The sequence below is a fragment of the Barbatula barbatula genome (assembly GCF_947034865.1).
Source record: "Barbatula barbatula genome assembly, chromosome: 16".
In the NCBI taxonomy this organism is placed as follows: domain Eukaryota; kingdom Metazoa; phylum Chordata; class Actinopteri; order Cypriniformes; family Nemacheilidae; genus Barbatula; species Barbatula barbatula.
This window is the reverse complement of record NC_136779.1, coordinates 2656823-2728911: the sequence shown is the minus strand read 5'-3', so window position 1 is coordinate 2728911 and position 72089 is coordinate 2656823. Positions and strand designations below refer to the sequence as shown.

At 39.1% G+C, this 72089-nt stretch overlaps 2 protein-coding genes across 3 annotated transcripts; both read left to right on the top strand.

Annotated features, from left to right (window-relative positions):
• The first annotated feature begins 36460 nt into the window (after positions 1-36460).
• On the top strand, positions 36461-45092 carry LOC306905804 (serine/threonine-protein kinase H2). Its single transcript, XM_079476718.1, has 4 exons — positions 36461-36559; positions 36631-36957; positions 37987-38890; positions 43651-45092. Exons 2-4 carry the CDS (start codon positions 36701-36703, stop codon positions 43969-43971), a joined length of 1482 nt encoding a protein of 493 aa, XP_079332844.1. The 5' UTR covers positions 36461-36559; positions 36631-36700; the 3' UTR covers positions 43972-45092.
• A 2756-nt stretch (positions 45093-47848) lies between these two features.
• epc1a (enhancer of polycomb homolog 1 a) lies at positions 47849-71865 on the top strand. 2 transcript variants are annotated; one of them, XM_079476520.1, is made up of 14 exons: positions 47849-48263; positions 59951-60110; positions 63244-63389; positions 63701-63907; positions 64825-64973; positions 65547-65694; positions 65772-65930; positions 66049-66138; positions 66450-66592; positions 66674-67026; positions 68598-68698; positions 69481-69622; positions 69704-70031; positions 70369-71865. In XM_079476520.1, the coding sequence occupies exons 2-14, from the start codon at positions 60011-60013 to the stop codon at positions 70433-70435; spliced, it is 2133 nt and encodes a 710-aa protein (XP_079332646.1). In that variant the 5' UTR covers positions 47849-48263; positions 59951-60010; the 3' UTR covers positions 70436-71865. The 2 variants fall into 2 exon arrangements, with proteins under 2 accessions (XP_079332646.1, XP_079332645.1); XM_079476519.1 differs by lacking the exon at positions 47849-48263 and adding an exon at positions 50940-51497.
• Positions 71866-72089: the final 224 nt, after the last annotated feature.

Here is a 72089-nt window from a genome sequence, read left to right as displayed (position 1 = left end):
AAGAATCTCAGACCAAATGGTGACCAAAAAATACATAAAAGAACATTTTGCTCACCGTGAACTTTCGTATGCAAAAAAGCAACAATTTGTAATTTCCTATGTGGTTTATAATATATTTATGTTTATCAGGCAAGGGTTCATTCACCTAGCGCGCCTTAACACATTTATCACATCGATGTTACGAACAGGTTTACAAAAACATAAACCGCATGCTGTGGAATCTCCTCTATTACTCGACTTATGCTTAAGAGCTGCTGGAGACAAATGGGCTATAACCATTTCCCATAATGCATCACAGCTTCCCATACAAATTTTTCATCACTGCTCAGCTTGACTTTCATTGTGGTTTGATCGATGAGATTCACAGCGGTCTGACTGGCTTGTATCACTGTCTTCAAAATAGTAGCGGAATCACCTCACGCTCCGGCCGTACACGTGAGCGAGTCTGTGTTATTGTGCACGTATGTTGCCTGTTTGTGTGTGCGTGCGCATGCGTAAACTTACTTTAATGTTGTATTAATGTTGAACTATTTTTAATTGATGTGTGTCTGGATGAAAGATACCTTGTTTAAATATAAGCAGATTGTATTAAATTAAATTGTATTTCAATTTAACATTCACATCTTTTGCATAAAAATCTTGAATATACAATCTATGCTTACCATTATAAAGAAAACGTATTAATACATAGAATAGAATACATGATGTGATCAGCTAGAAGATAAAAGCCATTTATCTTGATGTAATTTTTGCTGTTGTAAGCGCATATGACTTATAGTGCCCACGTCACACACTACGAAACAAGGATGCTCCAAGGAAGGCAACAGCTGCAAAGAAAATCCGTTTTCATTCATTTAAATATTAATTTATTATATTTTACATTACTTGTTTTCTTTTGTTTTAATTCTGAAAACTATTTTGGACTTTGAGCTGTAAAATACATACACGCCCACTGTACTGATTGTTACAATAGGCAAATGCAAAACAATCTGAAAGTTCAATCATATTTCCGTGTCTGCCTAATACCACTCATCGGTTGTTTTTCTTAGTTTGATCTTGTTTGATGTTGTGAAATATTTACACATAATGATCACCCCAACAGTCCTGATAAAAATAAGCGATTATTAGAATTAGATGTTTTTTAAATGTTTGTTGGCTCAATCCTTCACTTCACCTTATCTGCAGCAGAGAATGACAAAGTAGTAGTAAAACAATGGTTTTATAAATGTTCAAATAAAAAAAACACGATTACTACACTTTTACTATAATAAAACCATGGGTCATTTTCATCAAGGGTGTTATGTATTTGCATTTGTTGATAGAAAACATAAAATCATGCTTCTCATGCTTATTTCCTACATTTAATAATGAATTTAGTATCAAATTAATAAAAACAGAGTAAATTGTGCAAAATCAGAGCTGTTTACTAAGCTTTAAGACACCACTACAAAATGGCCAACACCTAATGTACTGCACTATATAGGAGGTGGCACAGCATGAGTGTAATGGTTCTCTACAGAAAATGGAAAAATGAAAGGAAAGAATATATGAAAAACACAGTGGACTTCAAATGAACACCAAAAAGGGAAATGGAGGGAATGAAATTACGCAACAAAATGACCAACACTAAATGTACTGCACTATATAGGAGATAGGGAGCGGTTTCAGATTTGTGTTTATTGGTTCTCTACGGAAAATAGAAAAAAATGAATGGAAAGTATAAGTGAAAAGCACAGTGTACACTTCCTTCCTACATTCTGATTTTAAGATGCTACAAAACGGGCAACACCTAATGTAGCGCACTACCTAGTGTTTGGCGTTTTCTTACAGAAATTGGGAAAAAAAAGAAATGTGTGTAATCTCATTAGTATTTATATCCACCAGTAGCTACGTGTTAGGTCAAGTCAATGTGTAGCAAACCAATATAACTATCCGTTTAATTTCTCCCGTTGGGTGAATCAATTATAAAGCAAATACTAGCTCGTAAAAAATATGTTGAGGCTGTAAATCTCTATCTACCCAAGATAACAAAAAACTATGACCACATATCTTATAAAGCAACAATTTAACCAGTGACTATTTGCTTTCTCAGGCAAAAAACATTTAAACAGCTCACTCCTGTTGTTCATCGCTTCATCCACTCTTGCCATACAAAACATGATGTCCATTATCTTCACTAAAAAGAAAACACTCTTGACTAGCCAGACTTGCTTTCCACTCGAACCTCTCAGCCGTCTCGTGCAGAGGAAGATGCCTCTGATACTTCCTGACTCCCGGCTGCTCAACAAAAGACACAATTTCATATAATATTGTCCATTAAGGGTTGCTGGGAAAGTGGTTCTGAGCTGAGTACTGGTGCCCCGCCGAGGCGTACGCCCGTGCGCCTAACTGCTTATCAAAAACTAAATCTGCCTCTCTCTCTTCAGTGATGGAGACCCGATGGTGGAACATAAAAGAGAGAGAGAGGTCACGATGAAGAATGGAGATCTGGGTCGAGGGGGGCGTAGAACGATGGAGGGGGAGTCGACATTTATTTTCGCACAGGGCAGCAGATCTCAAAATCTTCAAAGTGGTTTTATTAAAGTATTTCTGATTCCTCTGAGCCTTTCTTGGCATCTGCTTAGCCTTAAATATGCCGAGCTGGAATCAAGGTCAGAGATTAAAGAGGCGTTTGGGATCAGAGCTTCAAAGCAGGGATTTGACAATAAAACTATGTATTTTTAGAATGCTTGCCTAATTTTCATCACAAGAAAATAAATCTGTGTTTAACATTTGTTCCTCTGGTGCATCGCTATCGTTAAAGTTCGAATCATTCTTTTATCATCCAATGTTTTCATCTTCTCCTTGTGCTGTGGCATCAAAGTTGACCTAGCATCGGGCTGAGATGAAACATTTCACGAGTTCATTACAGCGCGTTCAGTTTGGCCTGAATGATGTTCTCATGAATTGCTGTTAATGAAGTTAGCACATCTAAGACTTCGTGTGTGATCTTAAACACGGTAATACAAAGATCTCCTTTGAAAAACATCATAAAGCGCTATACACTGCAAAGCTCAAATCGCTATAATCTGCTGGTCGTGGGTGTTTTGTTCTCTAAAACAGTTCCAGACAATTATGGTGAGCCAGTGAGTTGTCCAACCCATGGAGACGGATGAGTCAGGATGTTGATTCAGATGGATTTGTGAATGAAAAATGAAGAGTATTGTTGTGTTATGCTATTCTGAATATATACACTTAACTGGTTCAACTGATTCATTACAAAGAACGGCTCACGTGATTGAATTTACCAATCTGTTTTTTTTCATTTACAGTCGCTAGTCTCAAATATTGTAGGTAAATGAATCACAGTATTCGTTTGTATTTTAATAGAACGTATCGTTACAAAAAAGTAGAGATATAAAAAAACTAGCTGTGTCATTTCTGTCATAGAAATAAATAATAAAATTGCCCTACCTGATTTAACACGAAAGATTATGTTATATGTGTGCTTGCCTGGTAGAACAGTCATGATGGGTAGAATGAAATTTCAGGACACCGGTCCATGAACACTCAAGAGCAAGTTGACTGTGCATCTACAACCGTATAATTATCAAATGTCATGTGCTGTTTTGTAGACCCGAACATTATAATGGTTAAATTAACACAAGATGACTGTGTTAGTTAACACAACATTCAAATAAACCTGTAATATTGAATTAATACATAAACACTAATATTGAACACATATTCCACTTCTGGGATTTAAATCTGTGTGTTTATACAACTAAAAGCTTTGCAATGTTGTGACATCCTGGAAAACTCATTGAGTTTTATTATTAGAGACAACAGCAACAGAAACGTTGACCATTCCAAGATGGCGGACACATCGGCGTGTCTAGAGCAGTTGAATGTGGCATCTATGTATACATATCTATGTCATCAGCACCCACCAGAATTTCAAAAATAACAAGGTAAAATAACATATTTTTTAATCTTTTTTTGTGATTGACAGATTCGTTTTTTAACCAATTATTTTCATGTTTATGTGCCCGATACTCGATATGCAAAACCAATGCTTATTTACTGTTATACTTCTGTGTTTGATACGCTGATTACAACACAACCGAAAACATTTATTTTATTTTGGAAATAATAAATACTTAATTCAACAGTATTTATTTGGATGTTTATTAGCGAAATAATGGTTATATATATTCTATGATAATATCACTTTCTAGGGTGTTTTAAACAAGTTAATCTTATTGAAAGTTAGCTACATGCTATATGGCTATGCTAAGACTTCCTGAGCATCAACTTGGTAAAGTAAACAGCAATTTGAATGAAGAGCATAGACAACAAATACAGTAAATTCAGCTCTTTTATTTCCAACATTTTCATTGAATTCATGGCTGTTTCGTTTAATTCATGTAAAGTTTTGTTTTTATTGGGAGAGGATTTGATGGCTTAGGCTATGTGGCTGTGAGTTTGTCTTTATTAGAGCGAAGCTGCATAAATTACATATCAGGAATTAATTGTAACACATCAATTGTAACACATCTCATTTGTGCATCAATTTCTCTCATGTTAAATAAAATAAAGTTTATAGAGTATATGTAACCCGTTTCTGTCTCATCTCCCCTTAGATGCTCTCCTGCACGCAATTCTCTAAACGGCCACAAGTAGGCGCGCTTATCTGTGAATCCAATTAAACAGATACTGGTGTGATTATCGGCAAACAATGTATCGGTCGATCTCTACTTTTTTTGGATAGTTCTGCACCCTAATTCACGCCAAATGCTGACTTACAGTTCTTTATGAGTCATGAACTGGGATAGAGGAAACTTCACACAAAATATAATATTTTCTACTTTTTCAAACAATACAATAAACGTTACTTAAGCATTTATACTTGAAACATCAAGAATTGTCAGAACTCAGGAGTTGTTGGTTCAGCACAAGTACTGACAAAAACAGCACTGAATGCCAGGAGAGAAGAGATTACAGTAAAGAGAACCTCATTTTAAATGTAGGGAAGATAAATTCAATCTACGAAACATTAGAGGATTACTGGAACACATCTATGAGATAAAGACTAGATATACGTGAGGGGTGGGGGTGTGTTAAGCGACTAGATCAAATCATTTTCCGTTCGCATCATTTCTTGGCAGGCAAATTTCATACATAATGCAACACGCACGGATTTTCCTGTCATTTTACCATCAGATCTCGAACAAGGCAAATTAAAGACAAAACAATCCCATAAGGGGAATGAGAAGTGGGGGAAAAGATTAAAATCTCGAAAATCTTTTGAGGCCAAGAGAGTAAAATGATGGTAAATGACCCATCACAAGCACCTGCTCATTTACCACAAGCTTTCAGTGAGAGGATCTGGCAACCACACACACACATCATCAACCACCTGCGCTCGTACTTTCTCTCTCTCTCAGACACACACACACACTTTAATCATCATGCAGAAACTTCTGTAAACACAAAATAGGGCCACAACAATTCTGTCCCCATGGCCAAGTGTGTCCAGGCATATATTTGACACCAGGAGCCATTTGACTGGCACCAAAAACAAAACACGCGGGGGAACGCCAGCTGCGCTTTACCGTCTGGGCTGCTGTATATGTATGTGCACACACGTGCAAAAAACACACTCGTGCACTGAAATGCCTCCTGACAAATATAGCAGTACACAAAAACAGTGCTAAAATAAACAGTCAGCAGAGATAAAGGACATCTGTGTATTCTGGGCATTTGAGTGTGTCTATCTTCGATTCGCTTTACAAGACCGTAAAGTGAAGTTTATGTGCCCTGGTTTTATCACACCTTCAAGCTTACACGCTGTTGTAACGTGTCACTTCTTTAAAGGGACAGTTCACCCAAACATAACAATAATTTTATAATATACTTTTACACCTGTATGACTTACTTTCTTCTGCAGAAAACAAAAGAAGATATTTTGAAGAATCTTGGTATCCAAACAACATGGGCCCGCATTGACCTCCATTGTATGAACACAAAACCACTAAGACATTTCTATAAATATCTTCCTGTTGTGTTGCACAGAAGAAAGGGTCACACAAGGGTCTAAGCAACATTAGGGTAGATAAATAATGACAACATTTTAATTCTCTGCTGAACTATCCCTTTATTTACTTTTGTCTTCATATTCAAACAAACATGCATTGCCGCACACATGCCCTGTCGTCTTTCTTTGTGCGCGCGAAAGTCTTTTCCATCCAGTTGTATTTAATTCAACAAAGAGCCAACTGTATTCCAACCACTTCAAAGAGTCGGAAGGAATATTATGAAAGGCTTTGGGTTTCGACAGCTCACACTGAGAAGAACAAGGAGGCACGGGAGAGCTCTACCATGTATGAGAAGACTGCGATTACAGACAGAGAATATTACAATATTGTTAACGTTCCTCGAGGAGCCCTCTTTTGCACATGAAACACTTTTGTCAATAAGATGTGAGCTTAAATTACGTTAACATCTTCTGATGCGTGTCAGACAGAAGTCACGGGCTACTCCTGTCTCCAGCTGATCTCAGATGGTGTGAAACAGTCGATTCACTTCACGTGACCGCGTCTGTAAGTGTTGTGTAGAGAACACAGGAAGAGTCTCATGGTAGGTGAATTTAGATGATGTATTGTTAAGAGACTTTGGGCTTTATTTGATTCTGAAACGTATCTATTTAAGCAATTTTGCCTGATTTCAAAATATGCCAGCAACTGACCACTGGCCATAATAATACAAATATAAATAATAATGTAATATAAAAATAAAATGAAATTTTAAAAATGTCATTAAAACGTGATAAGTTAAGACAGCAAAAAGCATACAGTGTATAGGAAGAATACAAAATGTTTTTAATAAATATTCAAAGTGATATAGACCTCTTTGTATGTAAACACTGGTCAAGGAGCACTTTCGGTTTCATTTTTATATATTTTTTTTATTGTAATCATGCATATATAGACATATTCGTTTAGGATTTTGTTGAAAATGTTTTGTTGGTTGTATTTTGTTCAAGCGTTTATGTTAAAAACGGAAATTCAAGCTTTCCGTACCAGCGTTTTCCGAAGTGGTCAATAAAACAAGAACAGAAAAACGTATAGTTATAGGACATCAAATGTATCTGAAATACTCCTCATTAGCTTGAATAGAATATGGATTTGTTGGTAAAGCAAATGAAAAATGAAACGTTTTTATGTACTGCAGACTGCAGTGAGCTCAAGTCTTAATGACTCAGGAGGATTGTTATAAACATTTGTTTAGATGACCTCTGACCCCTGGCATAAAAATCACTAGCGAGATCTCTTCAGTATATCAACCATAGATATAAATAACTACATGCCGCATTAACATCTGTTATGGGCCGCTATACGTAGGTATTGGAACGGTGAAAGGTTATCCAATTTGTTTCACAGCCATGGCGCAGTTTTGGGGTATTCTAGTCAAGATGTCGGACACGGTTGAATACGGCATCTAATTATTTATATCTATGATCTCAACTGCTTCTCGCAGACAGCAATAAGCATAGCATCTTCTGCTGCTCAGATTTCCATTTTCACTGAAACTATATTGTCATATAATATCGAAAGAGCAAAAGCCGGGGTCACAGGCGTAACACAATCTGAACCCTTTTGTGATTTCTAGATCTAAAATCTAGAACTGCAGTTTTCAGTCAGGTCATGTGACCACCGGCTCACTTCTTTCATCAGATTCCTTCGGATTCTGAATACAGGAGTGTTGAACACATGCTAAACTGAACGCTGTTCCTTATAAGTCGATACAACGTCTTTAATTCCTGGTGGGATAAATACCTAATACCAGCTTATGCTCTGTTGAAAAAAATATAGATATCATTTTTCAGCTGATTGAATACTTGCACATTTTACCCCAAAAAAATACAATTCAGTCCTTGACAAACATGTGTGCTTTCTGTTGAAGATATTTTTCAAGAATCTTGAATATTGAAAATATAATTGTGAAAATGGCTGTCCAGCTTCAAACATAAAACCAAGGCTAAACGACATAAAAGTAATCCATTTATAATGTGTCCCATATTACTTCTGGACTTTTAAGCAACGTGAAAGTATATAAATAAACGACTAACTTTTTAGCATACAAGGCGAGTTCTGTGATATGTTTTTGGCGAAATACGATACACCCATATCTTTGCAAAGACATAAATTTTAATAATTTTTTGGAGGATCAAAATGCAGTATAATATACATAACTAGTCTTCAGAGGTGTATACACCTTACATAATAAAGCGTTATTATCATCTTAGAATGAGCTATTTCCATCTACATGCAGCACGCGCGGGTTCCCTTACATGGAATTCACCATGTTGTTTCTACAATAGAACTCAAATGGACAAACTGCTCTACAGAGCGCATTTCGTAATGTAGGAGATCTAGGACATCTTAGTTCTTGGTTTGCCACCGTTGTGCTTCGAAAGGAAGGGGAAGCGGTGGAGTTAGCTGTTGGTTGCAATGCGCAACCTCACCACTAGATGAGATTTCACGCAATGGACCTTTAACAGGTTAATATAGAAGCTAGAATTCTTTTATTTTGATCGAAGACCATAAAACCATTTGTTGGCATTTCATTTGACTCTGTTTGGATTGAATAAAAACAACTGTCAGTTGATCCTGCATTCCTGCGGTCTTAAATCTATTCTGTGTGGCATGAATAAGGAGAAAGGGATAAATACACCTGAAATCTTGATTCATAAAGGATTCAATCGCCCCCGAGGTTTAGCTTTCAGATTGAACGCCTGTGTTCTCAGTCACCTCTGTTTTACATTTCTGTCAAGAAGTTACTGACATATGCAAACGCAGAAGGGTTGAAATGTCTTATAGTTCATTTAAAATCAATACCTTTTAAAGTCCAAGTCCGCTTATTTAAAAATTAAACAATCTAAATCTCATTAAAACTTGGGAAATGATTTTATTTCCAAAAGAAAATAAGCATAAAATGTTAAAGTTCACGCGAAATCATCTCATTATTTAGCTCGTACAAAAGTTCAGAGGTGTTTACTTACATTAAAACAAAGATGCTCTTGAAACATTTGCAAATCATCCAATTTTACCAAATACCAACTTGTAGCCCATGTCTTATAAGTGCATGCAGTCAAAAGGTCACATTCATTGTTCATCATTAACATTTTTATACAATTTCGGCCTATGCTTATGTTGGAAACTGCCAATACGTTTGAACGCATTTACACACATTTTCCCAAGTGTATATACTGTATACACCTCGGTTGAGTTACTGTACCAATTTCCAGATGGTAAAGACTAGATCAATATCACCCACATTAAAGTGAGGAATTAGGTTTAAATATATCTGCCTCTCACCATTTTTCCTCAGGCTAAATTAACACCCGCCACTTTCATTACCCTCAATATAAACTCGATAATGACTCCCCGAGGTTGAGCGCAAGACTGTGATCCCTCGAGCAACACGGCAGCTCGTGGATCCACGTCATTTCGGAGAGCAAACATCATCCAGTGTATTATTCATTTGGCTTCCTGCGTTCGAACCCCTGATTGCGCATTAGCGATAGTCCGCTGGGATACAAATGGACTTGCAATGGCCCAGCGGATCGAGACGTTCGTGTTTCCCATTGGCTTTTCATTCCGATGGCCATTAACATCCTCTTGTGTTTATCTATGTGGTTCAACGGCTTCTCTTTTCCTATTTCACTTCTCATTATGGCCTTTCTGAAGCCATTAGCATAAGTCATAATTCGCGGAAGTATTGCGGTAGCGTCACGCGTGTGCCGGAAAGAGCTCTGGAAGTGGAGTTTAAATGGCTGGCGTTCAATGGCTAACCTATATGTGTTTGTAGTGAGAAATTGACAGGGCTGATAAATGGCCACTTTCCTTTCTCAAGCTGTGCGCTCTGAATATCAAAAAATTCACTTAAAAATGTGTTGTAAAGGGCAAGAAAGGAAATTAAATGCACTGTGTTGTCACTAAATGCAAACGTAGAGGCGTATCAGTATTGGGCAGAGTCTACTGTGTGCGTCCGTGAGGAGAATACGGGGTAAGTTCACTGATAACGGGACAGAAAAGGGATCGGTGACTATAGCGCCGCCCTTCTGGAAAAACAATAGTTTAAATCTAAAATGGTTTAAATCCAATCTAAATCATATCAAAGGTGTCAAATCTTAAACAAATAAACATCTATATTAGACTGCTTTATAAAGGTAACATCATAACCAAAACAAAACCTTATTAAAGACAGATTCAAAAGCTAGAAAAGGAATATTAGAAGCATTAAAACACCGCTTCATGCCCACAAGAAAGAAAACAAGATACAAATAGAAACTAATGCAGCAAACCACAGATAACAAAAAACTAATTGAACCCCCATTTTGAACCTGTCGTATACGGTTTAACATGCACCGTTTGCATGTTCTGGACGGTAAGATCTCTCTATAATAATATCGCGGCACTAGAGTAAAAAGATATGGTACTGATCTGTATTCTAGCATGGCCGGTGTTGGATTAGTTGGATCATGTTAAAAACCAACAGTGAGAAAGAACCGGTCTCTGTTCACACACTTCTAGATGTCACGACGTGATACTGCATGAGCCTGTGTTTGTGTGTGTTTGTACGTACATGTGGTAGCGGTGTATTACATACTAATGAGGCCGGCGCCGGGTGCAGGAGGTTAACTTGATGTTGTCTCTACTCACGTGTGACCGCATGGGCCTCTGGGAAAATGTAGTGCAGATTAATTGACCTGTATATCTACACTAAACACCAAAAGAAAATCCACTCCATGACTATAAAATCAAGCCTACTCGCCTTCTGCCTACAAGACAGCTGCATATAAATGGAACCTAATAAGGTTCCAATCGTTCCAATGGGACGGTGACAGAATAGATTTTATTACGTTGGTGTTCTACACTTAATTATACATAAAATACACAATATTGTTTATAATACTCATTTCTTAAATATCAAAATGAATTGTATACATTTTCACTTTGCAGTATGGGATTCCTCTTGAAAAAAACGTACATGCAACGCTGCCTTGGACGTTACCTATGATCCCTCAAAATGCTAAGTACATAAGCAGCACTACACACAAGTGTTTAAAAGATTGTTCACAGCGATGCCATAGAAGAAGCATTTTTTAGGTTCCACGAAGAACCATTCAGCCAAAGCTTCTTTAAAGAACCATCTCTTTCTTACCTTTTGTAATCTGAAGAACGGACATTAAATGTTCTTTATGACATAAAACCCTTTAGACATAAAATATGGTTCTTCTATGGCATCGTGAAGCACCCTTATTTTTTAAAGTGTATGTTTTGGAACAGAGGCCATGTTTTTTTTTACAATCCAAAGATACGTAAGTAAGAATAATGAATCAAAAACTTAAAGCTGCGATAAATAATTTTTATTTCGGAATATCATGCATTTAATGTCCCAGCAACCTGACAATATCACCACAGCCTCTCACGTCTGCTCATTTCAAAATTGTATTTTCACATTCTCTGATGTATATAGACAAACTCAAACATCAAGCAACACAAAAACAACTTTGGTCGGTTGCTTGTCAGATTGTCACTTACTGTCTGATCAGGCGGTCAGAACAAGACGGATGTCGACCAGACTTCATGCCATCGGTCAAACACCTGGCTGTGTCTGACTATCATTATGCAAATGTCCTTTTTTATACATAAACTGTGCTCATGCGTACACTTTGCCTCCAGTGAATTAAACCACTGAATGTCTAACAGAACTATATAGACCATAAGAAGAAGTTCACGTGACAAGTCCCGATTCCTATAAAAATGCAACATCTTTTTATCTTCTCACCTTGCACCAAATGGCTGACTGTGTTGTTTCTCGTTGCCAAGAGAAAGTTGATGGTTCCCATGCCCCCAGACAAGAATCCATGGAAACGTTGCGTCTCGTGTGCTCCATCTTGAGGCGGAGAACAGGGCACAGCAGTGAAACATCAAACGCAGGATTTCATTCAGAGGTATTTGTTAAGCGTTTTATGGGCATCAGTCAAATTACATTTTAGCCTTTGGTCGATGCATGAATCAACTCTGTTATGTAACATTCAATTGTCAGACGACTCTGCGTCTTTTTTTTTGGCACACCATTTATTGCAAGTACAAAAAGGATCATAAATCAAAATAATTGCATATATTAATATTTGCTAAGAATACAATGAAGGACATTTGAATGGAGGACAGTTGAAGAAACAGGTTGGGCCTGCACGGACTGCTAAATTTGCTTAACTTTTGTAAAATAATAGAGTAATTAAATACAGTTTAGGGTGAATAATTCATTACATCATTTTATTACGTATCTTAATCACACAGAATGGATGTGTTCAATTGAAAGCCCTAGTAATGATGCCTTATTTCATCAGAGTGGAAGAAACCATTCAAGATGGCAAAAACGCAGACGGTGCAGATTGCTGTGTCAGGAACAGATGTCTTTCCCTCTCTGTGTTCTGTCCCAGATGACTTCCAAAAATACTATCTGTAGTTTTTTTTGTACTCTCCTAGCAGTTGACCTTTAACATTACCTCCGAACACCGTTTCCCCATTGCTGTTTCTCTTTTATCTTCAGCAAAAATGTTAATACATCCGCACAAAGAAAACATCCATCACGTTGTTATTTTACTCACACACGCTTGTGCATTTAGTATAGCTTCTAAGAACTTTACCACTCTTTACTATAGTAAATAATATAGTGTAATAAAGTCGTTTTTCATGTGAGTTCAATTATAGAGGTTGATGGCCATCTCTCTCATTAACTTACGCAATAAACAATGTAAAGCAGAACATTCTTCTGCTTTTCTCTATTTTCGGATCCTGAAATGTACAGTTTTGATGCTATAGTTTGCAAGTCTAATTCTTTCTTTATCTCTAAAGACGGGCTGCTCTTGGTGTAACGTGAACACTACGTTGTAATGAGATACTACATTACCCATAATCCTTTTTGGCAATGATACGTATTTGACAACGCACCTCTGTAATCGTATCATAAACATTATGCAGATTAGCTCACTCTGCTCTTGTTTTTTTCTGTCTTTATTTATTTTGATGTTTTGTATTTATTGTCATTTTACTCTCCACTGTCGTGTGGAGAGTTTATCCTGTTATTAAATCCTTGTGGATTTTTTTATGTACCGTTTCTGTGATTCCTATGTTAATCAATAATGTCCCTACTTGTGCCACTTGTGCCTGATCACGTCTGCGCGGTTGGTGAAAAAGCTCAATTATTTTGAGTTTAGGAGGCCCTTTGTTTGTCATTGGGCCTAAGGCAATCGCCTGAATGGCCTGTTGGACGGGCCGGCACTGTGTGCATATCCATGTTTGATAAATATCTTCATAAGGTGCCATGAAAATGCTAGCGTGGGCAAAAACGAGCGCTAACGCCCTCTCGGCATGTAAATCTCGGTGTAATTAGTCTCTCTTGCCTGTTCGGAGTATCTGAAAGAGTAGATTTAGTTGGTGTAAACACCTCGGCACAGATTTGTTTACTTCACGTTGACACAAATACATGGTAGCCGGGTGATTGTTTTGTGTTTGTGTGTAATATGTCACGAGAAAAGCGCTGAGTGTGTGTTCCAGGAAAAGATACGCACCGGGATGCAGACGCTGGCAGGTGAGGTGTGACCGCTCGTACTGTATGAAGAAGACAGAACCAGGCTGGTTTAATGACAACCACACAAGCCTGTCTGAAATAAAGAACTCGTTTTCATCTCTCTACAAGACGACCTATAAAATCAATACTTTCATGGACGCCCAACCGTGTCTTTTCTGCGTTTTTCTATCCATCTGTGGGGCTTTTCAATACTTGGTTGGTTGTTCTGGTTGATTTTCACAGTGCCAATAGTTTATCTTCTGCTCCAAATACCTGAAAATAACATCGAAATTACGTTACACGTGCATTAAATTTATCATTCTGAGATCATTGTTGTGGAACAATCAAATTTTCATTTGTTTGGATGTAAGTGCTATGTAACTGGAAAGTGTAGTAAATACTTCAGAAGAACATACTGTATAGTCTTCCTTCACTTTCCCTTTGGAATTGAAAAAAACAATAAGTTCTGCCAAAAGTAAAGCCTATATTTGCTCTCTTTACCTGCCACAGTTTGTGTGATTTTGGTAAACTGTGAATCTGTTAGAAATTCTGTAAGTACAGTGATTATTTTCAGAAAGTCTGCAAAACAGCTGATAGAAATGTTCAGTCACGGAAAAAAAGCGACAAATTAAAAAATCAGTTTCAGTTTTTCTGAATTTACTGTTTGTAGGTATGTGTTTGGTTAAAATTATCATTTTTTGTTTCATTCTGTAAACTACTAACAATATTTCTCCAAATTCTCAAAGAAAAATTTTGTCAACTGGAGAAACAGGTCAATACAACAGAAAAGAGAATCTGTATTTTTTCAGACCTGAAATACTGCAAAGAAAACAAGTTCATGTTTTAACTTGGATTTTTATGTCTTCTCATGCTGTCAGTCTTTCACATTGATGTTGGATGACTTTATTTCTCCTGATTTTGAACTGGAATGACCAGAATACATCCACAATACATTTTAAAAACGTGGAATGCTCTCTATTGTTTCCACAGGTGTACAGTATATGTATATAGTTTTATAGCAGCAAGATGTGTACAGCTAGTCAAATGTTTGAGATCACTTAAATCGGCTGTTTTAATACATCCAATTGAATTGCAGTGAAAATCCAAGCAATGCCAAGTAGTTTTTCTCATTCCGTGTCACTGGTAAATGCGTCAGCATACCAAAATAAAAACGTTTGCATCTTCCGGTTGCTGTAAAATTAGCTACGTTGACAAAAATCGAATTGTACCTACATATACAGTACATATTACCATATATATTTAAAACACGTTTTTGATGACTTGGACTTACTCATAAAAAAACTAAATCCGCCAATAAGAGTCCAGGATAGATGTGAACTTCAAGAAGCTGCTTCAACCTCAAGAAGCTGCTTGAGAAAATCATCAAACTACACAATTTTGCAATTTCAAGCCAATGATAAAGATTTCCGAACTAGAACAGCATTTGGTTGGGTGATTAGATGCATTAAGTTAGCGTTTTCATTTTGTATCCAACAGATGCCATCTAAATAAGCCATCGTCTCGGATGGACCCCCAGCTGCTGTCTGACAGCGCGGGAAGGGAAGGTCTGGAGGATGACAGACAGGTGAGTGACAGATGCATGGGAGAATCGAGTTTACTTTGCTATCTCGCACTTCATGAGTGACAGAATGCGGATCTACCTTAGACCAAAGAAAAAAAAGTGAAATCACGTGAAAGATTTGTCTTTTATGGTCGACCCTAGAAACGTTCATTTGTAAATATCAATGACCTTACGTCTTTGCTTCAATAACCTTTAATCAATGTCAGGCTTAAACTGCAAAGAGTAAACATGTAAAAAAGTAAACATGCACCTGTTTTTGGAGGAAAGGGTTCTGGCAGTTACCGGGGGGGTTTCTTTAAAGTGAAACATCTAAGAATAAATGGCATCTGAAATCCACGACTGATTTCATAAGACATGACAAATAGACCGTAATCGCATTTATCTGTCAAAAACCGAATGTATCTTAATTCGCAGCTGGCACCCGACACGTCTACGTTGCTCTGACTAATGAAAATCAAACGCCGCAATTGTAAATATGAGATCTGCGCATTTGCGTCGTACGCTTACCATATGGTACAAAAATCTCAGACATCACTAAAGAAAATGTGAACGCATCTATATGCATGTTGGGTTTTAATCTTCATTTAAGTGTCTTCAACACCAGGTTTTAGTTGACACATAAAATACACAGAGACCCTTCAAGGAAAAGTTCACACAAAAATAAAAAGATCCTTTCATCATTTATTCGGCCTCATGTTATTCCAAACCTGACTTTTAGATATTTCTAAGAACATTGGTTATAAAACAACATTTGGCCCCCATTGACTTCCATTGTATGGAAAAATGTTTTTATTTAGCTTTATCTAGTATAATTGTTTACTATCTAAACGTATGACCCAACAACCCCGTGAAACTCGTTCATGACTACATCGACAGACACATTTTTCATTGTCCTCAAGCGGCCCTGCTCATGCGCGTTGACGAAATTGACCTAAACGTATTCCCACGGTGTCTCTAAACGTAGCATCTGGCTAACAGAGACATTTGGCAGTCATTTCAGCGGTAACTGGCGTGCGGTAATGAAGATCCATGGGTCTGGTTAAAGGTTTATCTTTGCTCGTATGGCCCAGCAGGTGCTAATGCAGAGATGAACGTCACTGAGCAGAGACCTTTGATTTCCACACATGGACGACTCGTCATCAGCACTAAGACCCTAAACTAGCTGTGCTGTTACACATCGCAATTAACATGCAAACTGTCTACAAAGGGGCCGCGAAATCGGCGATGCATTTTTCTTCATTAGGTTCGACACCAAAGCTATGCTTAAAAGTGACTGATCGTTTCTCCTCCTTCTCTGTTTACTTTCTATTCTGAGTGTGTGCACGTTCACTCTTATAGGAATAAAGCTGATTGAAATCCAAAATGAGCTCTAACTTTCTATAATAACTCGCAGGTGAACAGTTGAAGCTCTTCTCACCTTATTTCTGACTTCTTTTCTTCGGGCCTATTTTCATGTGGCGCTCTGCGGAACTGTGATGTTATCGTTGCATAAAGAACTTGGACTAAATAGACCTGAATTATGAATATGAAAGAAATCCTCAATCTTTTCAACATTTCCAATAATGGCATAGTGCTTGTTGTATTGTCAGATGAACTCCTTAAGCCTTCTTCATAAGCTCTGTTGCAAAGCCAGGTGTCTTCTAAGGGGGCATCCTAACTGAAATTAGAAGATGAAAAGGTCATAAATTGACAACGTGCAAACAACATATCTCTTTTTTAGAAAGTAAACATAAATGATAGCAGCCATAGGAACAGCTTAGGGTATCACATAGCTTTCCTAACAATTATGAAAAACAACAGAATAAAAATAATCACATACAAACTGCAAACTTTCTGGAGTGACAACCCCATTAATGCGGGAGTGAATGCCCTGAAAGTTGTGTCTGCGTTTGTGATGATTGACACACTAGTAACCATTGCAATGTTCCAGCATCTCGCAGCTGTAAGAATATAAACCGTTTGGTATCTGTTATTTTTCTCGTTTGATTCCATCCATTAAACTAAAGTATCTCTGACAGACGCACTGTGTATTGTTGAAGAGCGCTCTTTTCCAGTGTCGTGATGTTTATTTATTGTTTGTTGTTTGGTCTTTATAAAGCTTAACACGTTAGGTTTATTTGTATTTTTAAGTTTTATTTTGGGCGTGTCTTTGTTTGCTGTATTTTTTCTATGAATATCTGGCAACACGGTCACTTTAGCGAATGGCTTGTGAGAGCGGCTAAATGTTTCGTGTCAAATCTGCGAAAGCAAAGACTTCTTTCACTACAAAAACACATCTCTTCATGAACACAGTTATCGAGTTTGATTCCGTACAGACTGCATATCTAGTTTTATTAAATACTGTTGTTGTCAGTATCTGCATTTTTCGGGGGTTAATTCGATAGTAGAATGACTCAAGAATCACTCTGGTAAACCAAATTTATCTGCAGTGTGTACGTGTATCCATTTACTTCAGACTGCAACAAAAAGGAGTGACAGGCAACCGAAAGAAGAGTTAGTGACTGAGCTGAACGGGCAGATCTCATATGCCGCTCGTCTGCACAGCACGGCAGTTGAACCTGAACGTTACGTCTACGCGTTTTGTTTCATTTTGATCGGCCGTCATAACCCTAAGTTAACCGTATTTACCCATAATTCGTATGAATAAGCACAATCTTATTTGTACATTTTAGGTCGATTTGCTTTTGTGCTACTGATGTTAAAATAGTAACGAATTGTTGTGAGATCCGGTTGGTTAGTTAAAATAATTCAATAAACTAACCTCAATGGATTTTTTTCAGTTTTGCGTGAATTACAATCAGCACTTAATTCCTTGTGCACCAGATTGGACGCATTTCTGTACTGAGATTGTCGCAGTGCATTATGGCATTGTACAGTACGCATGTTACAAAACGAACTACAGAAATTATCTGTGTACCCTTCTGTTACAGCTTTCATACTAAAACGCCTTAAAATGCAGCTGACAAAGGCACCTCACTGGCACTAAAACAAACCCACAAATACTGTGCTGTATTATACATAGTTTGTTTACATAAGCAAAAAGCCTCATAAGATTTTAATGCACAGTTGTTTTTACTGTAGACAGCAGTGTGTCAAAGCTTATTAATGCGATATATGATCACGCCATTAGGTCTGTGTTAAATACATCACAATTACATATTCATTCCTGTAAATCTGCAGCCCTGTTTTCTCTATCAAACATTATGCAGTATTTCTCTGTGTGCAGGAATATGCTAAATCTGGATGTTGAATGATTTAAGTTATTTGACGAGGATGGCGATATGAGGTTTTTAATCTCTCATAATATACTATAGAGCCTTTAGCATGTCTGAGAAAAATTCACTATATCATATCATATTAACAGTGAAATAAGCATATCTGGCCAGCTTTAATACATTATAATGTAAAGTAATAATGGTTTCTTTCTGGCGTTTCTGTTTCTCTATTGGCAGTCTTCCTTCACTACGCTACAAGAAATGCTGTGCTATTTGAACCAATCTAGGTTATATTCAACCAGAAAATGGTTATATTTGACCAGACAATGGGTTAATACAACATAGTATTTTAGGTTGAAACAACCCAGCAATGGATTATTTACAACCCAACGGTTGGGTTTGTCCATTTTTAACCTAATGATGGGTTGAAATAACCCCAATTCTTTTTAGACTGCAGACAGACATTTTTGGATGACTTAAAAGTCATGAAATGAACTTCATTATCTGTTGTTACTGACATTACAATGGAACGCACCGGCAAACGAGGATGGTAACCTTTTTTAAACAGATAGTTTCCAAAAAGAGCTGCGACCTGATACGTTCACGGAAGCACGATTATTACACATGACCCCAAAAGTGGCTGGATCGCAGAAAACCCTGCATCAAAATGTCAAAGATTGTCGTCTTTATATAACATTAACCATTTCCTGCTGGGCTCCGAGATCCGAGTCGTGCTGTGCGCTGCTTTGAAGGGCTACCGATCAGCAGGGAGATAAAAGCAAACAGAAAAGATCTTCCTAATGTTTTTCTCTGAATGACCCCGAAGACGGATTTCTGTACTAATTCTGCGCTACGCCTGGGGAAATGAATGCTATGTTTGAGCTGGAAATTGCCATCATTGATGTTATAGAAAGCAAGTGTGTGACTGTGTGTTGATGATCGAAGGAAATATAAGATTAGACCCAAAGTGCAGGTAAGACGGAAAAGAAAACGACATGCATTATTTTATACGTGTACTCAAGAAATGTGAAATCCGCGCTTAGTCTTCAGGGAAAGATACACTTTAGTGCACTCAATGTATAAATTTGGCCCATGTAACACAGAGACCAATTTTACATATAAATAGAGAGGTGAGGGGCAAAGTGGAAATAAATGTAATAATGTTCAATAAATGTAACTACAGTAATAATTCGATATACAAAACACTCACTATAGTGGTTTTAGAGCTGTGCACATGCAATTCAGCCCTCCACCGCCTCCTAAAATATAAGAAAAGTGTATTTTGATAACTGATAAGTCACTTTTGTAATATCATTTTGAATGTCAGACCGCATTTTATGTTCTTCTAGTTTAGGTTAAGATTTAATCGTTTCATTCTCATTGGACAAAATGTAACTAATTTAGACTGAACAGTATATAAGCAAACAAGTCTTATGATTATGCTTTCTTCGGTAAACCCGTCACATATAGCCTGGCTTTAATCATGTTTATATGTATTTCAAAAATTCAATCGTGAGCCTCCTGTGTAATTTTCCAAGGCATTCTGGTATTGATTTAATATTTAATTTATAATAATATTTAATATTTAATAAGTGATTGATTTACGAGTACTTTTTATTGATTATTATATCAGAAATCAACACATTACATTATATATTTTTACATTTACATGCAGAATTGCTGAACTAGAGAGAGCTTTAATAAAACAGACCTAAAAAGTCTGAAAGAATGTTTAGTTTTTTACTTACATTTTTTACTTTGATGGGTGTAAATATATTTAGGTGCATGCAAGACTACATTTAGGTAGTTGACAAATATACAATACTTGTGTCCTATTTATTTGTATTTTTGTACTAATGTTTTGTTCCATTAAAAACTGTCTGTGAAATATATCTCAGAAATTCAGCCCAGATTACCAGATTCTTTTTTGGTCAATTATTTGGGAAAGGTGTCTCTAAAGTGCAAAGAACCAAAGTGTTAACACTCCGATTGTTGGCTCTGAATGCTCAAAATGTGTATGATCACTGAATGAATCTACTGGTAAACTCACAGAAGTCATCAAACTGCAAACCCCAAATCATTTAAACAGGCTGAGTGACACAAACTCTAATTCAGATCAGATGAAGGCTGACTTTATCGATGTTCACTCCTTCCTAGCCATCTGCTATTAGAAACAGAACACAAAAGCTGAACTTCGGCAAATATTGATATGTTTTGCCTGTGAAGTAGGGACATGGTATGTAACAATTCTAAAACTGGAACAAAGAACCAATCAAATCCATTGCGTTTTCTTTTCTTAACTAAGCCTTGGTCAAATCTGGCAAGCAAGATTCCTGCCCGAGATGTTCTGGAGCGAATGAGTGCTTTGTCAAAACGATGCTTGTGACCATTATAATGACACATTTCAGAGCAAAGCAGGAGGACAACACGCCATTCTTCTGCTCCTTATTTATCACGCTCTGTGTTCTCCCCACCCTCGCTCCGTCTCTATGGCGGGGTAAGTTATGTCGGACACGTCCTCCACCTTCCTCCTGAAATCAGAGAGTTCAGAGATGCTGCTCTGCATAGATTATTTCAGACTGGAGTCAAAAGTGTGGGGGTGGAAGGGAGCACAAAAACCTGTGCATCTTTCTATTTCATATTCTGTTTATCTTAATACTAATGACATTTTTTCTCAAGACACTCTTATTTTCATTAAACAGCAATCGTTGCAAAGTAGATTAGTAGATCCATACAGTATTTTCATTTTGTACTTCAGTCAACCGTTAAGATCTATAAACAAAACCTGCGAAACTGAACTACATCCTTATTTCCGTGTATGTAAATGTGCAGAAATCAATCCAATCGATCATGGTGACCGAGCGTAAATACCCCCATAGTGCAAGTCTGAACAAATGCATACCTGTACATGACTCGTACACTACCTGACAAATGCGCAAGAGCAAACTTTTAACATGATATGCCCACCGCAGGCGCTAATATGCTGCGCTCTTGAGGGTTTGTCTCATGATCAATGAGGCGGAGGTGAAGGAACAGCTCACTATTAAATGCTTGTGATGCAGACGATGCAAACAGCGTGGGCGCTGAGTGATGCGCCAGCTTGGCAGCTGAGCCGCTAGATGTCAGATGGATTAGAAATCACGTTTTCTGGTGCGCAGCCAAGTGTGAGCCGTCAACGCATACCAATAAAGAAACGACTGTGTGTTAATCATGGTCATCATCCATATCCTACAAAACACAGCCTGAAAAGATACATGGAGACATCGAACAGAAAGATGGATGAGGTCAAATATGGAACACAATTAGGTGTCAAATGACTTGATTATTTTTTCTTTAATACCTTTTTAACAAGAAAATCTTTGTAAACATGGAGATGTCTACAAATCTGAGCCAAAATAGACACTTACGCCATAGAATTGACATGGCACTATAATTAAGGGATTTACAACTTAAGTGTGAGTAAATAATGACATCAGTTTGGGTGGAGCATCCCTTTAAATCAAATCATAAAAAAAAACTTTAGCTGGGCTTTCAGCGGCTGGGTCACCAATGACCAAAGAACCCTGATTAGATGCAAAAGGGTGCCTTTTTGAAGCTCAAAACCATAAACAACACAACACGTATCTTAACCAACACAACTTCTTAAAGGTTAATCTTTTTTCATTCCTGAAGGGATAAATGACCTGCAGTTGTGTTATCTCTTGTGTGTACAGTAAATTAATTGATGATAATCAATGTGGAAAATGGGGGCGTCTCTTTGACTTCATTAATTAACCCTGTTCAGGCACCAAATGACTACCTGTGATTAATCCTAATTGAGTAAACTGTGTGTGCAGAGCCGGCCCTCCATACAAGCGAGTGAATAAGCGGCTGCTTAGGGGCTCACCGGCACTAGGGGGCCCCCACGAACACATGAGATTACAGCTTTTTTTGTGATATTTTCAAGACACATCCATTTTCTCACGTAGGGCTGTTGATTTCGAGAGGGGACTCGATTTGTCATGAAACCTGTCCCCACCATGCTTTCTTTGTTGTGTGTCAACATTTGTGCAATTACTGACTAAACGCAACATTGCAATATTAAAATAAGTTAGGTGGCCAATCAAATGAAAGGAGGCGGGAATTACTTGTTACAAAGCTGTTCAGCAGAAGACGCTTCAGTTTAAAAGTCGAAAGAGTGCTGTACAACACAAGACACACTGTAAATGACTAATAACATTTAATAATTGACAACTTTTTAGTGTTTTAACCGACAATATTCACTGATGCAAACAACAAAATGCTAATTTAGATAAAAAGGGTGTCATTTAAAATGATCTGTCAATTCAGTGTCATGTTAAGAATAATTGGAGGCATATCGTAAATTCATGTAATGGTTATCAAGTAAATACACTCAAGGCCTCAAGTGCTGTGTGGCTTGAAAGGGGGGGTTATAGGTTGTGGTTAAAATTTGATATAAAGGATTTTTAAAATGAAATCTTTGCAAATAGTAAAATGCTTCGAACTATACATTTCACTACCTTTGTAAGGTCTGAGCTCAAACTTTAAAGGGACAGTTCACCTTAAATTGAAAGTAATGAAATGATCGAATGTTGTATCAAAACAAACTTGTAATGCAAGGTTTGTGTGATTTTGTCAGCTTGTATGTAAGTCTGTGAATTGTTCTAGTTGGCTGAACATTATTTTGTCTATGTAAGCAGGTGTCAGAAGCGTTCGCTCACTATCCACACACACACTCACATACTTATATCTGAGTCACCAGATCATGATAGTCTGTCGTCATGACAACTCTGACCCGTCTGCCAGCCATCATTGCCATGTCTGCCAAGAAAAGACAAGATGACACGAAACGATGTGATATGATGATGGTGTGTATGTGTGATATGATCTAAGGTTATGACAGTTCTTTTTAAAGGTCTTGTTAGTTTCTGCTGCTCACATAGACACCCTACATCCAAACGCAGCATATCTCTGTGCCTTTTGGGCCAAATGCGCGTTTCTGTGTATGTGTGTGTCATTGCTACATTGAAGGGTTTTCCATGTCATTACATTTCTCATGCTCTGCTGGCTGCACTTGTCTGCACTGATACCAAACTAATAAAGACTAATGAATCTTTCTAACTGATGATAATAATCTCATTAAAATGCAAATCCTTAATTTCTCTTAATTGTATTACATCATATGCAATCAATCACAACAACTTATTCTGCCTTCCAAACTTACTTAGCCTTCTTCCTAATTACACCAACACAATAACAACTTGTCGGCTATTATGTATGCATTAAAAATATTTACATTTTCTTGGTTAGTTGTCATTGAATCCTCCTAGAAACTGTGTGGTGACTGTTTAAAAAATGAACAATGTAGGAATGCTCATTTCAGTTAATTTACCTAACCGAGAACCGACGCTTGTTATCCGAACATTAACCGTTAACTGATAAGATTTTAATATTAAACGGTATTAAATAAAAATACATGCTGTGTCTCATTTTGTGTACATGCTGTGTACGGACGCAGCCTTCAAAATCCACAGATTTATTTTAACATGCAAACAGCAGCATAACGAATAGATCAACAACAGCACCTGCATTCACATATTATCAAATTTTCACAAACCTGCAGCATTTTGGACAATGGAGAAAAACTTAAATAATATAAATCCAAAGCATAAAATAAACTGCACTAAAATAACTTCAATAATTAACAAAACGAAAGAACCGGCAAAGTTTATTTTCGCCAAAAAGTCTTTCATTAATTATAAAATATCAGGCCTACCTCAATCCAAAGCTTGTAATTTATATTTAATAAAGTAACATGTTTACGTGTTGTGGGGACAGTCTGGAGCCTGTGGACAGTTAGGCAGTTCAGCAGAAAACACCCTTTCAGATGGCACAGGTGTGCCGGGAATGCAGAGATAACGCCCCGGGAAGCGGGGTTCATTGCTTTCCAAAAAGGGCACTTGGACACATAAATGTGTCTTACCTGAGAAGATAAAAATCAGATCTGCTATACCTGTGGAAAATACAAACATTATTTTTATTTGTTCATATTTCACATTCGTATTTTTATGTCACATCTAAAAGAAAGCAGGGAAACCACGGGTCGCGCTGTTTTCTCCTCCTTTCCGAAGCGCACGGGAGGCTGCCAATGCTTCGCATCCATGAGATAAGATAAGGTAAAGGATAAATTGACTACTAGAACCGAAATTCCCTTGCAATAACTCTCCTATTAGCTTTGCTTTTCGGAACTTCATTTCACTGTTGTGTAGACACGCCGGGAAGACCCTGAGCCCGATTGTCATGCGTCTGCATTTTAAACAAAGACTTGAGCTTGAGCAAGGCTGCCAGTGACAAGTGACACTTGTCCAGTTTCATCAAGTGGTTTGCGTGATCTGATTTTAGTCTGTCTCGATGACGTTGCGGAGGGCATTTACACCTTTTCGTACTTGTCTGCATGCTCCGTGAGTTAGCACATGCATAGTATAATTTTCTTTCACCGTTCAGCCGCCATATCACCCTGTAGCCCAAGACTGGTTGCCCACTGGAGCTAAGCAGGGCTAAGCCTGGTCAGTACCTGGATGTGAGACCTGCAGGGAAAACTAGGTTGCTGCTGGAAGAGGTGTTAGTGAGGCTAGCAGGGGGTGCTCACCCTGTGGTCTGTGTGGGTCCTAATGCCCTGAATAGGGACGTGGACACTATATTTTCAAAAAGCACCGGCCTTCGAATGAGATGTTAAACCGAGGTCCTGACTCTCTGTGGTCATTAAAAATCTCCTGGCAAAATTTCGCCCTTTCGCCTCTATACATCATGGCTTCCTAATCATCCCCATATGTACCAATGGTAACTCTGTCTCCTCTCCACCAGTAAGCTGGTGCGTTCTGCCGCAATATGGCTGCCGTCGCATCATCCAGGTGGATGCTGCACATTGGTGGTGGTTGAGGAGATTCCTCCCTTCAATGTGAAGCGCTTTCAGTGCATAGAAAAGCGCTAAATAAATGTAACTAATTATAATTTTTCCGAAAATTTTAAAACATTATTATATAATTTATAATAATGTTATATATTATTTATATATAATTTATTATAATGTTATATATATTATTATAATTTTTGTTTAATTCATATTATTTACCTTTTAAATCATTTAACTGATAGTATTGATCGGTCCAAATGTTAATATCGGTTAACGATTAGACGGTCAATATGAACATTCCTAGAACAATGCCATTTAATAGCATTCCACACCGACGCTTTAAAGGATAGAATCCGCAACATTGACCTCAAAGCTGCAAAAATTCAGCACCATGGACAACGCTTGGCTTGCCTGCTGAATTTCAGCACCATGGACAGCTCGTGTTGCACACAAAAATAGACCTTGCAAACAACAGAGGAAAGGATGCACGATGAAAGTCACATCCACTAGAATTTGGATTTAAAACTGAGCTGAAAAGAAAGCTATACAAGCTTTTTCCTCGCTTATTCTTCATCAGAAGCTAGCTGAAAAAAAACACATCACTTTCCTGACCTAGAAAACTTCATCTTAACAACAGGTCACTACATTTATCTTGTGGCTTTCATAAGAGAGTGGTTTCGCTGTGTTTTAGCTGATGCTCAAAGGGTTTAAAGAGGACTATCTTTGTATGGGGAGAGATTCCTTGCATACCACAACACATTCTTTATTCATTTTCTCGTATAGCACAGCTTTAGAAATGTTTGGCATGAAGAAGGCTTTGGCTAAATTAAACATTGGGAGAATAGACCTAATACGAGTACAGAGTCTATGGGAAACTGCATGCACCATATCAAATCAATATGCCTGAAATATGAAGAAAAGTCAAGTACTGTGGCAGTACCACGGTAGATTGGTATGCGCAATTTGGAATTCTTTACGAGGTCTGGTATGAAAGATCTTTACTGGCCTGCACAAACCTAAACTTAAAGTGAACACCTTTGGGTTGAATTGTTGTGAGACAGATCCCATGTGCCAACATCAATGCTTGACCTCACGGATGCTCTAATGTCTGAATGGGAGCAAATCCCTTCAGCCTTGTTCCAAGAATGAAAATACTGGTTTATATACTGGTATGTTTATGTACAAAAAAGGACTAAATACAAATGTTTGTTTAGCTGTATGTGTTTAGAAAAACTTTTCCGTTTATGTAACACTACACAAACACTTAACCAATGTTAAGCAAAAATGTTAAGCAAATATTTGTATTAGTTAACTATAAATGTAAGATACAAAAATAATAATAACATTTAAAAAATAAATCTGAAAATGCTTCTGTACTAGTGTTTACATCATGCAAAGTGGTCTACAGTATATACAACTATTTACTAGGGCTGTCAAACAATTAATCACATCCACAATAAAGGTTTGTTTACTATATGTCTGTGTACTGTGCGCATATATATATATATATATATATATATATATATATATATATATATATATATATATAAGAAATATTTTCATTTATTTATTTATATGTACCAATCATTTAAATTATGTTTATAATTGTCTTTAATATATGCATGTGTCATGAATCTGCCTTCATGTCATGTCTATTCTTGGTCTTGAGGCAGATTCATGACAAAGTCCTGTGTTTTATGTGAGAGAGAGAGATGTTGGCTTTCTTTTCTCTCTCTCTGGTCCGTGTCTTTGTTCCCGCCCTCTCGTTTCCTCGTTAGCCTTCCCATTAGTGTTCATTACCTGCACCTGCCCCTTAGTCATTATCCTGTGTTTGTTCCCCTTTAAAGCCTCCTCTTGTCTATAGTCCTGTGCTCGTTCATTGTATACTGTACCCTATAGTTTGTACCTTGTGCGTATATGCTGTGGCTAGTTAATGCCAAATATCTTGTTCTTGTTCTTGTTCATTGTAGTTTGGTGAGTCAGTCTAGTCTTGTCCTTAGTGTGTTATTTTTCTAGTTTAGTTAGTCCATGTCCTGGTTGTCCCTATTATTTGTCTAGTCTTGGTTTTACTCCATCGTGGGTCTTTGTTTTGTGTTTATTGTGTATTAAATTTATTGTTATCTCCTTCACCCCCGAGTCTGCCTGCAATTGGGTTCTTCTCTCCACACAGTTCATAACAGAATGAACGAGCCACAGAGAACCCAGCAGGCAGCCAGGGACCGTGAGCAGTCCTCTGCCAGCCAGGACCACCAGCATTGGTGGCAGTCGACTGCTGACTTAATTCAGCGGGGCGATGGTCCTTTCCAGCCTCAGGGAGATAGGTCCCTGAGTGAGTATGCTCGAGCGTCTGTGGCAAGACGGGGTTTTCTGCCAGAGACGCTCATGAATGCCTACTTCCTGGCAGGCCTCGTTAAGCCTCCACCGTTGGAGGAACGGGAGAGGCTGATCCGGGGGTCCTTTCAGCAACTGGTCAGCAGTCTTGCCTCCAGCTGCCCCTCAGCTTCGCACTCTCCCCTGCCTCCGATCCCAGAGAGTCGTTCCCTGAGAATCGGGGCCGTGGGCCTCTCCTCACCCTCTGCACCCTTCGACTCTTCCAGCACGGAGCTAGTCATGCTCCCCACCGCTTCTCCGCAACCAGCTACACCCACCGTGAGCCGGTCGAAGAAGAAGAAGAAGCCGAGGAGGGGTGTAATCTCCAGCCCGAACTTCCAGCCGGAGGAGAACACCGGGACTCAGCCCAAATATTTTTTGGGGGGGCGTCATACGGGCAGGAGGGCCCCGTCCAGCGGGCCTCCTGATGTCCCGTCAAGTCCGGTGGTCCCAAGTCCGGTGGTCCCAAGTCCGGTGGTCCCAAGTCCGGTGGTCCCAAGTCCGGTGGTCCCGTCAAGTCCGGTGGTCCCGTCAAGTCCGGTGGTCCCGTCAAGTCCGGTGGTCCCGTCAAGTCCGGTGGTCCCGTCAAGTCCGGTGGTCCCGTCAAGTCCGGTGGTCCCGTCAAGTCCGGTGGTCCCGTCAAGTCCGGTGGTCCCGTCAAGTCCGGTGGTCCCGTCAAGTCCGGTGGTCCCGCCTGCATCCACTCCAGTGCCAAGTCCTGCCCAGGCGTCCACTCCAGTGCCAAGTCCTGCCCAGGCGTCCACTCCAGTGCCAAGTCCTGCCCAGGCGTCCACTCCAGTGCCAAGTCCTGCCCAGGCGTCCACTCCAGTGCCAAGTCCTGCCCAGGCGTCCACTCCAGTGCCAAGTCCTGCCCAGGCGTCCACTCCAGTGCCAAGTCCTGCCCAGGCGTCCACTCCAGTGCCAAGTCCTGCCCAGGCGTCCACTCCAGTGCCAAGTCCTGCCCAGGCGTCCACTCCAGTGCCAAGTCCTGCCCAGGCGTCCACTCCAGTGCCAAGTCCTGCCCAGGCGTCCAGTCCTGCCCTGCCGGCCTTCCAGCCGGCGCCAAGTCCTGCACCCAGTCCTGCCCTGCCGGCCTTCCAGCCGGCGCCAAGTCCTGCACCCAGTCCTGCCCTGCCGGCCTTCCAGCCGGCGCCAAGTCCTGCACCCAGTCCTGCCCTGCCGGCCTTCCAGCCGGCGCCAAGTCCTGCACCCAGTCCTGCCCTGCCGGCCTTCCAGCCGGCGCCAAGTCCTGCACCCAGTCCTGCCCTGCCGGCCTTCCAGCCGGCGCCAAGTCCTGCACCCAGTCCTGCCCTGCCGGCCTTCCAGCCGGCGCCAAGTCCTGCACCAAGTCCTGCCCTGCCGGCCTTCCAGCCGGCGCCAAGTCCTGCACCAAGTCCTGCCCTGCCGGCCTTCCAGCCGGCGCCAAGTCCTGCACCAAGTCCTGCCCTGCCGGCCTTCCAGCCGGCGCCAAGTCCTGCCCTCCAGCCGGTGGCTCAGCCGGCCTTCCAGCCGGTGGCTCAGCCGGCCTTCCAGCCGGTGGCTCAGCCGGCCTTCCAGCCGGTGGCTCAGCCGGCCTTCCAGCCGGTGGCTCAGCCGGCCTTTATGCCGGGAACAAGAACAGTTCTCCCGAGGTCTTCTCCCATCAAGTCCCCAGGGACTCCACGCTCACGAGCGCCCCCGGGAACTAGGACTGTCCCCCCTTGTCCCACTCCCTTTGGACTTCCCCCCATGGACTCATGTGTTCCCCCCATGAACTTTGTTGTTCCCCCTCCCCCCCTCCCTTGTTTATTATTTTTATTATGTCACCCCAACCCCTTTGTAATTTATGCTTGTCTGCCCTTGATTTTGTTTAGTATGTTTTGCCTTGTCTTGTCGTGTTCCCAGTCTGCCTTGTCTCGTTAGTCTACCCCTTGATGAACACCTGGAGGTGTTCATTAAGGGGGGGGCTTCTGTCATGAATCTGCCTTCATGTCATGTCTATTCTTGGTCTTGAGGCAGATTCATGACAAAGTCCTGTGTTTTATGTGAGAGAGAGAGATGTTGGCTTTCTTTTCTCTCTCTCTGGTCCGTGTCTTTGTTCCCGCCCTCTCGTTTCCTCGTTAGCCTTCCCATTAGTGTTCATTACCTGCACCTGCCCCTTAGTCATTATCCTGTGTTTGTTCCCCTTTAAAGCCTCCTCTTGTCTATAGTCCTGTGCTCGTTCATTGTATACTGTACCCTATAGTTTGTACCTTGTGCGTATATGCTGTGGCTAGTTAATGCCAAATATCTTGTTCTTGTTCTTGTTCATTGTAGTTTGGTGAGTCAGTCTAGTCTTGTCCTTAGTGTGTTATTTTTCTAGTTTAGTTAGTCCATGTCCTGGTTGTCCCTATTATTTGTCTAGTCTTGGTTTTACTCCATCGTGGGTCTTTGTTTTGTGTTTATTGTGTATTAAATTTATTGTTATCTCCTTCACCCCCGAGTCTGCCTGCAATTGGGTTCTTCTCTCCACACAGTTCATAACAGCATGTATGTGTATGTTTATACATACAAAATTTATATGCCCAGTAAGCATACATAATATGTAAACACAAACTTTTATTCTAAATACGATTAATGACAGCCCTACTATATACTCATGTATACAATACAAGTTCTGGTAAAAAGCTTTAGGAAAAATGAATTTCATATTGAAGACGGTGTAGTAAAGGTCACCTACAGACTCAGACGGGTTTGTCTGCTCGTTATGGCGTTTACTAGGGGAAATAAATGTGAGCAAGAACGTTCATGCACTGTGACCATAACAGCGTAAATGAAGTACTTCAGCAAGCACCCATATCTTTCCATCCTGTTAAAGTGTGTAAATAAATATGAGACGTCTGTGAAAGAGAAGATGTAGATAAATATGAGGAGAGTAGAGGGGCTGTGCTCTTGCGATAAGATGCACTCTCCTCAGATATCAACTTTCACAGTGTCTAGGTAATATGTCATTCCAATATACAGCAGTGTGTGTATCGTTTTTTCTTTATTAAACCTTCACTAAAAGTCGCATGATTGCTAATTCATTTTATATTTCTGTTCTTCGGCTGTTCGTCTATCGCAACAGTTTCCTTTCCACAATATTGAAATAGACGTCTCTCAACAAGTTTGTTAAACAAGGCGCTAATGTTTGATGATTAAACATTTAATCTAGTTTCGAGCTAAGTGGCAACCAGTGCACTTAAGACAGAAAAAGAAGAGTTTAAGCACATCAAAGTGACAGAAATCTTTCGCCTTGAAAAGCTCCTCAGAAATTAGACAGCGTAATCCATTTGGTGGATCCATTCATGTGAAGGAAATTCATGGTTGCAGCATTATTGAAGTAATTTGACAACCTCGTATTCAAATTAAATTAGCTTCTTTTTTATGCATGAGACTTTGTGCTCTGGCTGAATAGGGTCTGCGCTTAAATAAGTTTGCCCGGCGGCTTGATGGATGTACAGAACGGTTATTAGATTTCTGAAAGCTCGACCACTAAGAAGCATCTCTTGTCTTTAATTGAGCGCTTCCCTTCAGACAAATTTGAGCCTTTTGAGTAAACTGTCAATGTGAAAGAAATACAGTACTCAAAATAATACTGGAATGTCTTTTTAAGTGGTGTTGTGGTTCAAACGTCATGGTTTTAATCTGTCATGACTTGCCAAGGATGCTGGATGAACTGCTTTAAAAAAGAGCACTTGTTCGTCTCAACAAAAACTGATTTTAACCCCTTTGAACCGCTCCACTTTATCACCGAGATGTATGACAGCAATATGTTGTGGCCTAAGCTAGCGATTTTTAAATGCTTTATCTTCGCTGTTACCAAGACACACCAAGAGACCATCCTAAGATGTCAAATGTTTCTTCTGAATGATCACCTCCTTGCCTTCATGACTCATGTCCTTTCCTAAAAAAAAACACGGAGAGACCCACACAGCTGTGGTTCTCAGCTAGTGGGTGGCGACTTAAAATGGGGTCACCCCCAAAAAAATCCTTCATCGTAAATAACCCTCCTGCCATTCCAAACCTGTATGAGCTTTTTCTTCTGAAGAACACAAAAGATATTTTGAAGAATGTTGGTAACCAAACAACATTGGACCTCATTGATAAACCGAACTCAAAACCATTTCTTTAAATGTCTTCATCTGCGTTCCAGAACAACATGAGTGGGAATAAATGACAGGGGGTTCTGTCCTTTTAAGAATAAAAATATTTTCTTATCTTTTACCGTTGATATCAAAGACCCTGAGTCCGATTGAAATCTGCGCTATTTCAGAGCAAATTCATCCAACACATGATAGGAGCCAAATTAGACAGACACCAACACGGACAGATCAAAAAGAAAAAAATGTAATTCCGTGCTCAGAAGTCCATAATGTTACTGGTAACGAAGGTGCTCATTGGTGGAGAGACTTGGAGTGAAATAACGGGTCTGCGGCAGTGCAGGCTTTAAGAGGCTGGTCCTTAAAAAGAAACATGAATTTAAAAACATAAATGGGCTTCAAGCCCTGCATTCGGTGTGCAAACACAAATGTGACCACCCAATTATTTTCGAACACCTGCCAGTCTAGGACAGGCATGACCTAAAGAAACACATCATAAACATCGCATGACCGCATTATAATCTGCTGCATGAAAAAGCTTTCAAAATTACTGAAATCTGTTGATTTTTAATAAGAGTATACATTGACTTTATTTATATAATAGGCTTGACTACAATACGTTTTGCAATAATGTATTTAAATGTCCATCACCTTGGTTGTTTTTCCTTACAGTTTCCAATTCCTAAAGCATCACGCAACTACGCAAAAAATACAAATCAGACTGTTTTAAACAGGCTCACCGATGATAAACACGTACTCTACATCAACATGTGTTTCTGATGTCCAACGAACAATCTGTGCCGTTAAACAGAACCTCTGCTGTGTACAGCAGGATCCAGAAACCCATGGATTTCCCTTTCTGGTTATCTACTGAATACAACTCATCATGTCGCCTCCACTCTCCCGCCGGACCGCCCGGGGCCAACACCGGCAAAAACCAATTAGCAAGCACGTCCATTAATTGTGCCTCGGAGAGCGGCGCATCTACTTGGCTTCATCAAGACGGAGAAACAGGCAGAGCGATCAGTCACTTTAATCAAGTTTTAGCGACTGGTGCGATGTTCATGATTTGCTCAATCAAGCCGTCACAGGCTATTTGTGTTCTGACCCTTTCCGACCCAGGCCTGCCCCGCACATCCTCTTCCGACGGAGTGCGTGGGGAAATGAGAGAATTCATCAGGGTTCCCGGGAGAAACGTTGGTGACGGAGGATTTTCTCTTGAAGCTGACAGAAGCACAGCCACACTCTGATTAGTTTAGTTTCTATGCCGCAGGGTTGCGTTGCTGCTGCTTATTACAGAATCAGCTCAGCAGGCGGCTAGAAGAAAGCACTCCGTTGCTTAGTAAATCTAGGCAAATAAAGGTAAAAACAGAGAAGTGGGTGGACAGAAAAGTGCCAAGAGATCGATCTTGACCAGCTCTCGAAGACCTGTGAAAGGTGTAAGTCTCTTTTGTTTACTAATGAAGTATTGCCGTTACAATCAATTTCTCAATTACAGGCCTCTATAATGTGCAGCTCGGATCACATCATAGTCTGAAGGGTTCATTAAAGGAAAACAGATGAATAGCTGCGTATCAATGAGTGCACCGAGCCAATATGTTTTTTTTAAATAAAGTCAGGCTTTGTTCATGTGATGCTCATTTAGATTTTTGTCGTAGTCCTTAGATCACTATAAAATTAACATTTCATGATAATTCACTTACCTACATGTCATACTGACCCCTTCCGACAAAGGTACCACCATGTGTTTATTTTTTCTGTCGAAAACAAATTGAGGCTTTTGAGGACAGCTTTCCAGGTTCTTATCCATATAATGAACTTAGACGGGGGGCTGTTGGTTAAGGTCCAAATTTCGGTTTCATCGCAGCTTCAAATGGCGCTTCACGACACCAGACGATGAATAAGGGTGTTGAATTGTGACCGCTTTTGTGAGAAAGACTTAAATTCAAGACTTTATGGAACCATTTCACAGACAAGATTTGGCTTAAGCGAGGACTATGACTTCATTAAATTGGAAAATTCAAGTCACTTTTTACCTTATAAAACACATACCTTAGAAAAAACATTACTGGTGTGCATCATGTGACAAAACAATGGCACTGATATATATTTTAAGATATTTCAGGGCAAGTTATTTTCAGTTCATTTTAGTCTAGAACTAACTTTAAGCCTCGTCTATGAAACCGGGACATGTTGTTTACCAAGACTATTTTTATTATTCAAAATGTTCAACTCAGCATTGCGACTAAATGGGATGAACCCCCAGCCGTTGGGTTAAATGAACCCAATAAAGGTTCGTATTAGACCTGAAAATAGATTAAACCAACCCATCACAGGTTACATTACAATGCTACGGTTAAATTCGTTCCATTTTGACCCAAATAACCCAGCATATTTTAGAGTGACATTTAGTGTTTCAAGAATCAAAAAAGCCGAAAACCATTATACTTTTCAAGTTCCACAACTTACAAAATACAGCATTTGGTTTTAGTATAATAACATGAATTTCAATTCCAACACAATTTCGTGTGAGCAATAGCATTAAACACACCACTGACTGAATTTATGTAAGGCTCGGATTTTAATTAAACTAGGGCTGTTAGTAGTAACAGAGAGAGAACATGTTCCATGACATTACGTTTCTACTTGTGTACAGAAGTACTGCAGGCAGAAAATGTGATAAAGGTTTGTGTAGTTGCACTGAAAGAATGTAAAGTTTAATGATGGTGTCACCCACACACACTTAATGTGATTTGTCTGCAATGGCGGGACAGTGTGTAATAATCGGACAGAGGTTCAATAGAGCAGAGCTTTAGCCATCTCTAGAGAACGCCATCTGAACTGTGATTTAAATTCACTTCATCAATAGGAAACCTGTGTGCTTGCGTGCGTGCGTGCGTGTGTCATTAAAGTTTAGTTTCCGTCTGAGCATATCAGTGCAGAGGTACTCATTTAGCTTGATCGATCATTTTCAAGACCATTTGACCACTTGTATTGATTTTGCATCAGCCACTAGCAGTTTATGTCCTCTTATGAGATGCAATTTACAGAACGGGACGCCCCCGTTTAGTTCCTGTTTATCAATAATAGTTCTTCTAATAGTTCTTCAAAGCTAACTAATTCAAGTTTTCCTCTCCATCTCGACGATTATAAATCACTCTGATTATTCAGTTTGTCGTGTGTGACGACAAGTGAAGTGCCTGTGAAGTGATATCATAACCAAAACACACAAAACACATCACGCGAGTATAAATCTACCTATAATCGCTAGGCTCCTTGGTATTGTGTGGTTTCCATGGCAATTAAGGTTTTAGATTAGGCAACGGGTTAGGCTGGATTATTTGAGGATTACGATGGATGATCACTGCAGTCGAAACATGTTAATTACACTCATCATCCATTTATTTCAATCAACATAAAAAAAAAACATGTAAAACTCAATAGTGCACTCTAGTGGGGGTGTTCAGAAGTGAACGCCAAAATCTTCCACATCAAGACTAAATATTTAAAAGCCTTGAAATTCTATGGCCATCTCACATACTATTACTAAGGATGTTATAATATTGAATACATTCAATCGTCGGACAATATTATTTATTGTAATGGAGTATTATTCCTGAGACTGAACACTGGTCTGATAGCCCGGAAAGATTCTTTTAAATGAGCTCTTTGTATTCGGCTTCATTTACTTTCTTAAGAAAATAATGAAAGTCTTTGTTCTGTATGACAGATTACGCCGGCATATCCACATTTGCTACAAATAGAAACTCCAGAAAATGAAGAGAATGTTCCATCTCAATTTCTCATCATTTTGTCTACATTTCAAATACCTTTTTTGTATCCGTTATAATGACTTGTTCACATGATATGAGATTCTTTAATGCTTTATGTTTTATAAAAAAAATTGTTTTTGGCACCTTCACCTTATTTTCAACACCATCATATTGTGATATTTCTCGTTTGTCTGCTCCATTGAAACTTCTATACGTGGTTCAAATAATGTCTTCTAATAACATACACTAATATTAATTATATAATAATAATACATACTCATTTATATTATTTTTATACACTTTTAAACAGTTTTGCTGTAGTGATGCAGCTAGTTGCCAGTAACTTACTGTAGATTTACATTTATCTAATTTTTTGTTAAAAGTTTCTTCAAAGATAAAGCAAACTGCTGCCAGTAATACTGTAATTTCACCAGATGTTTTTTACAATCTAAATATTAATAAAAAATATATCTCTACCAGTATTAGTCCAAAGACTCTTACTCAAAATACCAAAAATCTATGTTTGAAAATATAAATAACTAGGCTAGCCTATAAATATAAATACTTCATATGATTCTTTAGAGTTCGACTTTAATTGTGAAGTATGGGTTAACCTTATTAAAATAACCATGGTTTTCCTCAACTCGAACTATAGCAAATATCATTTGTAGAATAGGCCTACATGTACTACAAATATCATGCACAATAGGCCTATACATAAACTAGGCCAATATACATATAAATAAACTATGGTTATGTATTTACAAATATATGGCTAGTTAAACTGGGGTACTAAGGTAAACGTAGGGTCAGAAACAGGGAAGATTGTATATGGGGGAAGTACAAGACGACATTTCATCAAGCTGTCAATTGTTTTACCTGACAGGGCAATAATGGAAAGCTAGAACACATCTACAACAGCATCCACATCAAACCCTCATCACACAGGTGCGAGATGTCGCACACCTGCTTCGCGGTTACAGGTGCGCAAAATATCTGCTGTGCTCACGTGTCATTCAAACAAGCTCGATCGATCTTTCCTGTCTGTCTGCAGGTTTGTGAAAGTTTATCACAGCACCCGATACCACCTGTCCGCAATATTTCCACGCTTGAATGTGTCAATCATGGGAAACTGTTCTGGTAAAGTGTTACCCGAGTCCTCCAAGACTGGGTATTTCTGTCCTCTGAGATCTTCCGCGTGCAGGAAACACGAGCAGTTTAAAGGCAAAACCCGAGCCTGTCTGTGGAGTTGGAGAAGAGATCGGCGAGCATCCAAGGAACGACCGACTGAAGAAATGAAAGAATCCGTTCATTTGGAAAAGAGGACGAAAGACCCAAACGCCAAATTTCGAGCGAAGTTTGACCCGCGTGTCATTGCGAGGTACCGACTTCAGCTTTGTTCCGATTGAAATAGCGAACTCCGTACTACTCGTAGGCTACTATTCGAGGTGTGTGTAGCATACTACACAGTGTGCAAAAATATTTCTTATTTATTTACAAGTTAATATAACGGTAAATACACATAGGAAACTTTAAAATTTAAAGGAACGGTTTTTGACGAAAACTACAGATAGTTCGTCTGTTCTAATGTTCAGATTTCTGCTTTTTATTCAAGTGTTATATCAAATATTAGCATACTTTTGCTACATAAATGTTGCCATGCACTTTTGCCAAATGCTTTATAGTAAAATAAACAACCTTGTAAAAGATACTGTTTTGGGTAACTTTATTGAGCATATCATCCAACACAATTGTTTCTTTATTTTATTTGGGACTTTGGACACAAACAGAGTATTTATAAAATAATAAAGTTTTAACTTCAAATAAACTACATATATATATATTTTATAAATACTCTGTTTGTGTCCAAAATCCCAAATAAAGTTACCCAAAATATAATTTTTTACAAGGTTGTTTATTTTGTTATAAAGCATTTAAAAAAACAGATGTAAACTGTGACTTTGGACACAAACAGAGTATTTATAAAATAATACATTTTTAACTTAAAATAACCTAAACAAATCGATGTAAACTGTACTTAGGCATCTATACCACTACAGAGCAGCGTAAAGTAGGCCTATTCTGCTCCACAGTCTTCATTAAAAAGTTTTGATTGCTTTAAAGGTTATTTATTATTGGATTAAATGGCAGAATTAATTTATCAAACATGACGTGTCAATTACAGATGTCTGCTGTAATCAAAAGCTTTACATTTATGAGTCTCTCAGTGTAATATTATTTAAGCTGCGCTCAAATTAAAAGTAATAATGAAATTTAATTTGTGATGACATAATGTGATGTCATTTAATTTGATGCGACCCATTACCGCAGCACAATAGTCTGAAACATAGCAGGCACTTTCATTTGCCTGTGTTTTAATATCTACTTGCATGCTGTTCTGTTCTTTTAGGTATGACATCAAAGCTCTGATCGGTAGAGGCAGCTTCAGCCGTGTGGTTCGCGCCGAGCACAGACGCACACGCCAGCCCTTTGCCATCAAGCTTCTCGAGGTCAGAGGTCGTGAGGGTCGCGACACTTGCCTGGCAGAGCTCGGGGTCCTACGTCGGGTCAACCACGCTAATGTCATCCACTTGGCCGAGGTGTTCGAAACGGCTCATCGGGTCTATCTCATTCTCGAGCTGGCCACTGGAGGAGAGCTCCTGGAACGCGTGGTCGCCCGAGGGACCTTTAGAGAGCGGGACGCCACCAAGGCCTTGATGATGGTGGCCAATGGGCTGTGCTATCTCCACGCCCTGGGTGTCATTCACAGGGACCTTAAACCAGAGAACCTGCTTTACTACCACCCGGGTCAGGACTCTCGGTTGATCATCACCGATTTCGGACTTGCCTGCTGGGACAACCAGAGTGCAGCAAGTGTGTCTAATGTTTTTTGCAGTTCTGCAACTGCTAGAAGAGCAAAGGACAGCGGCACCGCAGAGAACGATATTTCAGATGATCAGATGACTGATCATTTTAATCTAAGAACAGACAAAGCTAAGGAACTAAGACCAAACTCTGAACTTAAAAAGATGAGTCTATTACTTCAGAATGAAGATGACCCATGTCTTGCAACCCACGGCGCGGACTCTCATACTAGTAAAACTAAAGACTGGGCTCTTAGGACACTTTGTGGCACACCAGAGTATTTGGCCCCTGAGATGGTGGCCGGAAGATCGTATAACAGCGCTGTAGATTTGTGGGCGCTGGGTGTCATAACTTATGTCCTGCTGAGCGGCTCCCTGCCCTTCGATCAGAACAGTCGACCACGCCTCCTCAGGGCTATCCTCAGGGGCAACTACAGTTTCCATGGCAGTGTGAGTATTAGAATACCTTTTCTTCTACCTCTTTTTTATCATGGCGAGAGAGAAAGTATAACAAGGGGCCGTTTACATTTACACCTATAAACATTCATCTTGGCTGATGCGACCGCAAGCGGACAGATGACAGTTTACGCTTAATATTGACATTACGTTTTAAATGCGCCTCTTGTGACCACTTGAGATTGGATTTTGTTGAGAGGAGAGTCTCAAATTATATGACTACATATATCACTTTATAGCTTTTCTGTTATCTGTTGCTAGTCACATCAAGGTCATGGGTTCAATTCCCAAGGAGTGCACTGCAGTGTACAGTAACATAACTGTGCTTTGGATTAAAGCGTTTGCCAAATGCGTAAATGACGCGTAAACTTTTCGCCCTGTGCATGTATATGGAAAGGCTTTTTCACATTTGTCGATTGTTCTGTTTTTCTGCTTGGGCACCATATTTACATTGATGGCTGTCAAAATATCAGATTTTTGCTACACGATCAAAAGAATGAAAAAAATGAGTCACAATATGAATGAAGGTAGGGATAGAAAAAGAGTTTGTAATCGATGTAACTCTCTTAAAGTCCCCGTGAACTGGAAGTTGCGATCGTTTTTGCTTCCGTACTTTGACACATTTCTGAGTGAAATAGAATTTCGAATGAGAATAATATAAGGCGTGGCTTTCGTCTTTCTTTGCGATTTGATTGGATGTATAAAGGCAGCCGTTGCATTTTGAAATGGAACTGGCAGCATGCTGAGAGTTGAAGGGGAGGAGTTGACAGATGCTCCGCCCAAACCGCTTAACATACATCATTTAAGATGGATAGTCAATACAGGAAGGAAGTACATTTTCAAATTTATGACACTTATGAGAGCACAAATTTTTCAATAAGAAAATGACCCACAGTGATAAACTATTTACAATAAACGCTGCAATATTTCATAAAACACTTAAGGCAAGATTTGAATCACATGCTAATTGCTACAATATCTACAATAACCATTGATTTAATATCACAGTACTTGATGCTAATATATAGTGACACCATTAGTTTACATGTTGAAGCAAGTGTTTCCATGATAGGGGTACATTTGCATTTCAGGGTGCACTTGCACACTAGGGAGTGCTTGACAGTTAGAAGTGCATGATCATCTGTTCTGAGACACCTAAAGTAACCCAGCTTTAACATTCCGCCTTCAACATTCAAGTGTAAATCAAAGGGCAAACGCGTGTGTGTGGGAAGGTTAAATCTGGTCACCTGTGTAAACAGCCACCAGCAACCTGACTGATGTGTTGCCCACCCACAGCACGTAAGCGTGCCTTCCTTTCAAGGGTGCGTGAGTGTGTGCGATGGCAGGTTGTAATCAGAGGGGATGGGGAGCTTCACCACGGGGCTTTTATCACCTTTAAACTGCAAACACACACAAACTCTCACACGTATTTGATCACATCTAGCCATTAGGGGTGTGAAATTACAGAGTTGGAATGTTATAACTGGGTTATTATATAAATACACACACATCTGGTTTATTATCTCCGTGGGGACAGTCCTTAGACATTATGATTTTTATACCGTACAAACTGTACAGACGTGCTCAAATTTGTTGGTACCCTTACAGCTCATTGAAATAATGCTTCATTCCTCCTGGAGAGTGATGAAATTAAAAGCTATCCATGTTTACCTGGTATGGTATGTCATAGAATAAAGCAAAGAAGCTGTGGAAAGAGATAAATTATTGCTTATACTACAAAGATATTCTTAAATGGCCTGGACACATTTGTTGGTACCCCTTAGAAAAGATACATAATTGGATTATAGTGATATTTCCATCTAATTAGTTTCTTTAATTAGTAATACACATGTATCCAATCTTGTTATCAGTCATTCAGCCTATTTAAACTGAGAAAAGTAGTGTGCTGTTTGGTATCATTGTGTGCCCCACACTGAACATGGACCAGAGAAAGCAAAGGATGGAGTTGTCTGAGGAGCTCAGAAAGAAAATAGTAGACAAGCATGGTAAAGGTAAAGGCTACAAGACCATCTCCGAGCAGCTCAACGTTCCTGTGACGACAGTTGCAGATATTCAGAAGTTTAAGGGTCCATGGAGTTGGCCCCCAACCTCCCTGGCCGCGGCCGCAAGAGGAAAATCGAACCCAGATTGAACAGAAGGATAGTGTGAATGATAGAAAAGGAACCAAGGACACATGCCAAACAGATACAAGCTGAACTCCAAGGTGAAGGTACTTCAGTTTCTGATCGCATCATCCGTTGCTTTTGAGCAAAAGTGGGCTCCATGGAAGACCCAGGAGGACTCCACTTTTTAAAGAAAAGCTAGACTGGAATTCGCTACAATTCATAATGACAAGCCACAATCCTTCTGGCAGAATGGCCAGATGAGTCAAAACTGGAGCTTTTTTGCAAGTCACATCGGGTTTATGTTCACAGACGAAAAAAATCAAGCTTTCAAAGAAGTGAACACCATACCTACAGTGAAACATGGAGGAGGCTCAGTTATGTTTCGGGGCATCTGGCACAGGGTGCCTTGAATCTGTGCAGGGCACAATGAAATCTCAAGACTATCAAGGCATTCTGGAGCAAAACGTCTGAAAGCTCAGTCACGGGTCATGGGTCATGGGTCCTTCAATAGGATAATGACCCAAAACACACTGCTAAAATCACCCAAGAATGGAAAAGAACAAAACATTGGACTATTCTGAAGTGGCCTTCTATGAGTCTTGATCTGAATCCTATCGAACATCTATGAAAAGAGCTGAAACTGGAGAAGCACCCTTCATTTGGTTAGTTGACAAATATACCATAAGTACCATGTGTACTATGTATAGCAACAATTTACAAGACAATAATATTTACTGATATTTATAATAATAAGAAGACGATAATATTTTCAGAAATGTATAATATAAAATAGCTTCATTGTTAGGCTTTTATTTCAAAATTTTAGCTGACACATTTTATTTGTCCAATGACTATTTGTCATTCTATATCTGTATTTTAATTGAAGATATATGCATATTAGGTCAAATGTACATTTATTTTTGTTAGTTTTGGAAGTGCTAGGTAAACCCAACACAATTTCATATGAATGTGTAACTATTGGATGGATAATTCATATGAATTCGTACAATCCTGTATACACATTTTTGTACGATCTGCTTTCGCATTAGTTGCATTTAGGTTGGTGGTCCTTCATTATGGCTTTCATCTAATAATTGTACGTTTCTATACGCCCCACTTTGTACAAATTCATATGAATTACCCACCTCTTGAAATAGTTTTTCGGGAGATGAGAGTTCCATTCCATTTCTTTACCGTTTATAGAAATCACTTTCACTCAACAGCAAAAAACCTTTTTTTTTCTTTTTGTTTTATTAAAGTCTGATTATATTCCGTTTCTTGCTGTGAATGTAAACGCTATGCTATGATGTGTAATTATAAAGCAGTCAGCCCTCACTTACAGGTTAAACACACTTGCCTGCACGCACGCACGAGCCCACGTTTCTGCACAGATATGAATTTAAGCACATGAATACACAATCACTCCACTGGACAGAATGATAGACCGAACTGTGAAAACTAGAGTAAGACTTTCAGCTCCTGCTGTTTTATTGATGTCAAATTCTTCTCTCTTTTCCCCCATTAAATCGGTTTTTCAGGATCGTGCAATAATACTGGATTTAAAAAAAATGTAGTGAAGTCAGACATTTACTTTTTCTTTTTTAGTGTTTGAACGAAACCTGCTCCTTGAAATTCTTTTCGTCAGCAAGCATCTTGCAATTGTCAAATTACGTGGCTGATTAATAGTCGTGTGTTATTGTGCGTGCATGCGTGTGTGTGTGTGTGTGTGTGTGTGTGTGTGTGTGTGTGAGAGAGGCCCAAGTCTTGCTCATTGATTGGGTCTCATAAGAACACATCTAATGTTTTGTCAAAAGTTCCTTTTAACTATAGGAATAAATATCCAGGACTTCAAGATGACAATTTTAAAAGCCTATTTTTAATACATTTCTATACTAAAGTGTGTTTGTGTGATTTAGAAATTGGACATTACAGGTTCATTTGTGTGTTCGTTTTTTGTTTAAAGAACTGGTTCTAGTTGGACCTTAAAAGAAACTTGCTTTTTCCTTCATTCCTTTTTTCCACCTGCTACACAATTAAATAACCATTTGAACGCTTATCTTATACCGGAGACGTTCACTTGAAATTAGCGACGAGTCGCAAACCCATTGAAAACCATTGACATTTATTGACTAATGTCCTCTCACACGGACGGCGGCGAGGCGAAAATGCCATGTTTGATATCTAATGCGGTGGAGATGCGGAAGTGTTTGTAGTTCAGGTTAGTGATGGCCCTTTATTCAGGCAGATTCTTGGGCTTTGTACTCGCTGACATTTACAGCTGGAGGTTTGCTGTTGTTCCTGGGATCAGTCATGGCTTAAACACAGACTGAATGTAAAGCAGTAATGAATGTGAAGTGGTCTGCTGTACCACGAGTGTGGACTGGATGGGCTGATGCTGGTCTGGCAACCATAAAATGTCATGATGCCTTTGGTTTTTATTTTGAACAGTATATCTATTATTGTTTAACTTTAAAAAAACAAACAATTCCTAACTTTCTTGCTGTAAATGTTTCTTTACTCTCCTTTAAATTAAAGCCATTTTTTGTAACAAATGAAAACAATGCACTTCAACTGGATTACCTATCCAATCCTGACCACTTGAATATTAACACAATTGTTCTCTCTCAGCCATGGAACTCTGTATCGACACTGGCCAAAAGCTTCATCGATCGCCTTTTGACCTATGACCCTGAGGACCGAATGACTGCTGAAGAAGCTCTGAAACATCCTTGGCTGGTCAGCATGGCAGCGTGTTCGTCTAATATGAACCTGCATCGCTCCATATCTCGAAATCTCCAGCGTCGGGCGTCACATGCTTCCTCTCGATGTCCCAGCTCGGGCTCGACTCCTGTCTCACGCTTGGCGGGGAGACCCGGGTCACGGCTGGGATCTTCTCCACGGTTAGGGCTTGGCCACAATTCACAGAGCAGCTTGAAGGTCACAAGCTGATGCTTTGATGTACTTGATTCTTTACTTTGATGCATGTCAAATGTATTTCTCCAAAGCTAGCAGACGTCTGATCTAAGAGGCTAAAAATGTTGCAGTGATATATTTTTACATTAGATTTCAGTAAATCCATCTGGAAAAAACATATAAAAGGTTCTCTGCGCAATCTGATGTATGGTACACAGTTGATGTCAGGTTTAATATTTGTTCAGAAATATGTTGGATCATTGTGATCTTAGTAAGTGATTTTAAACATATCCGTCTCGATACCAAGAACTGTTGGAGAAAACATTATGACTAAAATAGCTGCCCAGAGCTACTCCAAACATGACCGCAGAGTAAGGTGACTTTCCTTAAAGGGACTTTGATACGTGGATACTTTTTCAGTTTAGTTTTAAAAAGAACCTCAGGATATTTATCATTAGAGATGTGCACAGCGGTGTGTTTTATACTCTGCACTATAAAAGAATCGCAGATCAGCACCTCTGGTCTGCTCTTTCACATCCTTCATTAATCAGATGGCTATGAAATTATTAAAGTCTATTTTAAAATATTACACCTCTAAAGAGTTGCATGCCAAACCAAATGCCAATGGCCAGGAGGGTCTGATCACCTGTCAGATGTTTGGTTTTTTTGGATGATAGGCCGTATACTGTACATTGATTGATCGTATAACTTTGATTGGAGTGATAAAAAAATTATTTGGACATTTAAAGACCTGGTTAAAATGTATGAGGCTCATTGCAGTATAACATGCTTAAATCAAGTTTTATTATTGATGTATATCACAGTTGTGTGACCCCGTGTATTTCTTTTGTTGATGGATTTACTAATATCTATGTGTCAAGGATTTTCATCATGCCAATTTTAAAATACAAATAAATCTATTGCAGTTTTTCAAACATTAAGAATGTGGTGTGCACATAAATGTGGATAAAAATGTTAGATTAAGTGATTTTTCATTTGGCCACAGCCTTTAAAAATGTCTTGCAGTGATTTCTCTTACTATTTATTCATTTCGTTGACATGCTTAACGATCTTTAGTATTCATTTTAAAGTGTTTAGAAACAAGGTTTTTGCATTTCTATGAGTTTTGGTAAGAAATCATCTCGTATTTTTGTACCATAATTTTGATTTCTTAAATTAACAAACTTATTTTTACTGGAAATCGCAGACAACTGATATAAACGTTTTAAAAATACCATTCACTTAACATACACACAACATGATAAGTGGTCGTTATACCTCATTGATGCTTATACAGTTTTCAGCCTGCAGAGAGTCTCTGTTACAAGCAAGTTGTGCTTCAGTATTTCTCTTTGTCTTGTGTTGTACATGTCAAAGGTGGAAAAGAGAAACAGGAAAAGATCTCCCTCTACTGGAGAATTATGCATTTGCCTGCAAACACACAGTGGTGTTAAATGCCTTAAAGTCACCATGTTATCAAACAGGAAATGTCTAAGCGTTTTAGTGATTATTCTAAATGATTTATCCGTGCAAACCATTCTTTTTTTATTCATTTGCACTTGTAATCTTCAATCAAAAACATTAAGCTCCTACGACAACTCTTCACCACATGACGTCAGCAACCAAAATGATGTAGAACTATACTGACTGTCCAATGGCCGGGCATTTTAACCCTCCCCTCCAGGCCCAATTTACAACACACCAATCAAAAAGGGAAGGGCAAAATAAAGCCCCACCCTCAATGTTTTTTCTAAGCCGTTTCACTCGGATAAACATCACGATATACGGAAAAGAAGTCAATCGCAACTTCCGTTTCATGGTGACTTTAAAGGGACAGTTCACCCCAAAATGTTAAATTTGTCATCATTTACTCACGCACAGATTGTTCCAAACCTGTATGCATTTCTTTGCTGAACACAAGGGAAGATATTTGGAAGAATGTCAGTAACCAAACAGATCTCACCCCTCATTTACTGGGGTGCATGTGCTAAAAGCGATGAAGACCATTGAAACCATAGACTGAAATTTCTCAGTATTCAATAAGATGTGAAACTCTTAAGGTGAACACTGCCTTGAGGTCTCTGATATCACAGACAGCCGCACTTCAAAGAGGGAAGATTTTCACCACAGCTTTGAAGTGGGTTGAGATGTTTGTCCCAAGGCAATTGAGTTTGGGACTGGGATCTTGCCAGTTTTAACACAATGCAGCTTCATCTGTCTTCCACAAATATGAGTCCAATAAAAAGATGTGATAAAGACTGTGTATGTAGAATAAAATGAAAATATTGCTCTTTTCTAACACTCATCGGCTTTAAAATGATCTGTCAAATGTTTTTTTTATTTCAAGTGAAGTCAAGTTTATACAATTTTCATTGTTACACTCTGTACAAGAACACATATGTGACCCTGGATCACAAAACCAGTCTTAAGTATGCACGGGAACATTTTTAGTAAAAGCCAAAAATACATTGTGTGGGTCAAAATTATAGATTTTTCTTTTATGCCAAAAATCATTAGGATATTAAGTAAAGATCCTTTTCCATGAAGATTTTTTGTAAATTTTCAACCCAAAATATCTAAAAACTTTATTTTTGTGCGTGGATGGCCTGCTACAGTGCTTCGGATTAACAACTTCAAAGGCGATTTTCTCAATATTAAAATGTTTTGCTAGTATCCAAACACTAAGTGATGTCATGCTATTATGTTGCAAAGGGGCAAGACTCTGTGGCTCTGTATGGGTTTATGAGGATTGTGTTTGCCCTTTGCCAGACTGCACTGTAAAGAGGAATCATGGCGTGCTGGTTCAATCAGCCTACTTTATTTTAACTCTGTAAACAGCGTCTTCTAGTGTCCATGCCTTATTCTTGCACCCTGCGCAGCACAGTTAAACACCCCTTCATAAAAAGAACTCCAAGTTTGAGTTTTGTGTTTAATTCATGTTTAGCTTTAAGGTTGTGTGTATGGGTGTGCAGTTATATCAGATATGCACACATTAAAAACAATAAGTCCTTCTCTAAAAAATGGACTTGATCTTTGTGAATATTTTTCACTTATCAAACATGAGGTGGCAATGACGCAAGAACGAGTAAAGGGTGACAGAACTATTCATAGCCTTGACCACTAGGTGGCGTATGGAGACACGTTTCTTGCAGTCATGTGATCTGAAATTTCTATATCACTGATGTTCGTGACTGCAAAACACAGTAGCAGAAGTCATGTTGAAACTAAAACATCAAAACCAAGCCTCTTTTCTATTGATGCAGATATTTTCTTTCTGCAATAACATTTTCATATTTATATATACAGTGGCATAAAATGAAATCAATGGTCAGGTTCTGAGGGATGTGTCGCTTGTCATTGGACCTTGGTGAGCATATGAGAATTCGTTTTTCTTTATCATGTTGCGGTGGAACCACCTCCTTCGACACAGAGAGAATGAAAAGACAGGCAGTGATCTAACCCATGGATGCACAGAGAGAAAACTGGGTGTTTGGAAGGGAGGTAGTGTTCTCGGGGAGAGTTGCTTCATAACATAGAAACAAGCTCTTACTGTATGCATGAGAATCAGACACAGCTACATCTTTATAGGCTACTGTAGTGGAGTCTCAATGAACATATACTGTATATTACAGATCTCTTCCTATCTCTTTATACATTATACAACACAAAACATGTTTCTTGGTCAACGTTTTTATCATTATTTTACATTTACAATATTCCCATCCGATTTCATATTCATATAGTAGAGGATTATCTGTGGGAAGTATGCCATGTGTCTGTCTGTATGTCTGTCTGCCTGCCTGTCTGTGTTTAAACTTTGCCTATGTAGGGCACACCTCTTTGCCGGCCTTCTCTCCGAGCTCGACCAACCCCGCGGCTCTCCACAGGTGATCGCTTTCTCTCTCCAACCAATGACGCCGCAAACTGTAGTAACCCTTTACGGGACGAGCCAGATCTTTCTACGACTCTATTGAGCTGGACTTCGTCGTAAAACAAACGTCTGCTTGCTACTTTTTTGCCAGCAGAGCAGAGTTTAGTTTCATTGAAGTGAATGCGTAACGCATCCGCGCGCAATGGCGCCGTCGTTTACATTTACGCACGGATTATTATATGATCGCGTATACGATGTCGGATTACTCCACCGCCACGGTTCTGCCCCGGTGAAGATCCAGATCTCACAGCAAAAAAAGGACGATTTCAGAGTTGGACATGCGTCTGGTGTGTGTCTGCTTTCCGCCGAACTCCACAATACCATTTGGCAATCTTTGTGAATTCGGTGTTGACATGTTTAAAATGAATTGTTACCATCCGCCCTGGTGGTTGAACTGGTAAGTTACTTTTCCACCCGAATGGTTCTTTTAACGGGCAACTTTTTATATTTGGATTGGGACGTTTATGGGATTCGAATGTCGTGTTATGTTGTTCCTGGTTTGGTCAAGAGATGGTCGTAATCTGGCAGGGCAAAATGAGATGTAACGGTGGCCTGTTGTGTCGCTCTGCCTTTTTCCTGCTTGATCTTTCAAACAAATCTATAAAACGAACAACGGAAGCTTCAATAATAGATTAAACACGGCACATGACGCAACGTTGATCTTATTTGAGTATCAATATAGCTTTATTCTGCTTTAAATGTGAACTTTAAATAAAGGTTGTTCTTGTGTTGGTGCCAGTTTTTCCCCTTTTGGGACCTCTGGGGTTTAAACACACAGATGGAGCTTGTACTTCTTTCAGGGAATTCAAGCATAACATTGTATTCATCTATCATCTATATTTGATGGTCTTTTTGTGTTTTATTTTACAAAAAGAATTTTTTATGGTTTGCCAGTATTTAAAGTCGTGTTTAGTCGACATATATGTATTTAATATATTTTATATATATATATATGTGTGTTCTTTAATCAACATTCATTACAGGCGCGATTGAATGAGCGTTCACTTCCTTCCTTAGTTTGTTTTAAGAGTGTTTGCGTCATTGCGTCGCACCTTGTCACAGTTGTACAATAACAGATTTTCATCTGACATTGTTTTAGAAATATGTATTAATATTTTGTATCTATCGCGGTTTGTAATACCGTCGTGGGTTATTAAAGCTGAAATACTCTGAATCTAGATAGTTCAGGCGCCATGAATCTGATCTTTCCGCCTTCTCTGTCGAGTCATCCGATAATTATGAGGTTTAGTATGAAAGCGTAAAGGGCTCGACGACACATTGGTGCCGTGACTGAACCATAAGTGTGTTATCATGTTTGATGGTCATGTCCCCTTTGGAGTGTGTGTAATGTGGTTGACCTCTTAGTCTAGATGCATGATCTCATTTCGGCTGACACTGTAACTGTATCAGGTAGGCGGGGCTTGACACTGTCCGTCCATGGATACATTGTATACTGGATTGTTACATGTGTTTAATCCTCATGCATATTGTCAGAATGTGCAAACAGGGTTTTCTTATTCAAACGATATTTTCACATTTATAATTAACATCAATAATTATTTCACATAGGCTATTATTTGCAGTTATAGCTATCTGACCTGTAGCAGAAGGTTTTATACTTTAAAAAAGAACTAAACAATGCAGTAGCAGGGACTTTTCCCTAATAGAGGTATATCTTGATCCGGGTCATGGTGACATCAACTCGGTACCACTTTTAACTTAAATGAGTTAAAATGAAGCTTAAATACGCTATGCTCTGTCTAATCTGCTGTAAATATACTTTCAGATCTCTTACTCTTCCTGGCCAGGCCAAAAACGGCATTAATTGAATTCTTTTATTCTTCTTCTGAAGTCTGAGTCAATGCATTATCGTGTTTGTTCATTTGTCTTCATTTCAGCCTCTTCGTTTGTCTGGTTTTGTGATCCTGTTACTATATATGCAAAGCAGCTTTTTATTTATAACAGGGTGGGTGATAAATAGTTGTTAATTTACACACATTTTTTTGTACTTAAAAGCAGCAAAAAAAAACATGTTTTTACAGTGAGATGGTGAAAATCTGTAGATAGGGCAATACCTGCTTTAACTTGTTTTCAGAATATTATTGTACAAATAGACATGATACTTATTTCTGATTGTCTGACTGACATTACACCATGAGATCAACCTATGACATGCGAGTCATACCTGCGACGCTGAAATATCTAGTCGTTCCATAGTGAATGCTGCTTAAAATTACTTAAAATCTTATTAAATCCAATGTGTGATGTTTTGTGCAAATGAGCTTTTCCGTAAAGGTAAATTACAGTTTTTGTACTATTTGACGAAAACGTTTTGCTCTCATAAGATTGTTTTACTATTTAAGGACCGATGAAGGCCAAACATGAGTGCATTTCTTGAAAGAAAAATGTGTACAGTGAAAGTTATTCACAGTTTTGCTGAAAAACGTTAGACTTGTAGGCCACTATAGTAAGACCGTGTTTTATCTTGATTTCACCAGAAGAGGGCGCTGTATACTAACATAAGAGGCCAAATGAGCGCTGTGCTCTAACTAGATGATATTTTAACATCCAACAAAATCATTCTGCATCTTTAAGATACGAAGAAAATACCGTCGATTGTATTATTTTAACTTTCTGACTGTACCATGTTGTAACGAAAACGGAGAAACAATTGATCTCTTAAGAAATTAAAGCGGATTTATTCATAACACAGTTTGACAGCCTATTACAGTTTTAATAATGGGCACAAAAGTAATAAAGTGTATGAGATGTTAAATTAAAATCAGTTATATACTTTGCATATTTGCATTGTTGCGTAGCAGCTTCACAGAAAAAGCATACTACAACAAATCATTTCATTATAGCCTACATAAGAATAAGCAGTACGGAAATTAGAAAACAGCAATTGAGAGGAAAATTATAAAATACAAATACGTGGTATTGTTACTGTGCATTTTCCCGGACAGCAATACTCCGATTTTGCAATTTATTTAGACGTTTTTCCCTTAGTACTTATTTCTTGTCCGTTTTTTAAATGTCACTGATCAAATACCATAATTTATTATAACCAATTATAACTTAATGTGGTAACCTAGCAATAATGCACAGGTCTGCGTGTGGGAGCGAAGAGTACATTCATCTGTGAGCGCATGTACCGCCGTGGCCGCGAGCGCGTACCCGCGCACACAGCCTTGCGGGAAAAGCAGCGGCGCGCGTGCACGGGAGTGTGTGAGGGAGGAGGGGAACAAGGACGTGATCGAGAGCGCTGAAGAGTTTTTAATGTCCGCCATGTTGCGAATGGCGCACTGAGGAAGCGCGCGAGAGAGAAAAACACACACACCCGCCTCCGCTTTTCCTCGCCGGATCTCTACTTCACCAACATTTTTCCTCATCCTTTACCTCCATCCATCCTCCTCCATGAGATCTGTGGCGGTTTTATGGGTGATTGTGAGGGGATCGGATAGATTTATACAGTAAAATGAGTAAACTGTCGTTCAGGGCGCGGGCGCTGGACGCGCTCAAACCGCTGCCCGTCTTCCGTTGCGAGGATCTGCCCGACCTGCACGAGTATGCGTCCATCAACCGCGGGGTGCCGCAGATGCCCACCGGCATGGAAAAGGACGAGGAATCGGTACGGTTTTTACCATGCACACGCGATATAAATGTGTTTTCTGTCGGTCTGCGCAGGTTTGGATGCAACAAAATGGCCGCCCGAGAGGGTAGCGTTTCACACGGTGTTTTGGGGCCGTTTTGCTGCGTGCGTCAAATTTAAGGGTCGGTGTGTAATGTTGGATGTGTTTTCTGGCTATTTGGGCTGTAAAAGTCGGGTTGTGTCGAGCTGTTCGCACGCCAGTCGTGCGGCAAAAAACAAAAGGAGTCACGTGACCGCGGAGGGACCGACATTTTGTTGGATTTCTTACTCGCGCGTCTGCGATAGCGCCGAGCGACCGCCAGAGGGAGGAAATGACTGCCGGTGTTCCCCACTGTCAATAACATGGATGCATTTAAGTCTGTACAAGTAATAAACTTTAAGTTTGCATATAATTGAGAAGTCCGAGTTGTTTTAGACTCGCTTTATAAGAGTTGTATTTTAAAAGTTTATTGTATTTTTTTATTTGTGGAGATATTTCCAATATAATGTGTAAACATGTCACATTGCTTCATAAGAAATCTGAGGATACCAGGGCATTTCAAAATTACTTTTTATTATTAAATTGATTAAAATTTGGTATTCACTTTATTATTTGGATGTTGAACATTTGAGTGATAACTTCGCATGGCTTTACAAGAAACTCTACTACCTGGGAATTTATAAATTATATTTCCCATCATGCAAGCTGTCAAAATTAGTTATGTTTTTTATTTTCTTGTTGTGTGGCCTGGTTTACGATAACATGTAGTTATTTGGCTTTTATGCAGAATAATTTGTGAAAGTCGAGTTGTATTCCCTAGCAGCTGAAACGGTAATGGATATTCTCAGAGGTCTTGGTGAATGAGACTGAGCTGAAGGCCTCTGTGAGATGCAGCTGCTCTGTGTGTGCTCCTGAGGGACCACGGGCCGCCAGCATCAATGACAGAAGTGTGTCAAGTGTCTCTTGCACTCTCTTACATACAGAGTGGCAGATGTTTGCGTTTCAGGCTGCGGTGATGGAGGTGTTATTGTTCAGTAATTCAAGAAATCATATGTTGTGTGTCATGCAAAAGCGAAAAATGCATTTGCGTTGCAGGAACTTTTACCAATGCCATTTTTGAGACTTTGTGCATGCTGTGACGGGTGTTTTTTGGCCAATTGAGGACAGTGTACTGTTTACATGTGCAGTTTTCAATCTGAAATTGAACCAGAATGACCACAATTACTCTAGTAAAACTGTTGATTTCATATTGTAAGTATATGTCATCAATACGAGAAAACGAATAATGCCTTTAGGACGAATAGGACAGTACGAATTGACTTGAAATTATTGAATACAATTTTTCAAAGATGTAAATCTTTGTTGATCTTTTAATTTATTAGTGTTATGGTAGTTACAGTAAGTTGAACTTTGGTATTTATAGAAGGGCTGTTTACAGTGTATGCTGCCTAATATCTCCGGCCGCAATTATTCAATATTTTGATTTATAAATATGCTAACCTTGTGCTCCTGGGAGTATGTGATGTGTGAAGACCGTAATGGGCCCTACGCATCACAGGACAGCATTCCTCATAGTCCCCCCTTTCAATTCCCCGTGCATGCTAAGTTCAGATAATTGGTTCTGAATTGCATGTAAGTTTTACTAGAGTTTAGCGCATGGGACTGCGTGCTGCCTTTCACAAATAAACCAACACAATCTTGCGGCAAAAATATAACTGTTTTACGAAGTTGCTAATTCGTTTGCATTTGTACGAAATCATTAGTACATTTTGGTACGATTTGCTTTGCGGTAGTGACATTAGGGTAAAGGGTGGAGCTTCAGTATTGTTTATTTTCTAGTTATCGTACATTTTTGTACGATTCGCAACGGACGAATTAATACGAATAAGCCACCTCGTAAACTAGTTATGAAGTCCTGTGACATCACCTTGCTTAAGAGTCGATAGTGTTTTTCTTGATCATCTCTGGCTTTGTTTTTAAGTTAGCCTCTTAGCGATTATTGGTTCAACAAATGGAAACCGGATAGTTTGGTTTTGTCATACGTATTGTATTGTTGGATGTTTGTGGCACTACTTCGCCAGATGGCTGCAGGGCATGTTATATTGTTTTTTAAGTGGTTCCACTATTTGTCTTTAACATGAGGTTACTGAAACAACATTTAACAGTCCTTTTAGTGCACTTGCTTGTTTACTTTATCATACGTTTGAGTTATAACATGGAACACTTCTTCTACCACACTTTCATAAATCCTATGCACTGTTAAAGTTGCAATGTTTAGCTTGACGTCTGTATGCTAGGGCAACCACTTTACAGGATCTGATATCTTTAGACTTGTAAGATCAAAAGTGAATGCTGGGAGGTGAAACGTAGTTCAAGATTTTCTCTTTCTAAACTAAATGGGAACTTTTGGTGACCCAAAATATCTCTGTAATTGCACTTTCATTAAAGCACACTTTGATTTCTATGCATTACATTTTACATTTATTCATTTGGCAGACTATGTAAGGGGTTCGTAATCATGGAATTACTTTTGAAGCAATGATAACAAACCAGTCTTTCCATCATTTACTAAAACCCCTTTTTAACCAACCAAGTTGGCAGAAGCTCTGCAAGTTTAATCTAAACAAATGCAGCTGTGTTTTAATGCTTCATGCATTTGAATGCGTCATTGTTTCCTCGTTCATGTCATATCATTGATGCAGACATGGAAATCTTTAGTTGATAATCGTGCAGTTTTATATGGGACAGTGACAGTGAGACATTACTGTTCACAGGATTCAACACGCGGAAAACATTTACGATGTGTTTTTCATAATGTAATGTCCTCGTATGTAACCATCATTTGTTTTTTTTCTAGATTGTAGGTGTGTAACTAAATACAGTTCTGATTTATCAGCCCATACCATCATGTTGTTCTTCTGTGCAAACATTTGAATTGGAATATATGCTAAATTTGCTTGAAAAGGTTTACCATCATTTTACTTGGTTTTATTTTGAGTGTGAAAAAGACCGTATCCTTTATATTTTGAGCTGGTAAAGCTCTTTTTCTAATTGCTGTCCACTGTAAAAAGCATGAACATGTTTGGCTCTTTTCATGTAGCTTCTTTTCTACTTATTTGTCTTGGTCGCCAAGCATTATAGTACATATCTGGTGTGTGACGTTAGTTTGTTTTGACTGCATCAGTTTTCGGTTTGGGGGCTTCTAGACAATTTTTTAGCTCTGGGATTTTTACTGATGTGGAAAGATAATTTAAATAGTGGTTAATGGTGCAATCTTTAATGTCGTCTATAAATCAAACTTTCAGCTTTGGCCCCAAAGGGACGAACTTTCATTGAAGGACAACAACCCGTTACTTTGTATTTATTTCTTTAGATTGGGTCATTTATTGCAGTCGAGTTCTCTGACCCTTCTCCAAGGTCTTGGAATGTATTTTTGTGAAGCGTTTCCTCCCACACAAGTTTAGACATGCTGTTGCCCAGCAGCTCTCATCTCTACCAGTGGGTGATACAACCCAACTAAGATGATAAATGTGTTGGGTGATAATTGTGCCGGATGTTTTAGTTTGTTTGCAATATGTTATAAACGCAAACAATTCTTACATTTAGAGCTGCACGATTCTGGATAAATCGAGAATCAAATTCTTTTAACCATTATGAATGATAAATAAAAAGTAATTACAGAATTGTTTACAATTACCATATGTAAATGATAGTGGTTACTTTTTTTTTCCTTCAAATTTAAAAGTGAAACTTTATAAAAAGTGTTAATGCATTGAAGTGACTTGTATAAATATGAAATATTTATAGTAGGACCGCATGATTAATCAAAAATATTTTTTTTGACGCAATTTGGCTGATAAATGCTGCTGATTAAGCAGGTTTTCTCACATATCATAGAGCTGTACTTTACGAACAAGCTGCGCATAAAACATGATCTTGGCCTTTACGATTTCACAATCGCGATAGCCACATTGACAAATTCATAAGGTGACACCTGCAATTAAAGGTCTTTAGAAATGTAGAAATGTGCTTGACATCTACAGATTGCTTGTAGAAGTGTATCATTCTTCAAGAAGAATGATACAACTGATTAAAATAAACTCAGTATTTACATACAAGCGGTTTAAAATAACCTGAAAACATGGAATGCAGGGCAGTTTGATGAAAAACAACATACATCATCTCGATTTGTGCAAATAAGCGCACAAAAAAAGCTTGTAAACTCGCTTGTCTCATGCGTGCCTGTTGGCAACTCTCTGCTTCAATCCCAGTACTTCTGAGATCATTTGACACAGAAATAACGATAGTGTGTATTTGAAAAGACTGTTAGGAACGCCGTTTCTTAATGATGATAATGCTTTCTGTTTCAGTCGCAGCACCAACACAAATTGCGTTTTGACTTTAGTCTGAGCTTTAATATACGCAGCAGAATCGTTGATCTTTATTAATGAGACTGTGTGGGTGTTTGAATCGAGATCGCGATCTTTTCGCAATTGTAACTAGAGCTGCGCCATTATTGTAAGTTTTGCAGAAATTGGCCATTTCTTATGGTCAGTATTATATGCAAATATGTACCAAACTATACATTTATATTTAAAGTGAAGCTAGTCATTCTCTGACCGTTGTTGTATTTTATCTTTTTATCTTAATGGTTAGGTCAGGTCAGGTTGCCTGTTCACTAGAAATCGTAGTTGACATTTTCAGACTCATGCATAATGTAATATATTTACCTTGAGGTTTCTCTTTCCCTCAAGGGTTTTTCCTGCTATGACTGGTATGATATTCTTCGCCTCATCTGGTAGTAATTGTGATTTTCTGGGGTCAGTGACGGGGTCACTATGAGCATTTGCAATCCAAAGGTTATTCAGAGGAGTCTGCTAAAGGAAGTCTGGCTTTTGTGTCCTTAATTGCCTCCTTGCATGAGTCTTCAGTGAGAACTCACAGCCGAGAGAGAGAGAGAGATTTGATGCTAATAGATGAATAAGTTCATTGTTTTAAAGTTCACCTCAAAATCAAAATTGTGTTATTTTTAACTCACCCAAATGACATTCAACATGTTTTAAGACCTCCTGGCGTCTTCGGAACACAAATAAAGATATTGAGGGACATCCGAGAGATTTACAGACCTCCTCATAGACATGGATATAGTTGTTGTGAAGGTCCAGAAAAGTACTAAAGATGTTGTTAAATTGGTCCATCCGTTCCTTGTGGCTCAATTAAATTTTATTTGAAGCAACAAGAACAGTTGTGTTCAAAACAAACCATTTATCAACATTATTTATTGTATTACATCACTGAATTTATCCTCTGAGCTGGTTTGATCTCAAATGAATTGTTTTTACGCGTGGAGAATATTTTATTTGTCTGATGCCAAGTGTGAGCACAACTTCATCCACTTTGGCCGTTGTACAGCTGGTTTCTTGGTTCTTGTTGCTTATCTGTGAGAGCGATGTCAAATTGTATATAGACGCCTTTACTGTAAGTAAACATTGTAATACGTCTTTGTGGGCAGAGATGAAGTGGAGGCAGAAAAATCCCCCTGTCCTCATTACTAATGCTAGGTTTGTGACAATGACTGGAAGAAAAACAGATTAAATTTTTACATGTACTGTCACTCACTGAAAAATTTAACTTTAACGCAAGGAACCTGGCCGACTTAAATGTGCTCACTCAATGGATCCAAGGACGACCTGACAGGATTACCTCCAGTTAAATGGCCTGACATCTACACCTACCAGACAGAGAAACGAAGCGTGTATAGTAAAGCTAAACTGAGAGAGTATACATCTATAGATGCCTGCGTGTACTAACAGTGGCAAAAGTTAGCAAATGCATTTACTTGAACACAAACCTGACGAAAAACATGAGCCGTCTCTCTGTTCCCTCTCCCTTTATACTAAATCGCCACTGTTAAAAAGGATAAAATTAACTCTTACAGCTTATATATACACTGTGAGTGTTAAATTGACCTTTTTTAACACTGGCGGTTTAGCTATGAATGCACTTGTGACAACTAAAGAAAAAAAGATGATAAACATTTTCATTTGTTTAGTTTCTAGCCGATAGTTAACTGGTCGCTGTATAACTGATAACGTGAGCAAGCATACCCAATGCATTTGAAATTTAACGGTAGGTGAAAAAAAACCTTGTTTTTGATTTGGGTATACGTGAGATATTTTAAGACGCATACCCAAATCATTATCCACACCATCAAAAGACGTTAAGTGTTATGAAGTGAAACGTGGACATTTTCGATTGTTCATTCCGCTTCGTTTTATACTTAACTACAGCTGTTGTCTGTGTTTTTGTTTGGTAGTGGCAGCAGGTTTGTGTTAACATATCAAAGTGGAGACTGTATTCTGTCGATTTCGGCACTAAACAACACAACAAAAGAATATTTTCAACTCCTTATGTAGACAAATCTGCTGGTTTTTATTGGCGGCCTCCAGTTTTCCCTTTGTTTTGCCTCCAGCTTATGCCGTGACGGCAGCGTGACGTCGACCGTAAAGGGGTTGATTGAGTTCTTTGTAAATTTTTAAGGTGGGATGGTTTTGATATCTCTGGTTTTAAGAACCCCGAGTTCTTGTGGAAATAAAGTGTCCTTTGAGAAAGTGTAGTCACGTCGACCCAACAATGTTTTTGCCTTGCTTGTGGAAAATATGCAGTGGACGTGATGCTTGCCATTGCTATGATGGTGTAGCTTTAAGTTTACGCTCCGGTTAAAGCTTTTAAACATCTTCATTGCTTACCAATGCTTTCCCACAATTACACAATGTCCTTTATTGTATCGTTTGCAATATACCGGTACAAATTCTCCCCACAATAGGAATTAATCAACGTTCAACAATCGTTTAGAAATCGTGCGCATCGGTTTAATATGATTTCTTGCCTGTTATATACAGGATCCATGAACGGAGCGTCTCGTGTGCAGATGCACCCACGTGCACTTTCATAGGGACACACGCGCACCGCACTTCTGAAGGTTTACAACCAGTACAAAATGCCAGTTTGTATTACGTTATTTGAAATGACAGCATGGAGGATTTAATTAGATTTCTTTTATCTGCATTTTTCTGTTCTCTTTCTGTAGCGCGAGTCATAGACAGAGACAGTATATGTTTCTGTGGGAAGAGAAGGTTCACACAGTTCAGGAGAGAATGATTGGCAGCGTGATGCTATCGTTTCCACCCAACAATACAGTTTAGGTATGACGTGTATACGGCGTTTTAGTTACTTTTATTATTTCTTTACTATAACATTTCGAAGCCGAATCTCACTATTATTTAAAAAAATGCTGTAGGTATATTTTAGGAGCCTGTTTGATTTGAAGTACATTTTACTTTTTGATTGTTTTTGTTTCTGAGGCTCTAGACTGCATTACATGCAGCTACTATCACTCGTAGCAAAAAAACAGCGGCGTATGGGGTTATAGTTATATAGTTAACACAACAAATATCAGATTTTAGGGACATATCGCCCATCCCTAATGTTGATTATAGATTGTGAAGATCTGACAAAAGCTGTATAGCTATACAATTGTTTTCCCCTCACGAAATTGTAACTAATAAATGATGTCCGTTGGATGCTGTAAATAAGTTCAGTGTAGAGCTGCGCGTCTATTAACTTACACCTCCGGCTAAAATCATAACACTCCAATCGGTGTTGGTGCTGCCGCAGAAGCATTATCATCATTAGGTATGAAACGAAGTCTCAACTAGTCTTTTCAACCGCACACTCTCATTATTTCACAGCGGTACTGAGATCAAAGCAGAGTGTTACCAACTCAAACGTGTTTACAATCCCTTTAGTCTACCCAAATTAATCTCACACCAACATAAAGTAAATAAAGTTTTATGATTGTCTTTCAGGATTGTGTTACATTGTTCTGATTACGCTTCACATCCAAACTAGACCGGTCTGAAACAAAACTCACGATTGACAAATCCAAGTGCGCGCCTTTATCTGTCATTGCGGTTCAAACACGTCATGAGGGTGTGTGGAGCTTTTCACTGTATTAACGCTAATAGCGAAGCAGCGCTATAAGAGCTTTTCATCAAGTTGCCCATTATTTATTTATATATACGTGTTCAGGATATTTTAAACTGTTTATAGGTGAGAAGACTTGTTTATCAGTTGTGTCTTTCTTTAAAGATCCTTTCAAGCAGTCTGTATATGTCAGAAGATGGCTGCAAATTGATAAATCCTTCAAAAGACCTTTAATCGCAAGTGTCACCTTATGAATTTTTTTCTGTATATTTTACCTTGCAACTCTTTTACGATTCTGAATGACGTTCTCAATTTGAAACAAAAGAATTGGGATTCTCGTTCTATCCAGAATGCAGCCCTGATAAAGTGTGTCAGTCTCGAATCAACGGTTGAAGATAATGTTTATCTGCGGTTTGTGAATGGGGGAGCGTTTACTCAAGCATCTTTCTCTGTATGGTTACCATAGGAACACCATCTCCAGAGGGCGATCTCCGCCCAGCAGGTGTACGGAGAGAAGAGGGAGAGCATGGTGATTCCCGTCCCAGAGGCGGAGAGCAACATCGCCTACTACGACTCGCTCTACCCTGGAGACTTCAAGATGCCAAAGCAGCTCATTCACATACAGCGTGAGTACACGGACGCTAATGAGGACTCGCCGCTTAAATGAGTGTTTTACATGGGATAGATTGCAGTTGGGGACAGGTATTGGAGAGTTTCACTCTTTGTTGTGTTAATGTGCAGCAGGTGTTTCATGGAATTTTGGGGAGCGTTCGCGGACAGTGGGTTATAACATCTGCCGCCCACTACTGGTTTAGTTGTCCCTCAATGCCCCTTAGAGCTAAATGTTGTGTTTAAATGAACGCTTTGAATGTAGGCATGTGCTGGTGTTCGGTAATACGGTACACTGCAGTAGTGAAAATGCTTGGTAGTGTTATTGCGGTCAAATCACTGTGAAGACTGTGCCTTATCTTTTCCTTTGACTGGATATAATGACACTCCGTTCATGCTGCGTATGCATCATACGTGCGCGAAGTCGTAGTTATGTTGTTAATAACGGTAGTGTGCCGGAACAAATATTTAGATTTGAAGATGAACGGCAACAATCGTATATCTTGCCACAGAGTGCTGCTTTTAAATGTCTATTAAGCTATGAATGATCCTACTGCTTTTGCTATCTGGAAAAAAACATGAATTAGCACTGTTGCTGTACTGACACTGACAGGGAATTATTTATGATGAACTGATGTATATATCAAGCCATGAATATTATGTTACACAATACATTTGTATGTTATTTACACTTTTGAAAAGTGGGCATCTTTAGCTTAATCATCACCATTACATGTGTTCACTTACTTAAATCTAGTATGGAGTAAAATATCATCATATTCAATTGAACACCTGACAAATTATCAATAAGCTTTACTTTCTATTTATTTCTTATTATTGGTTAATATATGACAAGTTCTTTATCTTGTTATCGACACTATAACACTGATATTGGCATATGTTTTTGCAATGCATTTTATCACTGTGATACTACCGACAGAAATGTTCATTCCCTAAAAATTCCCACAGTGCACTGCAAAAACTAGGGAGCATAGATGCTCCCTATGTTCCCTTACCGGAAATCACATGACAAGTTTTGAAGATTTTAAAAGTGGAGGTAACATGCTATGTCATGCATTCTGACATCTTAACACTTTTGAACATGCTGGCTTCTCATGCTTAACATGGTCAACTTGTTAAATAAACGAGTTGGACGTGTGATGAAAATCAAGGCGAAAGAAAGAGCCAAAGAATTTTGAAAAAGCAAATGTTTATTTTAACGATCTACTTAAGTTAAATTTAATAATCGGCCAAATTTGTGCACAAATATTTAACAGAATAATGAAAGTGTTTCTCATATGTGTGTATATCGTTCTTCTTCTGTGTCCCATATTTGGAGTTTCTGCGCGAGAGCGCCTTCTGGCTTTTGGTTGTTGCAGCATTTAACCGTAATTCATTGAGGAAACGGAGCATAAGAATTCCACAATATATCGTCCCAGCCCTATTCTAAGAAGGCTTTTATTCATCCTTGTGTTTTAATGTATAAATTGACTGTGTGTGGTAGTCAATATTTAACTGGATCACAGGGAATTTTATAGCTGTGTGTGTTTTCGGTGAGAGGGAGAGAGTTAAAGCAAGTCTGGCAGCCCCTGGGGTGTCTGTAATGGAAGCTGGAGGTGTCCTGCTGTCAGAGACAGTCTGTGCACGCTCCTTCACACACCAGACAGCTGAGAATGAGGGAGAGAGGGGATTTAAGGCGGTGGGAATTATGGGATTTTGAAGAAAGGAAATAAGTACCGTGTTTAAAAGGGTTTCCTAGATCTCTTGAGATTTCACGTCTGCTCTACATTGCAGTTTATTTTGGCCAAGATTTAAGTTTTATGTACGGTGGAGCAAGGAAACCTGAAATCGACACGAGCACAATAATAGACAACAAAGTGCCAGCCAGATCAAATAATGACACTGCAGACTCCAGTGAAGGTCGAGCTGAAGGTTGTTGAAGAATGTCTAGCCTAAATATTTCACAGGCAACTTTGCAAAGATACATCTGAGCTTTGATGTTGATTGTCCTCTAACCAGGTGAAGGCAATAAAACGTCACTACTTTGTAAGCCGTACACATTGTGCCTCATGCACAGTTAAATATGATTGGTCTATAATTCTGCTTGCTTGTCCAAATTTATTTCAGACCTGTTTGACTTTCATCCGCAGAACACAAAGGAAGAAAGTTTAACAACTGGAACACGTTTACTTGCATTGGTTTTCTGTTCATATGTGATGAAGTGTTCGGTTACCAAATCTCTTTAAAATATGTTGTGTTCTGCAGAAGAAAGAGGGTCATATAGGTTTGAAATGACAAGAAGGTGAGTAAATGATGAAAGACATTTCTTTTGGTGTAACCTGTCTCTTTAAATACTGCGATGTCAAAGTTGAAATGTACAAAGTATTGAGATACAATGTATTCTAATATTGTCTTGATTTTTCTTTCAAACATTTAAAAGGATGATTCACCAAAAAATTGTCGTCATGAATTACTCCTAGTTGTTCCAAACCTGTATACATTTATTTGTTTGGTTAAAGACAGAGAAAGATATTTATACGAATGCTTGTAACCAAACAGTTCTTGGACTACCATAGTAGGAAAACGGACAAGGGTAGTCAAAAGTGCCCCAGAACTGTTTGCTGTCCTACATTGTTCCGTTGAACACAAAGATATTTTTAACAGACATTGAGACTTAAGTAGTCAATGGTGGCCAAGAACTGTTTGGTTACAAACATTTGTCCTAATATCTTTCTCTGTGTTTAACCAAACAAAGAAATGTATACAGGTTTGGAACAACTAGTGAGTGAGTAAATCATGACACAATTTGTATTTTTGGCTGAACTGGGTTTTAAAATTCACCTAGTTTTATTTAATAAACACTGCATATATGAATTTATCGCAACTTCGGTTTCATGGTGACTTTAATGCTATGAACCTTAGACTGTCAAAACCTGTGACATCGTTTGACTCAACAGAAAATGTGTTGTTCAACTTTTTTAATAGAAAGCTATTAACCTAACTCCCAGAAGTTGTGTATCAGAATTGAGGCTTGTTATTTTGTCTGGCCTTTGTCTCAAACGAATATCTATAGAAAAATGGCAATCACAAACTTTGAAAAAAGGAAATTTGAACTTGTTTGTGAGATTTAATGTGTCTCTTTCTCTTCAGCTTTCAGTCTGGACGCAGAACAGCCTGACTATGATCTGGACTCCGAGGATGAGGTTTTTGTGAATAAGCTAAAGAAGAAGCTGGAGGTGGGAGCGCTGCAGTTCGAGGAGATGATTGACAGATTGGAGAAAGGCAGCGGACAGCAGGTTATTAAAAAACATTTGCCAATTTTAGTGTGAACTAGCAACCTCAGGGATTTTACCTGGCGTGGGCTGAAGGAGAACCTCTTGACATACAATTTTAAACCTCACAGAGAGTTATTTATCTTTCTGTCTCAATTAGTTATGCCTTTTTTATTCTATGCTTGCTTGTTTAGGTTTAAGGAAAAAAGTCACTTGTCATAAATATTCATTATAAGTTACAACGTGTTAGGTTGTCGGATAAAAAAAATATCAATATTAAATAAGTTGGATGCATAAATTAACAAAGCAATTTTCTTTTCTGTTCTTTGCTACAGCTGGTGACTCTACAGGAAGCGAAGCTGTTACTAAAAGAGGATGACGATCTGATCAGGGATGTGTTCGAGTACTGGAGCCGGAAGAGGAAACTCCGTAAAAGCGGATCCCTCATTCCGACCATCAAACAGGAGAAGCGTGACGGATCAAGCACCAATGACCCGTACGTGGCCTTCAGGCGGCGGACCGAGAAGATGCAGACAAGAAAGGTGAGCGCTTGACCCAGCGGCCGTATTGACGTTTTATTCTTTAAAGCAGGTCCCGCTGTGCAAATTGAAGCAGCCCAACATGGCAGCTGCTCGGGGTCGATCCATCCAGCCCTTAAAAGGCTCTGCTCTATTGACAAACTCTGTGGTTTTCCCTGAGGTCCTTTTTTAAGTGTTAGTCAAGGGTTATGCAGCAGAAACTTAGCTGGATGAAAGTAATGAGCGTTTGGAGTCTTTCGACAGATGTTTGAGTAATTTCGTGGCAGAATTGACAAGTGTAACAATAGAAAACGTTCAATAGATTTGCAGATCACCTCAGTTGACCGAGCTAAAGCCTATTCGTTCTGAAATCATACTCGGAATGATGTGAAAATCTTGCCTTAAGCAGTTATCAGATTGTCTCCCACTGTTTAATCTTTACTTTGTCTGCTAAATAGTCGGGGGTTATGAGTTTGAGTTTAAGGATCATTGAGCTGAGAAAATGAGACTCGCATAACATCAGATGGTGATTATTATACACCCCTGCAGTCATGTTGAGATGATCTGCTTTGTCACACAACGCAAAGATTTTCTGTTTATCTTTCACACTTGATAAGCAAATTATTTTTGCTTTTTGAAAAAATGAAGGATCAATGGCCACTGTTTTCTTCAACCGCTATCAAAATAGCACTTGCTTTTGGTATCTAATTTACGTTTGAAGTCCAACATTGTGGTATAAAATACACCAGTGTATTTTAAGCTATTTCTAAAAATCTTGTTCTCGTGAACCCAGTCTCGTCTCGTGAGATAAACCAGTGCCCTTGTTTTGTCTCAAAGTAATTTTTTGCAATTAAAACATAGTCCTGGCTTAAGCAAAGCCTTGTCTGTTAAGCCAGGCTCTAATTTTTTTCTTTAAACCGGTATTGTTCTTGGTTTCACAGAACCGTAAGAATGACGAGGCATCGTATGAAAAGATGCTCAAACTTAGAAGGGACCTGAGTCGTGCCGTTACCATCCTGGAGATGATCAAGAAACGAGAGAAGAGTAAGAGAGAGCTGCTGCACCTCACGCTGGAGATTGTGGAGAAGAGGTACACACTCTCACAAACACGCATGTATACACTCACAAACATACACATATACACACAGATTCTCTAGTGTTAAATACGTTCACATGCACTTAGTCTCACTAATTCACACGCACTACGCTAATTTTGTCTTTGCTCTTATTCTTAGATTTATCCTTAAAGTTGTATTTAAAAAAAACCTTGTCGGCTCTGGAGTATATTTACGTGCATCTGATATTAAGCGTTCTGCCGTGCGTGTTCAAGCATAATGAGAACGGGTCATGTATTTTTAATTGGCTCAGGCTTTGTCGCCTATTCTAATTAATGGTTGTTTTATGTGGCTAGAGGAGCAATTATTCTTCACCTTCTTCGTACGTAAAGGGCACATCATCGGGGTAGAGCGCCATTAGTGATTTGTCTTGCTTAATAACTCGGATATGGTGTGTGTGTGTGCACTGTGTGATTTACTGTTAGCACTTGCAACTCATTACAGAGCTATTACCTGTCAAAAAGCGTTGCTTGATGCGGTTTTTAACCCCAAAATATATTGAAATGTAGCCAATTGGCGTTAAAAATGTTCAAATCGTGCCTTTTCAGAAACACTATGCCAGACCTTGGCTCGGAGGTGATGGCGGAAGCGCTAGCGATGGCAAAACCTGTTTACAAGATTCCCATTATGCCCTTCTCTAACAACAGTCAGTATCGCAACCAGGACCATATGGACTTTAAAGACTACAAGACCAAGGTAGAGTTCAAATGCAATGAAAGAATCTCTAGATAAAATTAGATCCAGAGGTGAAATCTTTTTTTCTGTTCTCTCAGCCTGAAAAAACAGAAGTGGTCAGAACCAAAAGGAAATACGAGAAGAAGCCCAAAATGCCACCTCTCTCCGCCCCCTTGCATACTGGACCCTCCCTGTTTAACCCTAAAGACCTCAACCAGTACGACTTTCCCAGCTCAGACGATGAGCCCTTTTCACAGGTACGCACGAATTGTGGGATTGTGACGCTTTGGTGGTGCAGTAATGTCAGACTTCGAAGTAGTTTTTTAAGTTGGAATTTTGCACTTTGTTAATGTTGAACTTTCTGTTCCCGTGCAGATGCATTCTGGGTCATCAGAGGCAGAGGAAGAAAACGAGCCTGATGGAGCGTTTGCCTTCAGGAGGAAAGCCGGATGTGTATATCGCGCTGTAGGTGTCAACACTGACCTCATGTCTCATATCCTGTCCTTTCCTCTCAAACTTTTTTATTTTCCAGTATTGTTTTGCAAATCTGCCTGATTTAGATTGAGCCAATAGCTTTAACTCACTAGGATTTGACACAAAGTACCCTCCTTTAGACACCAAAAGAACGCTGCTTTGTGACTGCATCTTTACTATGTGCTTATATGTAACTGAGCACTCTTACGATTGGTCCACAGCTTTGCACGTCACACAAGCCCCTTCTCCTCTTCCTCTTTGTCTTGTTTTCTGTTAATGTTCTTATTTTGTTGCACCTATAGTCCCGTTTGGATCAGAGTGGCAGCTGGCCCTGGTGCAGCGAAACAGAAGGAGGGTCATGTGACCCGCGGTTCCGGTACTCCCTCACCACTCTTCCCCGCCGCTGTGTCGGGTTGGCACGGCGACGGGTGGGACGAGGTGGCAGGTAAGCAAAGCCTCCTGCATTGCACATCATCCTACATTTTAATTCAACATCTTCCTAATCTGATTACACTCGTTCTTTTAGAGTTCTCCTGGACAGAGCTTACTCAGATTTGGACGGCGTATTTCAAAATCTCGATCCGGAATTTACCTTGCCTGCTGCTTCTGTGCGTTTGGAAACCCCTCCCCAGACTATTACCTCAAGCCACGCGTCCTCTTCATCTCCGCCCGCACCTTCCTCCTCGCTTCCTGCTTATTCAGACATGAGACAGATCCTTAGAAACATCAAAACATGCCGCTGGAGGCACTTTAAACCGCGGACACTAACCAGCCAATCGGGCGCAGGGGATGCGCTGTCACGGAAACAGTTTAAGGGGTTTGTCAGGGGAGTGATGGGTGCTAATACGCAGGGAAGAGCTGCGGGACCACCACCTGTAGGTGAGTAAACTTGTGCATGCTAGCGGGAGTGTTTCTCATGGTTAATTCAGAAGAGTGTGTGGAGAATGTTGATTTTTTTGCTGGTGTTTACTTTACGGACAAATAAAAAATCCATTAGAATTCAATTTAATCAAGACAAAATTCATATATGGTAATTATTTATTTATGGCAACTTTTTATATATTTTTTTTAAAGCTAAAGGTCTTCCGCCACTTGACCAGAGATTCACTCAAGAGATTAATGTATTTAAATTGGCAATTAATTGACTCTCGTTTTCAAAGGAAAACAATAAAGCAGCTGCATCTTTTCCTAAAACCTCATTACACACAGCTAGCGTTTAAATAAAATGCTTTCAAACGATGCAGAGGAGAAAGTGTTTGCAAACTGTGTTGGCGATTTCTTCTCGGTTTCATATCTGTGCATCATGGCAAGCATGCCTGATTTCTATTATGATCTGCTCTTTTTTTTTAATGGGAAACATTGCAGTGTTGTGTTCGCCGTGAGCTCAGTTTCACCTGGAAATCTTACAGGGATGGATGTTGGGTACTGACACATCTCTTGTAAAATGTAATGCACACAAGATACTCCAGGTCATGTGTATTAAACCCTGTTTACTTTGGCACCAATGAATCCCGCAGGAACATTTATAAACAGTTTTGGGTAAATTACTCTGAAAAGGGGTAAATTATTAGTACCTAGTTAAATATTCAATAGTGTAGTTGGATTACTGGACTCCAAAAAGTATTTAATTACTTATTACTAATTACTTTCTATATCCTATATCAACTTTGATTAGTTAAGTGATTCAATGAAAATGCTCTTATTTCATTCAAATACATAATAATTCTACTTTGTGCAGGCTTATATTAACTGACCTAAGTATTACAAATGTGAGAGTGATAGTTTAAAGCATGGAGTTTTAGTTTTGATGTCAATTCCACTATAGCACACATATGTTACCCACAGTATTTAGTTGAATAACTTCATCAGAAAAAACGAATTAAATTAAAGGAAAAAAGAAAAAGAGTAATCCCTTACTTTACTTTTACTTAAGCAATTAAATTACAGTAATTTGTTATACCCAACACTGATCGGTGCTTATTATTCAGGAGAATGTGTTTATCATCATCTGAGAAAAAACCTTTTTCATGTAACCGAGGCCATGTGGCTGGACATTTTTAAATGGAGTAGTTCGCTCAAAACCGTCTTTTTAAACCTGCTTGAGTCTCTTGGGTGTTGCTGGTGCCAGATCTGGGGAAAGACCTTGATAAGACTAGAAGATACGATCATTCCAAAGCTGCATGGTAACCTTCAACATTGGCTTTCATTGACTTCCATTGTATGGACACAAAACACGGAGACATTTCTCAAAATATATTTTGTGTTCTACAGAAGAAATTGTCAAATATAGTTTTTAAATGACATGAGGATGAAAAGTGATTAAAAAAATTATTTTCGGCTAAACCGTCCCTTTATCAACTTATTATCATGTAACTTGTATTTTCTTGACTTTGTTGCATATGCAAGTCACTAATCCAGCATTTGTTAAATGTTGATTGTGTGTGTTTTAGTGTTTTCTGCAGATCAGTACCAACAGCATCAGGAACAGCTGGCGCTCATGCAGAAACAACAGCTGGAGCAGATCCAGACCAATGACACGCTCTCCAACCAAGTGAGTACGAGAGGTGTGCATGTCACTTGTGGCCTCGGGCCTCATTTTTCAACAGTGTGTGGGAAAGTTCTATATTTTGTCCTATGGATGAAATTTTGAATGCATTTAAGAAAAAACAATCAGTTCGTACACTGGTATTACGCACACCAGTGAGTAGTCATTGTTGATAAATCCCACAAGTTAAGCGCCATGCTCGTTCATGGTCATTTGTAAACGACCCATTAAACCATATATACGGTGACGGAACCTCCCTTTATAAATCACGTGAATGTTCTCTGCGCTCTCGCTGAACAGATCATAGCGATCTTTGAAAATGCATTCTTTGCGCAAACCATATTTTGCTCAATTTGGTTTTAATTGTTCATTTCATGATTATATATGCGAGATTTATTTGCACACATTAAAATGTTCAGAAAAGAAACAGAAAAGTGAGATCAGCCATGACACTATAACTACATTTCAAATGATTCCCCATCTGTCTTTTGTAGCTTCTCACACCAATTCATAGTTTGAACTATGAATTTACTAACTATATATTTGCAAATAAACGACACAGGAAACACACGATGGCACTTTCTTTTTGTAGTATACCTGTTCCACCACTACATTTTCTGCATAAGCATGCTCAGAGGTGTGCTTATATTTACACGCAATTCTTCATATAAGTTGCGAGATCCCACACTTTGCGTGAAACTGTTATGCACCCATTTGTGCGTATGCTCTGCTGATAAATGGTGCTCCTGTAGTCTGGTGGTTTGCGTAACACTCCTGGCCTGTTTCAGTCTCTGGTTTCCAAGACGTTGGACTCGGTCAGCGCCCAGTTTGCCGCCTCTGCCCTCATGACCTGTGACCAGCTGTTGACCCTAAAGGTCAAAGAAGATGGCCTCGTGGGAGGTGGAGTCAACGGGGTCATCCAGGCATCAGGTTTGTCACTTGCAAGCTTTTTCAATTGGTTTCAATCATCATGCGATTGTCCTCTTCATGGGTTTTGTTTTCACTTTGTAGGAGTTAACAAGGGGTTCAGTATCTCCACTACATCCTCAGCTTCTGGCCTCAATAGCCAACCAACTTCCGCTGCTGCTCCGCCCCCCTTCCTTTCTGCCAACTCTAACGCAAGCCCCGCCCACACAGTCCACATAGGCAACCACGGTAACAACACGGCCAACTCCACCTCTCAGGTCCTAATTGGCAACAACTTGCGTCTCAGCGTGACTGCGCCCTCTATCGCCAGTCTGAATGCCCGTCACCTTCCCAGAAGTCTTAGCAATGTGCCACCCGCTGCCTTGAAGCTCGCTGCCGCCAGCAACTGTCAGCTCCCAAAAATCAACACTGGGTAAAGAATATGGACTTTCTCTATTGAAACCGCAATTATTTTCTGTGAACAAATTCAAAGAAAATCTGAAATCTCTAAAATAACGATTAATTTAGGTTTATTAATATTTGTGGGTTGATTTATATTTTTTTTTTGCTTGGGTTAGATGCTAGGTGCCCATTTATGCCTAGACTTAAACTTAGTTGTACATTTAAGAATGTCTACATTTTCTTTGCCAGCAAATGATTGCTGGCTGTGCCCACACCTTTTGGCATCACAGAAACGTTGCATATTATGCAACTGCATGAATCCTTTTTAATTCATTGTTTACTTAAAATAGTGTCCCGTTTGTTCACAGGGAGAACCACGAACAGGAAAAGCTCAACAGTATAGCAGAGAACACAGTGGCCATGGAGGTGACGTAGTGACCGTTGCCTGGGCAACGTTCTCTTTCCGCCCAGTCCAGTCTTCTGGTGCTGTGCACCAACCGGGATTGGGGAAGCAAAAGGACAGCGGGTTTCCAATGCAACGGATTTGACGACAAATTTAATCTCGTATTTTTTTTTCTTATGGCCCCTTTTTTATTCTTTTACCCTTTAAAAAAAAGTATGCTTTGTTTCTGTTCAGAAAAGTGACATGTAAAATATTAATATGGCAAATATTCAATGTACAGAAGCTACATATTTGTAAAACGCCCCACCCACACCATTGTATATACGCTACTTGAATACGAACTGTTGAGTTGTGATGTTTTGCACTTGGGGAATCAATATAGAAAAGTAAACGGGAACGGGTGGGTCAGGGGGAATGCGAGCGTAAGCCGTGAGGTCGGCAGGCAAAGAGTGTGTGACTGGTTATGTGCATGGTGGGGAAACCTGCTGTTCTGTTCTGCCTATTTATTGTGCCGTGTTTACAGGTTATGTTTCTCCCGTTTTTTTTTTTTTTTTCGTACACTGTGTCTCGGTTGTTTTCTGTGATGTTATAAGTGTTTCGATAGCTGGCGATAACTAACTAAATTCCCCCTCGTTCTTTTCAGTTCAGCCGATTCACACTTCGTTATTCGGGTTGAACGTTGATGGTGTCATGCATCATTTATTTTGGTTTTTGTTTGTTTTGCTCTTCTCTTCTAGGAGGGATGGGGCGGTTGGGGTTGACGCTCTTTGGATTCTGGGGAGGTAAATTTATGGGCGTGGTTATAAGAATCTTCCATTTTTATCATCCCAAATAATAACAAAACCAGGGATGAAGTCTTCATGTGGGAGCTTCCGTAGCTTCCTTATCAACTAAGCACTATTGTTTTGATTTTTTTTGTTGCTTTTTGTATCAATTCTGTGTCTGTTTTTTTCATAAAATGGAAACAGGTCGTCCCCATTTTTATTTCTTTGTACAACAGAGTTATTTTTGTATCATCTTGAGTTTCTAGGGTTCGTTTATTTTTAGTTCTTGTGGTGAAGCGTCTATGGTGCTTCGTTTACAAAAGACTTCATCTTTTGGTTGCTTGTTGATAAATCACACACGCGACGGCTAATAAATGTCCACCTGCATCCGAGTGGACTATTTCAAGACCTGAAAAACCACAAGTTTAAGGTTGTGCCTTCCTTTGGGAATGTCCTGCTCAGTCTCTTCCGTGAAGAGGATGCTCTGGATCAAGACCGCTGTAATGCGGTACGCACTTGTCCCGAGCTCGGATCTCCGATGCCCAGTCCACTGGCTGAACTGATTCCTCCTCCAGGGGTTTTTTGGTCTGATCTGGAGGGAGAGGAAAAATAAAATTTGGAAATATTATTGAATAAGTGAAAAAAAATGTGACAATTCAAACATAAATCAGACAATAAAGCCCAGGTTATTATATGTGAATCACGTCTCTTGTTTCATTTGTGTGAAAGAAATATCAAAAGCACACTAATTTTATTCAAAATGTTCATTTTTTTCAGTTTAGTCTTATTGAATGATTAAAAGTCAGAGTAATATCTTTTCAATAGAAACAAATTCAATTTTACATATTGCGTACATTGATTTGTCTGTCAGATTCTCAGATGAGAGCTGTCTCTTGAGTAATGCGAACAATAAATCGATTTT

Excerpts from the sequence above, each read along its gene's own strand:
- LOC306905804 (XM_079476718.1), top strand. The coding sequence starts at position 36,701 with ATGGGAAACTGTTCTGGTAAAGTGTTACCCGAGTCCTCCAAGACTGGG. Across the intron at positions 36,958-37,986 it reads GACCCGCGTGTCATTGCGAG|GTATGACATCAAAGCTCTGA; the intron begins GTACCGACTTCA and ends CTGTTCTTTTAG. Across the intron at positions 38,891-43,650 it reads ACTACAGTTTCCATGGCAGT|CCATGGAACTCTGTATCGAC; the intron begins GTGAGTATTAGA and ends GTTCTCTCTCAG.
- epc1a (XM_079476519.1), top strand. The coding sequence starts at position 51,345 with ATGAGTAAACTGTCGTTCAGGGCGCGGGCGCTGGACGCGCTCAAACCG. Across the intron at positions 60,111-63,243 it reads GCAGCTCATTCACATACAGC|CTTTCAGTCTGGACGCAGAA; the intron begins GTGAGTACACGG and ends CTTTCTCTTCAG. Across the intron at positions 64,974-65,546 it reads CTGGAGATTGTGGAGAAGAG|AAACACTATGCCAGACCTTG; the intron begins GTACACACTCTC and ends GTGCCTTTTCAG.